At 35.3% G+C, this 72,089-nt stretch overlaps 3 protein-coding genes across 7 annotated transcripts; all 3 read right to left on the reverse strand.

The window, feature by feature from the left end:
- Positions 1–36,837: 36,837 nt before the first annotated feature.
- On the reverse strand, positions 36,838–41,391 carry LOC110618086 (beta-amyrin synthase). Of its 2 annotated transcripts, XM_021761119.2 has the most exons (16): positions 41,194–41,391; positions 40,804–41,069; positions 39,764–40,237; positions 39,589–39,673; positions 39,335–39,501; positions 39,067–39,258; positions 38,869–38,982; positions 38,656–38,775; positions 38,447–38,569; positions 38,221–38,319; positions 38,075–38,131; positions 37,799–37,989; positions 37,536–37,713; positions 37,376–37,456; positions 37,210–37,293; positions 36,838–37,129 (listed from the first exon to the last, which is right to left on the reverse strand). In XM_021761119.2, the coding sequence occupies exons 2-16, from the start codon at positions 41,002–41,004 to the stop codon at positions 37,007–37,009; spliced, it is 2,289 nt and encodes a 762-aa protein (XP_021616811.1). In that variant the 5' UTR covers positions 41,005–41,069; positions 41,194–41,391; the 3' UTR covers positions 36,838–37,006. The 2 variants fall into 2 exon arrangements, with proteins under 2 accessions (XP_021616811.1, XP_043813808.1); XM_043957873.1 differs by lacking the exon at positions 41,194–41,391 and having other exon boundaries at positions 40,804–41,083.
- A 2,013-nt stretch (positions 41,392–43,404) lies between these two features.
- On the reverse strand, positions 43,405–57,649 carry LOC110618092 (protein STRUBBELIG-RECEPTOR FAMILY 5). Of its 4 annotated transcripts, none has more exons than XM_021761133.2 (16): positions 57,484–57,649; positions 56,049–56,181; positions 55,878–55,949; positions 55,711–55,776; positions 54,909–54,980; positions 54,758–54,829; positions 53,306–53,377; positions 53,163–53,228; positions 52,830–52,895; positions 52,435–52,751; positions 51,698–51,963; positions 51,303–51,571; positions 45,051–45,171; positions 44,385–44,521; positions 44,162–44,318; positions 43,405–43,995 (listed from the first exon to the last, which is right to left on the reverse strand). In XM_021761133.2, exons 1-16 carry the CDS (start codon positions 57,548–57,550, stop codon positions 43,867–43,869), a joined length of 2,082 nt encoding a protein of 693 aa, XP_021616825.1. In that variant the 5' UTR covers positions 57,551–57,649; the 3' UTR covers positions 43,405–43,866. The 4 variants fall into 4 exon arrangements, with proteins under 4 accessions (XP_021616825.1, XP_021616828.1, XP_021616830.1 ...); XM_021761136.2 differs by lacking the exon at positions 57,484–57,649 and adding an exon at positions 56,772–57,454 and having other exon boundaries at positions 52,642–52,751; XM_021761138.2 differs by lacking the exon at positions 57,484–57,649 and adding an exon at positions 56,772–57,454.
- Positions 57,650–62,123: 4,474 nt separating this feature from the next.
- On the reverse strand, positions 62,124–66,458 carry LOC110618327 (organic cation/carnitine transporter 7). Its single transcript, XM_021761493.2, has 6 exons — positions 66,305–66,458; positions 65,023–65,291; positions 64,625–64,862; positions 63,143–63,659; positions 62,839–63,041; positions 62,124–62,585 (listed from the first exon to the last, which is right to left on the reverse strand). The coding sequence occupies exons 2-6, from the start codon at positions 65,289–65,291 to the stop codon at positions 62,319–62,321; spliced, it is 1,494 nt and encodes a 497-aa protein (XP_021617185.1). The 5' UTR covers positions 66,305–66,458; the 3' UTR covers positions 62,124–62,318.
- Between the last annotated feature and the right edge of the window lie 5,631 nt (positions 66,459–72,089).

The following is a 72,089-nucleotide window of genomic DNA, read 5'->3' on the forward strand; positions in this document are numbered from 1 at the left end:
GAAATAATATTTTAGATATTATTAAAAAGAAATTAAAATTTTTTTTTGTATTATGATTGAAATATAATTTTAAAGTAATGTCTATTAAAATTTATTTTTTTGGACAGTAACTATAATAAAAATAGTAATCAGACCCTTGAAAGATGATATACATATATACAAGGAAAGGAGTGGTGATACTAGCAGTCCCCACATGAGATAGTGGTGGTGCTGGACAATGTCAAAAATGATGAAGCAACTTGAGAAAGATATATTCCCCAACGTTAAAAAATTAAATCATAAGCAACTTGTAGTACACTGCATTTGAACATACATTACCTGACCGCGCAGAGAAGACAAAAGCTAGAAGAAATTGGGAATCCAGGCGCAACTCAAAATAACTCACAGAGCAGGTCACTTTCCCCTGCCTTTCTGGTAAATGGTGGTATCAAGTGGATGTGGGGCGTTCGCTCCCTGTAACCACTTCCAGAATATTTGTCTTTGCCCACTTAATTCTTTCTCTGGACCCAAATGTTACACTCTACATGGGACCCGCATTTTTGTTTTCCTCTTCTTCATGGAGGTGGGACCCTCACTTGTTTAATGATTCGGCCTGCAAACTTATTAGGAACCACAACCCCAATTTCCACCCAACCAAAAATAAAAAATAAAAAATAAACACGTGGGAGCATTATTTATGTAAATAATATTTTGTCCGACCTCCTCATATAAATTCATAATTATTTTTCTTATATTTTGTATATCGTTTTAGAAAATGTCCATACTAATCAATTAATCAAACTTAAAAATATTGTAATTTTTTTATATCAAAAAACAAAACTAAAAAGATTAAAGAGTATCAAAATTATGAACACAATAGACGTGATCTTAGTAATAACAACTTTATATATATAGAAACCCTATCAAAAGTTAACAACTTACGATTTTTAAACATAATTTTGAATATAATCATTTTCTTTAGTTCGATTGTTTGTTATTTTAGGAGCTTATTAGTTATTTTTTTTATATATATTAGTTTAGTGATGTTGAAATGATCCTATTTTCTTTTATCCCTATTTTTATACAAATTTATATGTAACTCAATTAATTTAATATTTGCAGAAATACAGAAGATTTGCAAATCATTATTATATATTATTAAATAAATATATTTATACCTGCCTTGCAAATTAAAATATTAGATTATTTTAATTATTATTATTTTTTTTTATAATTTTGGGATATTCATACCTTAGTGTCCTTACCCACATATTTAGATAACATAACTATACAATTTTTTTCACCTTTCTTTATTTATTTTCCCTGCAACCACACCTATTGAATTTATAATTTATTGCTATACTTAGCTCTATGATACAATAATATATTTATTAATTCATATAAGTCCAATCATCCATCACCATTAATTAAAATTAATATAATTAATTCATTAACTAAAAATTATATATGCTAATTTTTGTTTTTCTTATATCTTGAAATTTGAGAAATATACATTTGCTCAACGCATACAATATAAATCAAAGAAAATAAATTTAATTTCAGAAGTATGTAAAATTGAAAATACAAAATGACTAAAGTACTTATGTGAATGAAAATTTATATATTTATAAAAATATTAATGAATTATTTTGATAAAAAAAATGTAGTTAAGAATTCCTTTCTCTCCACTGAGTATAAAAAATTATTTATCTTAATATCTATAATTAAAAATTATTTTTAGAACATATTAGTTTCTATAAATGAATTGATTTGTGAAAAATTTTCAACAAATATCCATTAGGAATTAATTTGTGTATGGAAGTAGGTATACAAAAGGGAAAACAATATATATTATAAAAGAAAATGGAAAGAATCTAAAAACAAAGTATTACCGTCGTTGTTTACGACAAACAATTAATAAAAATTGTTAGATAAAAACACAATGACAACTGGAGAAAGGTGATTCTATTTGAATCTTTAATTACAAAAATCATGCAAATATATATATTCACGCACATTTTCATAATGAGAACTATCTTTTTTTATTAACTTAAAAAATAATTATATTTCTTACTAAAATAAAATTTAAATTTAAATATATATAAAGCACCTGGGAATGGCATGTATATTATTACCTTGACAAAATTATAAAAAACAAATCAAAACTAATAGAACTGGGTAAGAATATGACGCTAAATGCATAAAGCAAATAAGCAAAGAAAATTGTTTGCTTTTATCAAATTAATTAAAAAATTTATAGGGTACTTTAATTCATCTTATTTTCAGTTAGATAAAAAAAATTTTTCATATTTATTGTAATGCAATTTAAATTTATACGATAAATCAATTAAATTGAAATTTTAAAATAATAATAAATATATATATTTTTTACCCAATTAAATTACAGCACAATTTGTTATTTGCCACAGGTGGTTTTGACAATTCTTTTATTTTCTTTCTCTTTTTTTCTCTCTCTATTCATATATATATATAAGAAAACCATTTTTGCTATAAATTAATATTTAATTCAATTATTTTATTTCTAAATTTAATATATTATAAAATTTTAATTCTCAGAAAAATACTAAAAATGTTACCCTTTTATAATTAGTATTAGGAGTTTTTATTTTCAATATTTTGTTTGTATAATCTATTAATTAAGAAGGAAAAAATATTTTATATTTTCTTGTTTGTTTTTTACGAAGCCCAATAAAGAGATTAGAGTTTTTGAAATGGTTAGAGCCATGATTTTTTAAAAAGAAAAAATGGATTTCAATAAAAATGTAATTAAGAATAATGTAAGTAGAAATAGAATTAAAACTTTTAAATTTTATTCATTTTACCAACCACTTACATTTAATTTTTCATTGTAATAATATTAAAATACTATGAGCATTTTTGTAATCTCATCACTCTTTTTCTCCCAACTTACGTATATATTATAAATAATTTGTACATAAATTTTATTTTCATTTAAAATAATTTTAATTATTTATTTGATATTATTCTTTTTAATAGTTTTTAGATATTATCAATTAATCAAAATAAATATTAATTTTAATTACTAGATTTAATGATGTCATTTTTTTATAATCCTATTAAATTTTTCTACTTCTATGCGTACGATAAAATATATATAAAGTTTCACTTCAAAAGTTAAATCAATTTTAAAAATGTTTTTCCCAATGCAACGGGCCGGAAGAGTATAGCTATTTAGAACTTAATAGATTAGGACGCCATAAGAGGCAAGGGCCTCAAAGTGTTGGGTTAATTATTAAAATATTATTTTTTAAACAATTATTTACAAATATAGTGTAAAATAAAATCAATTTACAAAACTAATATTTAGTTTAGAAAACGCTAATTTTATTGGCGTTATTGAAAAATATTAAAAACACTAATCTAATTGAACTAAAATAATTTTTTTTTAAATCGTAAAATAAATTTATTAAATAGTCTATTTATTTAAATTTTAATTGCAATTTTTTATATCCTGTAATTAGTAAATTTTTTATAGTTTCAGTTTAGTACGATTATATAAAAATAATGATAAAAAATTTATATGATTTCAGTTTAAATTATAATAAAAAATTAAATTTTTGATAGGTTACAATTTATTAATTTTAAGACGATTATATAATTATAAGGATAAAAATTAATTTTTAATATAATTTTAATTTAATATGATTATATAATTATAATGATGAAAAATTATATGGTTCCAATTTAAACTATGATAAAAAAAAATTAAATTTTTAATAGGTTATAATTTATTAATTTTAATATGATTGTATAATTATAATAATAAAAAATTATTTTTAGTACAATTTCAATTTAGTACTATTATATAATTATAAGGATAAAAATTTAATTTTATATATAATTATATGAAATTAATTTTTTATCGTTATAAAAATTTTTAGATATATTAATACTAATAATGGATTATGGCCCTCATTCTTTGGAAAAATAAAAATTAATTTGAATCAAATTTTATATTCGAATAAATCTTATAATTGTAAAAAATTAAGTTTTAATATAAAATTTTTTTTACCACTTATCATATTTTGAAATATGACAAAAAAGTTTATTGATTTATCAAATTATATATCAAAAAATATTCGATAAAAAATAAAAATAAATCTATTATTTATTTTATGTTAATTATATAATCGTATTAAACTGAAATTATATTAGATAATTATTAAATATATAATTATATATAAAATTAATTTATTATTATTATAATTATATAATCATAATAAATTAAAACTGTACTAAAAGTTAATTTTTGTGGTTATAATTATGTAATCATACCAAAATTAATAAATCGTAACATATTAAAAATTAATTTTTTTATTGTGATTTTTGTATAATTTTTTATCATTATAATTATATAATAATACTAAAAATTAATTTTATTTATTATAATTATATAATTATATCAAAATTAATAAATTATAATCTATTAAAAAATTAATTTTTTATTATAATTTAAATTGAAACCATATAATTTTTTATTATTATAATTATGTAATCATACTAAACTGAAATTGTGGTTGAGAATCGTACCAAAAATTATTATATATATAATAATACATAGAGTATGAAAAATTGTAATTGCGATTTAAATAAATAAGCACTATTTAATAAATTTTAGTAAGATCTAATAATAATTTTCATAAAAAATCCTTAAGAATCGCTGCAATGAGAATAATGGGATAAGTTGTCCATTGAAAACGCCAACTTAATGAGTATTATTTTTTTTTTTTTTTTTTAAAATAATAAATGATGGGACATTGTTATTAAAAACACCAGTTACATTGTTATTTTTAATGTTTCTTAAAAATGACAATAAAATTGATATTTTCTAAATTAAACATTAATTTTACAATTCTGTTTTGCTTTTAAAAAAAAACATTAATTTTATAAATTATTTTGATTTTATATTTTAAAAAATTATTATTTTAATAATTAACTCTAAAGTCTTGCATTTTTTTTTTTTACATACTGTCATTTTTATTTAGTGTCTAACATAAGAAATTTATTTTACTTTTTCAACCATTGATCTATACTATATATATATATAAAAGTGGAAGAGAGAATAATACAAGTACCAGTTTTATTTTTATATTATTTAATTATTTACTATATGTTTTAAATTTTTAAAATTGATAATTATTTTATTATTTAAATAATTTTAAATTAAAAAATTATTCATATATCACTTAAAATAATTTTAAATATTTATCATTTAAAATTAATATATGTTTAAAATTTTTATTTATGTGTTTAATTAATTTTATTTGATAATTATATAGAATAATTATTAAAAATTAATAATTTTCTAAAAAAAATAATGAGAATAATATTAATAAAATTATAATAAAATACTATTTACACTCATATCGGTCAATATATTATTTTTTTAAGTATTTTTATACACTTTTAAATAATTTAATAAATCAAACTCTCAGAATCATAATTTGATGCTCTATTTTTTTTTCCACTTGCAAGTTATCAATTAAAATATCTGTTGCTCCATGTTGTATGTTTTTTCAACTATTTTATTTTTTCCTATCATGATATTATTATCTACAAAAATTGAATAATTATATATAAAATTTAAAAAATACTATGTATGTGGAAATAATAAATATGATGAGTTCATCACCCTACACATATAAAATATCATATTTATTATATGTTTACATAATTGACAATAAAAATAAAAATGAAGAGTTCACAAATCGAATAAAAAATTACTTTAGAGTAATTTTTGCTGCTGAAATTGTAATACTAATTAATTAGTAAAAACAGTATAACTCTCTAATTTATTATATATATATATATTTTTTTTATTCAACTTAATCACGTTGAATTTAGAATGAATTAGAATTAAATATTAAAAATAGAAAATTTTTTATATTTATTTTACAAAATAAATATTATAAAATTTACAAATACAAAACCTTTTTAATATTTGCTTTAGATAATAAATATTATTTAATATTTACTTTAAATAATAAATATCTCAAAAATTTACATATAATACCTGGTTCAATATTGTTTAGAAAATTTTCACAGTTTAAATTTATAAGAAAATTTAATTTAAAAAATATTTTATAATAATTACACAGGAAATTATATATTATCTAATATTAGTAAATGTAAATTAAAAATTATTTTTATTTTTGTAGAAACTATTTGTAATTTTAGCTAAAATAAAATTGAACATAAAAATAATTTAAAAAATAATTGAACATAAAAAATAATTTTTGTAGAAACTATTTGTAATTTTAGCTAAAATAAAATTGAACACAAAAACAATTTAAAAAAATAATTGAACATAAAAAATTTTAAAAAATAATCTTATTATTTCTTTTTTTTTTTTAAACTATATTCTTGATCATACACACTAAAATATATTGAGTTAATTTCGTATATTTCAAAAATTTTAATTAATGTATTAAATAATTTTAAATAATTTTTTTTATAAAAAAGATATTTGATAGTTTAAATTTAAAAATATTTAAATAAAAATATTAAATTTTATTATGATAATGAGTAGTTACTGATAATTAAATTATGATTTAAGTGTTTTAGAACTTATCTTTTACTCTTTATAAAAATCTACAAAACACAGTATTACAATAAAAATTTTAATAAAACTCTTCAATAGCTTTTAAAGTTGTAAATTTAGAGTATTATTTACAAGTAAACAGCACGAACATACTCTTTATTTTCATCTCTATGTTTATTTTATTTTCTTATAATTTTATTTTTTATTATTAAAAAAATTATATTATCGAATATTTATCAATATAAATATAATATTTTTATGTATGAAATTTCATAATTTTGTTCAAATTTATATTAAAATTTAATTTTTTTGAATATTTTAAAAAAAATTTGTCTGAAAAGTAATAGTGACCGATCAGAGAAATAATATTTTTAATTTTTATTTAAATTTTTTTGTTATATATTATGTTGGTTAAAAAATATTTTTTATAAATAAATTTAAAAAATATAAATATTAATGTACCTATAATTAATAATTACAGTAAATTTTGTATATTTTATTTTATAATATATAATAATTATAAACTTAATTTATTTAATATTTATAGTAATTTTTATTATAATTTTTATTTAAAGTAAAAAATATTTATAATATTATACCAGTGAATTTAATTTTTAATGTTTTAATTTTAAATTTAGTAGAATTAAATTACTTATTATACTTTATTAAATTTAATAAATGTTAATATTTAAAAATTTGATATATTATGTAATCTATATTTATGTAATTAGTTATAAATATATAATTAAAATTTAAGTGGATAATGATTTTATCATTTAAATTAATTAAAAATTAATAAAATTTAAAATTTATATATATTTAAATTTATAAATTGATCGTAATTTTATAATTAAAACTAACTTTTAAAATAAATAATAATTTTATTATTTAAATTAATTTATCATTAACAAAAAATTTAAATTTTAAATTGTATATAAATAATAAAAATTAAATTTATGACAGTGAATTATTAAAATAATAAATTTAAATATTAAAAAATTAGAAGTGACTATAAAATTATTAGATAATTATATATAATGAGTATTAAATAACAGTAGTGATATAAAAATACTAAATTTAAATCTTTTAAATCACACAATATATTTTATTAGCTGCCTATTAAGTCAGTTTTAATGTCTTATAATAAGGTAGATTATTTCCTATAAAATAACAAATTATAAAAAAAAATTACAAACACTAATACAAAATAATAAATTAGATAATGACGAAATAAAATATTATCATCTAAGATTATAAATTTTATAGAAAATTTTAACGTATTATAGAAAGCTTAATTATTTAATATAATTTATTATCTCCTATAATTAGATTTTATAAAAGTCTACTATTTTATGTAAAATAATAAATTATAAACAATTTATAAATTTAATTAAAAAATAACGTATACTCGCGTAAATAAGAGAACACATAATTTTATTACAAAAACTAAAAAAAAATAAATTAAGTAATGCCAAAATAAAACACCATCTAATGTTTTATGTTTAAATCTTATAATTTTAACTAAAATTTATAAATTTTAGAAGAAAATTTAGGGGATTATTGTGAACTTAAATGTAATTTATTAAATCTTATAATTAAAATTTTGTAAGGTAACATATTGTAAAAAAATTTACAAATTTAACAGAAAAATAATATTTTTTCGCATAAATAAAAAATATATAATTTTATCATAATTACAAATAAAAAGCATTAAATTATTAATATGTAAGATAAATAAAAATCATATAAATTTTATATATATAAAAAAAAATCTTAAGAAATTATGAAAAACTTAATGATTTATTACATAATTGTTATTCATATTTTATTTTTTATAAATTGTTTTATTTTCATAAAATGTATATGTGTATGATAATTTAGCACTACTTAAATTATTTTAATACTTTCTCCAATTAAAAAATGACCTATACATTTTATATTTTCTATAATCGTTAATTATAATAAATTATAAATAATAGTTGATAAAAAAATTAAAATTTAAAAGCATATTAATTAATACTAAATATATAATAAAAAAAAATTAATTTCTCCAACTATTCTTATGGTTTTAACATTATCGGTTTATTGTATCAATATAATTATATAATAATATGCGGCTAAGTTTCAACCACCCAATTGATAATTTAAAATATAAATTCCAAATTTCTTGAAAGAAAAATTTTGAAATATATTAATAGCTAAATAATTAAAAAAAATGTTTTTAATAATTAATAAAATAAAAAGGCTTTGAAAAAAAAAACAAACATAAAAGTTAAAAAATGCTTTGAATTTTAGTGACATATATTTTTTTAAAAAATATAAAAGTTATACATGAAAGGGATTTTTTTTTTTTATTCTGCAGTTTTTCTTAAATTAATCGATAAATGTGTTTTAAAAACACGAAAATAACCTTTTTAATGATTTTTTTGCTTTTATTTATTTTCTTAGAAATTTTTATATTAAAGTAATAAAAAAATTAATATTTAGGATTAAAAACTTTAAATTTATACAAGTGTTGCAATATTCATGATTTATTTTTTTATATTTTTATTCTTTAATTAAAGAATTAAATAAACTTTAAACTATAAAAGGATGATTTGTAAAAAATATAACCTAACTTCATTTATAGATTTTAAAATTTGAGCTTTTTGATAATTTTATAACTAATTTAAATAATAAAAATTACCATTCACTTTAAAATTTAAATATAATTTTGAATATACTAAAGGGTTAAATTATTAATTCTTCTAACAAATAAGGCAATGTTTATATACTTCAGATCACATGTTATTTCAAATTTGCTATATAAATAATCCTTTGACATGAATAAATTAAATTTCAACTTATTATATTAATATCTACTTTAACATTATGAATTTGCTATTTTCACATTTATTATTTTTATATTATTTAATATTTTAGTAATTCTTATATTAAATATTTAATCTTATTATATCAAATTTTGAGATATTTTTTGTTAACTATAAAATTAATTTAAATAATAAAATCTATACAAAATCCTTTTAAAAAATAAAAATGATCATATTTCACAAACATCAACATTAACGTTTACATCATAAAAAAGTCATTGGTTATAATTAAATAATTGATTATTTCTATAAGACATTGGGTATATTAAAAAATAAAAAAAAAGAGAGTATTTTATTAAATACTTTTTAAGTGAATTAGGTTTAATAACTTATATTTATATAGAAAATAAAAAATAAAAAGTGAAGTTTTTTTTTATAATTCTATACTATTAATTAATTAGTTAACTAAATCATACTATGATATTATTCTCTTATTTACTATAATCTTTTCACGAGATGAAGAATTTATTAAATAATATTTTTTTTATATTAGTTTATGCTCTATATATAACACTATTATCATTATGTTTTAATTGTAGTAAAAATTTATTATTATACTAAATTATATAAATAATAGATTCATGAATGTATATTATAAGATTATAAATACATTATAGATTATAATTATTTTTTATATTTCAAATGTGATATATTGTAATTTCTTAAAAAAATACAGTTAAAATTTTATTAGTTTGATTTTATTTTTAATCACGTTTTATAAAAAATAAATTTAAAAGGAAATTAAAAAAACTTTTTTGTTTATTTGTTTTTAAATATGTAATGATGCATCACATATTAAAAATATTATTTTAATTTTTTTGTTTTATAAGGTGAAAGGTAATTTTATAATTTTTTTATTAATTTTAATGCAAATCAGTTTAAAAGGAAAAAATAATTTTTTTAAATTTATTAAGAAAAATACATTTAACATTACATCACATATTAAAAATCATTATTTTGATTTTTATAAGGTGAAAGCATTTTTTTTATTTTAATTAATTTACAATAAAATAACAACTTATATAAATCCCTTTCATTTTTTTTTATTTTTAGATCAATTTTAATGCAGATAAATTTAAAAGGAAAAAAAGATTTTTTTAGTTTATTTTGGAAAATACATTTAATGTTACATCACATATTAAAAATAATTATTTTAAGTTTTATAAGGTGAAAGTATTTTTTTATTTCAATTAATTTATAATAAAATAAAAACTTATTAAAAGAATTTAAATAAAAAATTAAGCATTTTAAATGTATATAAAAATATAATGAGTATTTTTTTTAAAGCAAAACTACTTATTGTATTAATAAAATTCTATCAAACAAAGAGAAATATCATTCCAAACAGAGAGACAATTATACCTAATAGATTCTCTAACCAAAGTATAAGAAGTTAGAGTAGCATTACGACGAACCCATCTAATATAAATTGTAATACCCGGCTAGACTCCGGTATCGGAATTCCTACCGTCCGGTGGAATCTCGGATGTCGGAAGCCTCTAGTAGGGTAAAACCATGTTTTTATAAAATGTTTTAATGTGTTTTATGTTTTAAGCATGAAAGAAAATGAGTTTTTGCATGAAAATAGCATTGGAGGAAAACTCAGGTTCGGCCGCCGAACATGCATGCGTTGCGGGTGTGCTTTAGGCCCCCCGAAAGCATAAGTGAGGGAAGTCCAGGTTCGGCCGCCGAACCTCAAGTTCGGCCGCCGAACATGGCATGCATGCGGAGGCACATTCGGCCCCCGAACGTGGTCTGGCCAGCCACTATAAAAGGGTCCCTTAGCCGAAAACGGGCGAGCTTTTTCCCCATTTTCGGCCAAGGTGAGCTCTCCGCCGTCCCTCACCAATCTTTGATGTTCTTCCTCTAAATCTTTCAAGATTTTCAGTTGTTTTAACTTTGTTTTGAAGATTTGAGCTTTTGAGCAAAGTTTTGGAGTTTGGAGGTTCAAGAACCCAATCTCTCCCAACTTCGAGTTTAGGTCGTCTCTCTCTCGATCTTCAAGAGGTAAGAGCCGATCTTAAGCTCATTGCATGTTTTAAGTAAGTTTTAAGTAGATCTATGGGGGTAGAATGCATGTTTAGGTTATGGTTATGTTTATGGGTATAAATGTATGTTCTTGAGCAATGTGAATGCTTGATGTGTTGTAGTTGGGATTTATATTGTTTTGAGGCCCCTAGGAACATGTATGCTTGTGTTTGTGTGTTGTAGAATAGGTTTGATGCATGTTTGTAAGGTTTGGAGGCGAAATGTGCAAAGGGAGCCAAGTTTCTGCCCTTTGGCAGAAACCAGGTTCGGCAGCCGAAGGACTTTCGGCCGCCGAACATGGCTGGGGAGGCAGCCTTTCGGCTGCCAAAGCTTGCCCCCGAAAGGAGACTTTCATCTCTGTCTGGCAGTTTCGGCCGCCGAAAGTGCCGCCGAACATGCATGAGTTTCGTCTCTGTCTGGGAGTTTCGGCCGCCGAACTTGCCTGACTTTCGGCTCTGGAGGGACTTTCGGCCGCCGAACCTGCCGCCGAAAGTGCCCTGTCCAGGCCTCCTTTGCATGTTTTTCTATGGTTGTTCCATGATGTTTTAGGGGGTTTTTGGGGAGTAGTTTATAGTTATGTTCAGGTATGTTTGGTCCCTCATTTGAGTCCACCTGTGTAGGTTCAGACCCGAGGAACCGAGGACCCCAGCAGTGAGTCCAGCTGCTTCAGTGTTGTCAAAGTCAGCCAGAGGTGAGTGGAACTAAACTAAATCTTTTAAATTAAGAAATTAAATGTTTTATCATGTTTCATGCATCATGATTATGCAATAGGATGATTGCATTAGTTTTCACGAATATGCCGCATTGCATCGATTGTTGTTGATGTGGGTGAATGTTGGATGACCCAATTAGTCCATGACAGGAAGACCAGGACCCCATTCTACAGCCTGGCACAGAGTAAGGAAAGACCAGGACCCCATTCTACGGCCTGGCACGGTAATGGGACTCGAAGACCGGGAGCCCAGAGGAGGCCCTGGGATAATGGTAAGTAATGTATGTATGACAGGAAGACCAGGACCCCATGCTACGGCCTGGCACAGAGTTAGCTTGGACTAATTGGTGACAAGTTCACCCAACCCTTATGTGAATTGTCTGTTTTATGATGCATCTCATTGGAGCATAGTGTTATTATGTTTTATAGTTCAACTCACTGGGCTTTTAGCTCACCCCTCGCCCTTTTACCCCCAGGCTTGCAGGTACAGGATAGAAGAGGAGGTCGGTTAGAGTAAAGCTTGTTTATGTAATAGATAGAATGTGGACATGACAAATCGTAGTACGGTGTAATGTAAAAGTACAGTATAGTTATGTAATGATGTTTATGGATATTAGAGGTGTGCTTGACCATAGAATGTTGTTATCCCTTTTAATACATGATCTTGGATATTTTATGTCATCTATGCAAACCAACTCAACATATGTTATGTCACCCATTTGGGGGCACTGATGAGATCCCACAGAGGGATCAATGTTTATGATTTATGTTATATACAGTGCATGCACAGGTTGAGTTGGGTTGATGTATATGGAAAGAAAAGTTTTAATTTTTATGCATGTTGTTGATCATGTATGGGATTATACAGGTTTACAGGTTTCATGTCAGGCTTGCTACGGGTCCCGGCGGCCTTAAGCCGATCTGGATCCTAGCGCCGGTAGCGGTCCGATTTTCGGGTCGTTACATAAATATTCGTTCTAGAGCCTAATAAAGATTTACGATCATTTAAAATCAAACCCCTGCATAATATAATTTGGCAAATATACTCCTCCTTCTTTCTCATCTTTTGAGCATAAATCATTAAAATCTCCCGAACAAAACCACGGAAGAGAGTTTCTACGAGATAAAGTTCGAATAAGATTCCAAGACTGACATCGTCGTTGCGATTCTGGAAACTCATAATAATTAGTAAACCTCCATTGAATATTACATTTCGAAACAACCGAATCAATAAAATTTAAATAAAAGTTAACCACAGAAATAGACACATGACTCTTCCACATTAACGAAAGGCCTCCTCCTAATCATTGTCTATTGACTGAGAAGCAACCATCAAAATGTAAAAAACTAAGAAAAAATTCCATACAAGAACTAAGAGCTTTTGTTTTCATCAAAAATAAAATGTCCGGCTTATAACTAGTAACCAAATCCTTTAATGCATTAACTGTCTGAGGATTGCCGAGTCCTCGACAGTTCTAACACATGACCATCATTGTTTTCGGCTATCCCGACATTTGACGGGATGAGCCGCTTAACTATTGTCTGTCAAATTAACATTCGCAAGGGTGTTGTTAGAGGCATACTGTTGAGAGGAAGAAAAACTTGTAACAACATTATGTTTAGTGTTTCTTGACCTTTTTTTAGTATCATCATTTGTTTGGGCTGCAATCTCCTCATCAAGCTTATCAGAACTGCCTTGGCCTACAAAATTTTTGTCCATGTCCATATTATGGTTCTCAGTCTCCTTATTTACAATGGGTTGACTTTTACCAAATAAGGAGAATTGCCAATTATGTGCTGCCAAATTAGTGTTTTCAAAATTGCTAGTTGATGCCAATCCTACCACAAATCCCAGCGGAGCAGAATTGTCAGAATCACGCAGCCACAGGCTTGTCGGTCTCTGGTTCCGACGAACAGGTGCTCTGAGAAAATCACCTAAACCAAACTTGATATCTTCTTTCTTCAACCTCAGCCGCAAGTCACAGAAAGCGTCCACATGACTCAGTTTTCCACATAGATAGCAAAAAATAGTCAATTTTTCGTATTGAAACTTCACATTAAATATGGTACCATCATCTCCAACAAACTTCTTCCGTTGTTTCAAAGGTTGCCAAATGTCCAAACAAAATTTAACTCTCATAGGGCCTGACGACATAGCTGAAGCATTTTTTATATCATACTCTTTATAGTGGCCAACAAAATCCCCGACCAATTTAGTCAACGTCTTATTATCATATCCAGAAGGGAGGTCTTTAATCAGAATTCAAAAATCAGAATGAGTTAGAGGGATATGGAGAGGATTTTCATTACCTTATATCTCCTTCCAAACAAGTAGAAATCGATTGTACAACCAAGGGTCCCCATTCCCTATATTTTCAAAATTAACATTATTAGAAAACCGAAACAGATATCTTTTTGCCTCTAATTCCATAATAGATACCCCTCTAAAGGATGCCATAAATTTGCCAAAGACGTATGTATATTTTGAAAATTAATTTGATTGTACGTGAGAAACATTTCCGGCATATAAAAATCATAAGTGGCGATTGGAATATCTCTGAAGCTCTTAATAGGGACAACAACATCTTCTTTTTCATCAATAGTCAATTGACGCAAATCGTCTTCCATGGAGAAAGGGAAAGAAAAAGTTAGGTTTAAGGAAGAGAAAAGAGCAAGAATATCGAGTTACAAAAAGACCTGAGTACTTTAAATAACTCTTTATTGCCCTCTCATATACAAATCATAGACTATAAAAAATAAATCAAAATAAGGACTAAAAATATATTAAATTTGATAATTAATGTTTTTGTAAAGTTATGAACTGTTGTTTTTAATATGAATTTTAATTATTAGTTTAATTTCAAAATGAAGTGGTGAATTTTTGTGTAAAAGGCAGATTTTTAATAAATTTCATATTCTCTTAAGTTTACTTAAATAAGTTAAAAATTCATTAATTAGTAATGGATAAACTATGAAACTAAATAGATTTAACATGATAAAACGTAGTGTGATGAATCAATAATAAAAAATAATTTTTTATTCACCTGACTTTAATTGGAACATTTCATATATTTTTTAAAAATTAACATTTAAAATTTGTCATGATTAATATATTTCAAAACTATTAAAAGTTTTAATACATTAATCTATATCTATAATTTTATACTATATAATTTATAATATAGATAAAAAACGGAAAACAGATGGAACAAAGGATTGCCTCAGTAATTTAATAATATATATTTTATTAAATTTAATTAATTATTACAGTTATCCTATAACGATAATATTATAATTATGTTCACATGATTTACTAATATAGTTATATAATTGATGTTCTAAAATCTAGAAAATAGAGTTTATAATAATTATGTAAACTTGGCTAGAGAGGAGGGTGTTCCTCTCCTTTTATTCCTTCCCTTTTGTCTAGTAGTGACGCCTAACGGCCTCTCTGCTACAGTGCCACCTGCCTCTGTCATACAAGTCCGTACGTACGGGAGCGTCTGACGTTTTCTCCACGCCAGACGACCATTTAATTTCCTCCGCTGCGCATGCGGGCAGGACTGCGAGGTAACTGGGCCTGCTGTCTTTCCTCATGTCATATCACCGGACTAAACTTCTTCCAGATGGACTTGAGCTCGTGAGGGACTCGGTCCGCTCTGCGGGTCTGGATCAAGGCTGAAGATATTGGACCGGTCTGTCAGGGAAGCTTCATGGGCTTTGGGCCAATACTGCCTTCATGGCCCGGCCTCCTCCTGGGACGTGTGAAGCCCGATGGCCATCAATTGCCTCTTTACCTCTTCAGCAGTTATTACATGAGTGATGAGGGGATAAATATCTAGGCCCTCATAATGACCGCGCGGCTCGAGAATGACTCTTCACAAAACATCTTTTCCTCGCCTTTACTATCTTCAATTTCAAATTCTCAAATCTCTGTCAAACCCTCCTTCTCCTTCTGTTCTCCATTCGCTTCGTCTCTTCCATCTTCCTATCAAAACTGTCTTCAATGTACGTTTCTCAAACTGCAATGGACAGTCCTATGTAAGAAGCAGCTGCTTGCTTGTATCGCGTCCCACATCGGAAAATTACGGTAATTTTGAATTATATATAATAGCTAGTACGAAACTATTAAATAACTTGAGTTAATCATTTTGGGCCAAGTGAAAAGTGGGTCCAAAAGTTATTTGGGTCAGTTTGAGCCGAACTGTTTCAATTGGTATCAGAGCCACCCTGGGTTAGACAAATTGTGCGGAGCTAGTGGACTTGTAAGGAAAGGGCTACCCGTGAGAGATGAGGTGGAGCCGCCTGAGGTACTAGCGAATCACAATATCCAAGGGTCCGGTCCTGATTAGCAATTGTATTCGATTCAATTGCGAACGAGGACGTTGCAAATTTAGCAGGGGAGAGTGTAAGAATCAACTGCCTGTTTGAGCTGCCAGCTTGTACCGCGTCCCACGTTGGGAAATTATGATAATTCTGAATTGTATATAATAGCTAGCACGAAACTACTAAATAACTTGGATTAACCATTTTGGATCAAGTGAAAAGTGGGTCCAAAAGTTATTTGGGCCAGTTTGGGCTAAGCTGTTTCACCCAGGCTTTCTGATGTCCTGAACCAGGAGTCTAATGTCACCTCTTCTTCTCTGTCATCTTTCTTTTCTCGCAAATATTTGAACACCCATCTTTATCGCATTAGGGCTCCCCACCGTAATGAGAGAATCGTTCTTTCGGATCCTCCTCCCTCTGGTCTCGTCGATCCCTAAAGGGATCTCAGTCTGGTCTTCTTTGTCAAGCAACGCGAGTTTGGCTTGACTTTCCCATTCTCTTCATTTTTCGTCGAGGTCTTCCGCTACTTCGAGATTACCCCTCGCATGCTTGCCCCCAACTCTATCCTTTTTATGTGTTCCTTCGAGTTGGTGAGTCTCAGTTGGGGTTTCAACCCTACGACTGCCCTGTTTTCTACCTTCTTCCGTCTAGTCCGGGCTAGCCAGGGTTTTTATTACTTTGCCCCTCGAGGGAGGCTGTCCATCTTTTCTGGACACAAAGATTCCATCAAGGGTTGGGTCGAGGGGTTCGCTGTTGCGGAGCTGAAAGGAGGCCCCAGGGTATCATAGCAAGTCGACCTCCCTTGGAGGGATGTACCTCCGGGCTGCAACGACCTTCCTCAACTAACCCTCTCTGAGCAGATTAGCCTTCTCAGACTGACTTCTGTTAAGCAGAAGTATGACGTCGAGAAGTGCATGTTTGTGTCCAGTCTTCAGGACTGCCAGGAAGTTGGTACTTGTTAGCTGAGGTCCTATCTTTTTTTGTTTTCTTTTTGCATTTCATCGGATAAGCCACTAACTCACTTGATTATTTTTATTTTCTGCAGCTTCTGATCTCCCCATGGACAAAATTAAGCCACCAAAGAACTTTGTTCTATCTCGGGAGAGCATGAGAGCTGCCCTGGACACTTTTTGGGAGGTCGCCCACATCCCCTAGGGCAGTTGGTAGGATTGTCCCTCCTGTCCCAGCTTCTTCTCGTGCTCTGGTGCCAATCTCCAGGGACTCTTGTTCTGGCGCTTCTAAGGCCTCTAAACTGTTAAACCAGGTCCTTGCTGGTCCTAGGAGCATTGTAGGAAATACCTTGCACATCAAGGCATCCGACAGGGTCTGCAGCTCCATGAACGTCTTATAGTTCAAGATGTGCTCCCTTGAGTTTCCCGTCCCATCATACGTCGCCATGGGAGGCATCGAAATTCCTTGTGAATTGTAATACTCAGCTAGACCCCGGCATCGAAATTCCTGCTTTCCGGCGGAATCTCGGATGTCGGAACCCTCTAGAAGGGTAAAATATATTTTGTAAAATGTTTTTACATGTTTTCATGGTTTTAAAAAGAAAATGTTTTGGAGGAGAAACCCAGGTTTGGCCGTCGAACCTCATGTTCGGCCGCCGAACATGGTGGAGTTGTGGAGGCACTTTTGGCTTCCGAAGGTGGTCTGGCCAGCCACCTATAAAAGGCTTCCTGTTCGAAAATGGGCGAGTTTTCTCTCTCTATTTCGGGCAAGGTGAGTCTCCGCCACCCCTTTTGTCGATCTTGTGTTTTCTCCTCAAATCCTTCAAGTTTTGACAAGTTTTAACTTGGTTTTGAAGATTTTTAAACTAAAGATCGAAGTTTGGAAGCTTGGAAACCCCGGAGCTCGTTTCCTCCACATCTCCGAGTTTGGATCGCCTCTCCTCTCGATCTTCAAGAGGTAAGTGGAGATCCTACCCTTCTTTTATTTTTTATGAAAGTTTTGAGGGGTTTTGGAGAGTTTTGATGCATGATTAGAGTAGTTGTAAAATGTTAGGGTTTATGTGAGCTAAGTGATGAAATGTATGTTTAGTGTATGCTTAATGTGTTTGTTGTTGGGGTATAGGTTAGTTTTAAGCCCCTAAATGCTTGAGGATGTGTTTATGCATGTTTTTTCATGATATGGTTTGAGTATTGGAGAGTTTGGGAGGCAATGTGCATGAGAGGCTTGAGTTCTGCCATTCTGGAAGAACTCAGGTTCGGCAGCCGAAGCCATGTTCGGCTGCTGAACCTGCCTGTGGAGGCAGTTCTGACTGCCGAACCTTGCCCCCGAAAGTTTGGACTTTCGGATCTGGAGGGGAGTTTCGGCCGCCGAACCTGCCCCTGAAGGTTAGCGAGTTTCGGCTCTAGAACCACTTTCGGTCGCCGAACCTGCCGCCGAAAGTGGCTGAGTTTCGGCTCTAGAGGGACTTTCGGCCGCCGAACCTGCCGCCGAAAGTGCCCTGTTCAGCCTTCCTTTGCATGTTTTCTATGATTGTTTTATGATGTTTTAGGAGGGTTTTTGGGAGATGTTTAGAGTCATGTTGATGTATGTTTGGTCCCTCATTTGAGTCTACCTGTGTAGGTTCGGACCCGAGGAATCGAGGACCCCAGCAGTGAGATAGCTGCTTCAGAGTCTTTCCAGAGTCAGCCTGAGGTGAGTAGAATGGATCTTTATGTTTCAAAGCAAATAAATTTTGAACATGCTCATGCATCACAAATGCCATGATATATACTAGGTTGTTTGCATTGTTGCATTGCATACTATGATGTTGATGTGGATGGATGTTGGATGATCCATTAGTCCTCGATATGATATGATATGATATGGTATGGTATGGAAGTCCAGGTCGAGGCCCATTCTACGCCCCTGGCACATTGGAATGTTATGTTATGTTAAGAGAAAGTCTAGGTCGAGGTCCATTCTACGCCCTTGGAACTATTGGAATGTGTAGAGGACTATTGGTGACAAGTTCATCCTTGCTGTGAATTGTTTGTGATGTGATGCATTCCATGAAAGCATATGTCTTAATATACTGTTTTACAATTCTGCTCACTGGGCTCTAGTAGCTCACCCCTTTCCCTTAACCCCCAGGTTTGTAGGTTCGGGATAGACCAGGAAGTCAGTAAGAGTAAAAGTGTTGTGTATGTAATAGTTTAGTTGTGGACATGAAAGATAATGAAATGTTATGTAATGTAAAGATATTGTACAGGTCAAGCTTGGTGAATGAAAAAGTTTAAAGTTTTTATGTAAATGTTGATCATGTATGGGATTTATCAGGTATGACAGGTTGTATGTTAGGCTTGCTACGGGTCCCGGCGACCTTAAGTCGATCTGGATCCTAGCGCCGGTAGCGGTCCGATTTTGAGTCGTTACAGATTGGTATCAGAGCCCTAGGTTCATATGGTCGGACCTAGAGAGTGTCGGGCTCATAGATGTTCTAGAAGGGCAAGCACAATAGGAAAATCATGTCCACTAGGATAGGATGTAGAGTCCTGTCTTGAATGATGATGACAAATGCCATGATTTTATACATGTGCATTAATGATATGTTATGTATGTGATGCGGGTTCATGTGTTTCCACATGAACCATATGATGCTGATGTTTGTGTATGTGTTGTTTTTCAGTAAGCAGGATGCGAGGCACTCGTCGATCTGCATGATTGACTAGAGTGTAATACCCGGCTAGCGTCTGGCATCGGCATTCTACTTTTCGGTGGAATCCCGGATGTCGGAATCCGCTAAAAGGGTAAGAGTTATATTTTTGTAAAGGATTTTAGTATGTTTTAATGTTTTAAGTACAAAAGAAAATGAGTTTTTGAAAGAAAAGAGCCAAGGAAGAAATGCAAGGTTCGGCCGCCGAAAGTGAGGTTCGGCCGCCGAACATGCATGAGTTTTGGTTTCACGTTGGGCCGCCGAAGGTGGTCTGGCCAGCCACCTATAAAAGGCCCTAGGTCGGTGAATGGATAAGATTTTCTTTCCATTCACAGCCAGAGGTGAGACCATGAGCTTTCTTGGGTGATTTTCATGTTTTCTTCAAATCTTTCAAAGTTTTGATGAGTTTTATGTTGTTTTGAAGCTTTTGAGCAAATCAACCAAAAGTTTTGAAGTTGGAGACTTTGAGGGAGAGTTTCTCCATATCTCCATGTTGGGATCATTTATCTTCTTGTTTGTAAGAGGTAAGTGAAGATCCTGAACTTCTTTTCATGTTTTATGAAGGTTTTATGGAGGTTTATGGGTAGAGATGCATGTTTAGGTTAAGTTGAGTTTTTGGTAGATTTGTGGTCAAAGCATGCTTATGGGTTTAGTTGTGTTGTTTGTTGGGGTTTTAAGTTAGTTTTGGACCCCTTTGTGCCTATACTTGAGTATATGCAAGTTGTGGAGTTGTGGTTTGCATGTTTGAGTGAAGATTGGGTACGTTTGCATGAAGCAGAACACGTTTCTGCCTTACTGGAGAATCCAGTTTCGGCCGCCGAAGGAAGGTTCGGCCGCCGAACATGCTAAGGAGGTGGTTTCGGCTGCCTAAGCTTGCCTAAGCTTGCCCCCGAAAGTTTGGACTTTCGGCTCTGGAGGAGGGTTTCGACCGCCGAACCTGCCGCCGAAAGTGCCCTGTCCAGCCTTCTTTTGCATGTTTTATTTGATTGTTTTAGGATGTTTTAAGGGGTTTTTGGGGAGTATTCTAGAGTTGTTCTTGAGTTAGTTTGGTCCCTCATGTGAGTCCACCTGTGTAGGAACGGACCAGAGGAACCGAAGAGAGCAGCAGTGAGCACTGCTTCAGAGTATTCAGAGTCAGTTCAAAGTCAGCCAGAGGTGAGTGGAACTACACTTAATGTTTTAAACTGAGAAATGAAATGCTTTTAGCATGTTTCCATGCATCATGATATGTACTAGGTTGAGTGCACTAGAATACACTAATGTGACGCATTGCATTATTCTATGCTTGTACGGATCGGACATAGTTTTGGATTCACTAGTCCTCCGAGTAAAGTCCTGAGGAGCCCTGAAAGGGCCGGGCACAGAGCACCATAGGGTGCATAATAAAGTCCTGAGGAGCTCCTTCGCGGGCCGGGCACAGAACAGAGGGAGTTTTGAATCTGTCCGTCTGAGATGGGTGATTTACTTGTGATGTGATGCATTCCATATGAGCATGTTTAGTAACATGTTTTTATTGTTCTACTCACTGGGCTAGTATAGCTCATCCCTCTCCTTTAACCCAGTCTTGCAGGATCAGAGTTAAGGGAAAGTTCAGCAGGGTACAGGAAGAGTAAAGAGATGTGTAATAGATAGTGTGGACATGTAATATTGTAAAGAAATGTATTAGTCTTTTATAGTGTAGAGTATGTGCTTGACCCATGTTGTAAATCCTTTTTATATACATGGTCTATTTACTTTATGTGAATGTTTTTATCAGTATATGAAAAACCAGGCTTAATAGAGTATGAGTTGAACCCGTCTAGAGCAAGCTCTAGTAAGGGGTTTTATAGTACAGAGATAGTGCATGCACAAGTTAAGCCTTGGTACAGAGAAATGTTTTATGTTTTTACAGAAAATGTTTGACCATGTATGGAATTTTACAGGTACACAGAGAGTATAGTAGGCTTGCTACGGGTTCCGGCGACCTTAAGTCGACCTGGATCCTAGCGCCGGTAGCGGTGCAATTTTTGGGTCGTTACAAATTGGTATCAGAGCCACAGGTTCACATGATCGGACCGACGGGGTGTAGTGAGCCCTAGGTTCATATAGTCGGACCTAGCTAGAAAGTGTCGGGCTCATAGAGGTTCTAGTAGGTCAAGCACAATAGGGAAGCATGTCCACTAGGATAGGATGTTGAGTCCTGTCTATTTGCTGAGGAGTAATGCCATGAGTTCTGCATGTGCATTTTTGTTATGTGATGTTTATATGCTGATGTGTGCTGTGATGTCTTATTTCCAGAAGAAAGGTAAGATGAGAGGAACTCGTCAATCTGCACGATTGACTGGAGTCCCACCAGTGAATGAGGGTTCAGGTGCTCGTCCTCCTGCGTTGCCAAGGGCAAGGTCTCAGAGATCAAGCAGGGAGGGTACGTCAAGGGACCCGAGAAGGTCTTTTGACGAGAGCAGAAGAGGAGCAGATAGAGGAGGGAGCTAAGAGGAAGTGAGGGAGGCTATGGATATGGAGCAGCAAAGAGAGGAAAGTATGGGTATAGGCAGGTCGGAAGAGGGTATGGGAGAGTCTCAGGGAGGCGCTCAGGCCTCGGGGTTTGGTTATCCACCCCATTATCCACCTTTTCCACAGGGCCCGGGGTATCCGATGGGAGGTACATCGGAGTACTCGAGTTTTACCCCATATCCTACCTACATGCCTTATATGCCTTATCCTCCTTTTTACCCACCATATCCCATGTATCCACCCACACCTTTCCATCCCAGTACAGCCTACCTAGAGCCAAGTTCAGCACCTTCTCCACCACCAGAACCAGAACCAGTAGCACCAGTTGTCCAAGTACCTCAACCTAGCTCAGCTGAGGGAAGCAAAGTGAAAATGACAGAGTATCTGAAGTTGGATGCTCCTAAATTCAATACGAGAGACAATCCATTTGAGTACCTCAGAACGGTTAAGATGATAACCGATGAGTTAGGAGCTGATGATAGCAGAGCCATTGAGATGGCAGGGTTCACGTTGAAATGCAAGAAAGCTCGAGAGTGGTTCAAGAATTATGTGGACCCCAGGTTGGACAGCATGTCATGGGGAGAGTTCGCCAATGAGTTTGCAGGGTGGGCTTTTCCTGACAGTTCCAGGGAGTTAAAAGTGATAGAATTTGAGCAGTTAAGGCAGACCGAGGAGATGAGTGTAGATGAATACACAGATAAGTTCCTGGATCTGCTTCAGTATGTGGGTCAGGCTTATGACACTGACCAGAAGAAGGCAAGGAGATATACCATGAGACGGCATCCCAGGTATTCCTCCTTGATTCTTCCAGTAGAGAAAGAAAGTTTCCACTCTATAGTGGATGCCGCAAGGAAGATGGAGGCGAGTGCCATTATTCAAGGAACAGTAAAACAGCAAGTGGCACAGTCTTCGGGTTCTAAGACCCCCAGTGCAGCAGCGTCTGGCAGCAAGAAAGGAGAAAAGTTTATAGCGAAGAAAGGCAAGTTTTGGAATAAGATCAAATCGAGTCTGCGAATGGGTAGTGGCTCAAGCTCTGGCATAGGGAGTACAGTATGCAGGAGATGTGGGAGACAGCACAGAGGAGTTTGTCGGTTGGGATCTTCAGCCTGTTATAAGTGTGGGCAGGAGGGACATTTTTCACGGGAATGTCCTCAGGCGACCTTTATGGCACCATCCCAGCAGATGAGCTCAGGCAGTGTAGCACAGCCAGCAGCTCCAGGTATACCCCAGAGCAGTGGCAGAGGCAGAGGGAGAGGGAGAGGGTCAGCCTCTTCTTCAGCAGCAGGTTCCCGAGGTGAAGGTCTGGTAGCCCCAGCACGGATCTTCACAGTGATACAAGAGGAGGCAAACACGTCGAACACAGTGGTGTCAGGTAATCTCATCATTGGGTGTTCTGATGTGTATGCTTTGATGGACCCCGGTGCTTCTCACTCTTTTATTGCTTCGAGAGCCGTGGAGAGATTGGGTCTGATCATGTCTGAGTTAGAGTGTCCTCTCTGGGTCAGTGGACCCAAATGTGACCCATCAGTGGCAGTGTCAGTCTATCGCTTCAGTTCAGTGTTCATAGAGGGTAGATGCCTTCTAGCTGACCTAGTGGTTCTAGATTTGACAGATTTTGATGTCATTCTAGGGATGGATTGGCTATCTACGCATGGAGCTACCTTGGACTGCAGAGACAAGGTAGCCAATCTTAGAGACCAGGATGGGTTAGAGTGTGTCTTCAGAGGAGACAGGAGGGGTAATCCTAGAGGTTTGATCTCAGCCCTTCAGGCTCGTCGTTTGCTTAGGAGGGGTTGTCAGGGGTTTCTGGCTCATGTGAGAGAGCTAGATAGACAGGTTAGGGAACCAGCCTCAGTACCAGTAGTCCGAGACTTTCTCGACGTCTTCCCAGAGGAACTTCCAGGACTACCACCTGATAGAGAGATAGAGTTTGCAATCGAATTGCTACCTGGTATACCAGACCTATCTCTATTCCTCCCTACAGGATGGCGCCAGCAGAATTAAAAGAGCTGAAAGAGCAGTTGCAGGACTTGGTAGAGAAAGGTTTCATCCGCCCTAGTACCTCACCTTGGGGTGCGCCAGTGTTGTTTGTCAGAAAGAAGGATGGATCCTTCAGACTTTGTATCGACTATAGGCAGTTGAACAAGGTCACTACCAAGAATAAGTATCCCTTACCTAGGATCGACGATCTATTTGACCAGCTAGCTGGAGCAGGTTGTTTCTCTAAAATAGATCTGAGGTCCGGGTATTATCAGTTGAGAGTTAGAGAAGCAGATGTACCAAAAACAGCTTTTAGGACCAGATATGGGCATTATGAGTTCTTAGTAATGTCGTTCGGGTTAACTAACGCCCCTGCAGCATTCATGGATCTCATGAACAGAGTTTTCAGTGAGTATCTGGATCACTTTGTTATTGTCTTTATTGATGATATCTTAGTGTACTCCAGAGATGCAGAGGAGCATGCCCAGCATCTGAGGACAGTTCTGCAGACTCTGAGAGAGCATGGGTTGTATGTCAAGTTCTCGAAGAGTGAGTTTTGGTTGAGGAGCATTTCATTCTTGGGGCATGTTGTATCAGCAGAAGGCATTGAAGTAGACCCCAAGAAGATAGAAGCTGTAGCTAACTGGCCTAAACCCACCACAGTAACTGAAATTAAAAGCTTTTTGGGTTTGGCAAGTTACTATAGGAGGTTCGTTCAGAACTTCTCAAAGATAGCTGCTCCTATGACCAAATTGACACAAAAAAATCAGAGGTTCGCGTGGTCAGACCAATGTGAAAAGAGCTTTGAGGAGTTAAAGAGAAGATTAACATCAGCACCGGTGTTAGCTCTGCCTGTCAGTAATGAGGACTTCACAGTGTTCTGTGATGCGTCCAGAGTGGGATTGGGTTGTGTTCTGATACAAAATGACAGGGTGATTGCCTATGCTTCTAGACAGCTCAAGAAGTATGAGTTGAATTACCCCACCCATGACCTGAAAATGGCAGCAGTTATCTTTGCACTGAAGATGTGGAGGCATTACCTTTATGGGGTTAAATGCGAGATCTTCATAGATCATAAGAGTTTACAGTACATCTTGAGTCAGAAAGAGCTGAATTTGAGGCAGAGAAGATGGGTGGAACTGCTCAGTGACTATGATTGTAGAATCCAGTACCATCCGGGTAAGGCGAATGTTGTGGCAGACGCCCTAAGCCGGAAATCACTTGGCAGTTTGTCCCATATAGCAGCAGAGAGAAGACCAGTGGTGATGGAGTTTTCCAAGCTCATCGATGAAGGGCTACAGCTTGAGTTGTCTCGTACAGGTGCGTTGATAGCACAGATGAGAGTGACTCATGTGTTTCTGGAGCAGGTGGCTCAGAAACAGCATGAGGACCCTGAGTTAGTGAAAATTGCCAAGACTGTTTAGTCAGGCAACAGTGCAGAGTTCAGATTTGACAGCCAAGGGATCCTCCGCTTTGGGAATCGACTATGTGTACCAGATGACATCAGTCTGAAAAGAGACATTATGAGGGAAGCTCATAATGCAAGGTACAGTGTTCACCCTGGAGCCACCAAGATGTATCAGGATCTGAAAAGAGTGTATTGGTGGCCAACTATGAAGAAAGAAGTGGCACAGTTTGTGTCCGCCTGTGAAGTTTGCCAGAAGGTGAAACTGGAACATCAGAAGCCGACTGGAATGCTTAACCCGCTATCGATTCCAGAGTGGAAATGGGAAAATATAGCTATGGATTTTGTAGTGGGCTTACCGGCAGCGTCCAACAGGGTAGACTCCATATGGGTGATTATTGACAGACTGACGAAATATGCTCATTTCATCCCTATTAAGAGTACTTACTCTGTGGATAAGTTAGCACAGGTTTATTTGGAGGAGATAGTAAGGTTGCATGGAGTCCCAGTGTCTATAGTGTCAGATAGAGGACCTCAGTTCACCTCCAGATTTTGGTAAAGTCTGCAGAGTGCTATGGGTACAAGGTTGGATTTCAGCACTGCTTTCCATCCACAGACTGATGGACAGTCAGAGAGGACCATCCAGACCATAGAGGATATGCTCAGAATGTGTGTGTTAGACTTTGGCGGTTCTTGGAGGCAGCATCTACCTTTGGTGGAGTTTGCCTACAACAACAGTCATCATGCTAGCATAGGGATGGCCCCTGTAACAGCCCGGACGTGATCCCCGGCACTGTTACCGTTCACGGCCCAGGGCTATCCCTCGCCTGGCCTCTTGCCACCTCGGGCTTTCCACTGGCGTCGTGAACAGCTCTTAACATCCATTCACCCTCACGGGTTCCTGGCAGGATTTGTCCCCTTGGGTTCTTGCATCGAATGCATCCTTCCCCAAGTGGATTTGGCCCAAATTTTCCTTTGGAAATTAGGTCGCCTCCCCCACTACTCGAACCCTTGACCTCCCACTTTAAGGGAATAGTCTGGTGAGAGTGAGTACCAATTGTTCCAAGGTTCGGCGGCCGAACATGCATGCACTTCGGGAGTGCTTTAGGCCCCCGAAGGCATAAGTGAGGGAAGTCCAGGTTCGGCCGCCGAACCTCAAGTTCGGCCGCCGAACATGGCATGCATGCGGAGGCACATTCAGCCCCCGAACGTGGTCTGGCCAGCCACTATAAAAGGGTCCCTTAGCCGAAAACGGGCGAGCTTTTTCCCCATTTTCGGCCAAGGTGAGCTCTCCGCCGTTCCTCGCCAATCTTGGATGTTCTTCCTCTAAATCTTTCAAGATTTTCATTTGTTTTCACTTTGTTTTGAAGATTTGAGCTTTTGAGCAAAGTTTTGGAGCTTGGAGGTTCAAGAACCCAATCTCTCCTAACTCCGAGTTTAAGTCGTCTCTCTCTCGATCTTCAAGAGGTAAGAGCCGATCTTAAGCTCATTGCATGTTTTAAGTAAGTTTTAAGTAGATCTATGGGTTAGAATGCATGTTTAGGTTATGGTTATACTTATGGGTATAAATGTATGTTCATGATCAATGTGGTTACTTGATGTGTTGTAGATGGGGTTTATGATGGTTTGAGGCCCCTAGGAACATGTATGCTTGTGTTTGTATGTTGTAGAATAGGTTTGATGCATGTTTGGAAGGTTTGGAGGCGAAATGTGCAAAAGGAGCCAAGTTTCTGCCCTTTTGCAGAAACCAGGTTCGGCAGCCGAAGGACTTTCGGCCGCCGAACATGGCTGGGGAGGCAGCCTTTCGGCTGCCGAAGCTTGCCCCCGAAAGGAGACTTTCGTCTCTGTCTGGCAGTTTCGGCCACCGAAAGTGCCGCCGAACATGCATGAGTTTCGTCTCTGTCTGGCAGTTTTGGCCGCCGAAAGTGCCGCCGAACATGCATGAGTTTCGTCTCTGTCTGGGAGTTTCGGCCGCCGAAGGTGCCGCCGAACCTGCCTGACTTTCTGCTCTGGAGGGACTTTCGGCCGCCGAACCTGCCGCCGAAAGTGCCCTGTCCAGGCCTCCTTTGCATGTTTTTCTATGGTTGATTCATGATGTTTTAGGGGGTTTTTGGGGAGTAGTTTATAGTTATGTTCTAGTATGTTTGGTCCCTCATTTGAGTCCACCTGTGTAGGTTCGGACCCGAGGAACCGAGGACCCCAGCAGTGAGTTCAGCTGCTTCGGTATTGTCAGAGTCAGCCAGAGGTGAGTGGAACCAAACTAAATCTTTTAAATTGAGAAATTAAATATTTTATCATGTTTCATGCATCATGATTATGCAATAGGATGATTGCATTAGTTTGCACGAATATGCCGCATTGCATCGATTGTTGTTGATGTGGGTGAATGTTGGATGACCCAATTAGTCCATGACAGGAAGACCAGGACCCCATTCTACGGCCTGGCACAGAGTAAGGAAAGACCAGGACCCCATTCTACGGCCTGGCACGGTTATGGGACTCGAAGACTAGGAGCCCAGAGGAGGCCCTGGGGCAATGGTAAATAATGTATGTTATGACAGGAAGACCAGGACCCCATGCTACGGCCTTGCACAGAGTTAGCTTGGACTAATTGGTGACAAGTTCACCCAACCCTTATGTGAACTGTCTGTGTTATGATGCATTTCAGAGAGCATAGTGTTAATATGTTTTATAGTTCTGCTCACTGGGCTTTTAGCTCACCCCTCTCCCTTTACCCCCAGGCTTGCAGGTACAGTATAGAGCAGGAGTCCGGATAGAGTAAAGAAGTTATGTTTATGTAATAGCTAGCAATGGACATGATCAAATTGTATTGTAATGTCTTAATCAGTATAGTTGTGTAATGAGATGATGTTTATGGATGTTAGAGGTGTGCTTGACCATAGATTTTTGTTATCCCTTTTATTACATGATCTTAGAGATTTTTACGATGTTTATGTAAACCAACTCAGCATATGCTATGCCACCCATTGGGGGCACTGTTGAGATCCCACAGAGGGATCAATGCTATGTTAATGTTTATGTACAGGTTGAGTTTGGTTGGTGTATTTGGAAAGAAAAGTTTTAATTTTTATGTATGTTGTTGATCATGTATGGGATTATACAGGTTATATGTCAGGCTTGCTACGGGTCCCGGCGGCCTTAAGCCGATCTGGATCCTAGCGCCAGTAGCGGTCCGATTTTTGGGTCGTTACAGCCCCTTATGAAGCTTTGTATGGGAGGAAGTGCAGATCACCTGTTTGCTGGGAAGAAGTAGGAGAGGCGGCTCTTGCAGGGCCGGAGTTGGTTGAGATCACCAGCAGAGTGGTGCTCATGATCAGAGAGAGGATCGAGACTGCTCAGAGCAGACATAAAAGCTATGCAGATATCCGCAGGAAGTAGATAGAGTTTCAGGAAGGTGATATGGTATTGCTGAAGGTGTCTCCAATGAAAGGAGTGGTTCGGTTTGAGAAAAAGGGTAAGCTAGCCCCACGATACATTGGACCCTTTGAGATCTTGCAGAAGATCAGGAATGTGTCGTATAAGCTGGATTTACCTGCTTCTATGGAGAGAATTCACCCGGTTCTCCATATTTCTATGCTCCGGAAGTTCGTGTCAGATCCAAGTAAGGTTCTTAGTGAGCCTGAAGTGGAGATCCTTGGAGATCTCACCTATGTAGAGCAACCTGTGAGGATCCTAGACACACAGATTAGAAAGCTAAGGAACAAGGAAATTCCAATGGTGAAAGTCCTGTGGAACCACCACAATCTAGAAGAGTGCACCTGGGAGACACGGGAGTCTATGCTCCAGCAATATCCATATCTGTTTTAAGGTTAGTTTCCTCCTTTTTATGTATTTCATTGTTTGTGGAACATTCGGGGACGAATGTTCACCCGGTTAGCGTCCGGCATCGGCATTCTACTTTTCGGTGGAATCCCGGATGTCGAAATCCGCTAAAAGGGTAAGAGTTATGTTTTTGTAAAGGATTTTAGTATGTTTTAATGTTTTAAGTACAAAAGGAAATGATTTTTTGAAAGAAAAGAGCCAATGAAGAAATGCAAGGTTCGGCCGCCGAAAGTGAGGTTCGGCCGCCGAACATGCATGAGTTTTGGTTTCACGTTAGGCCGCCGAAGGTGGTCTGGCCGGCCGCCGAAGGTGGTCTGTCCAGCCACCTATAAAAGGCCCTAGGTCGGTGAATGGATAAGATCTTCTTTCCATTCACAGCCAGAGGTGAGACCATGAGCTTTCTTCGGTGATTTTCATGTTTTCTTCAAATCTTTCAAAGTTTTGATGAGTTTTATGTTGTTTTGAAGCTTTTGAGCAAATCAACTAAAAGTTTTGAAGTTGGAGACCTTGAGGGAGAGTTTCTCCATATCTCCACGTTGGAATCGTTTATCTTCTTGTTTGTAAGAGGTAAGTGAAGATCCTGAACTTCTTTTCATGTTTTATGAAGGTTTTATGGAGGTTTATGGGTAGAGATGCATGTTTAGGTTAAGTTGAGTTTTTGGTGGATTTGTGGTCAAAGCATGCTTATGGGTTTAGTTGTGTTGTTTGTTGGGGTTTTAAGTTAGTTTTGGACCCCTTTGTGCCTATACTTGAGTATATGCAGGTTGTGGAGTTGTGGTTTGCATGTTTGAGTGAAGATTGGGTACGTTTGCATGAAGCAGAACATGTTTCTGCCTTACTGGAGAATCCAGTTTCGGCCGCCGAAGGAAGGTTTGGCCGCCGAACATGCTAAGGAGGTGGTTTCGGCTGCCTAAGCTTGCCCAAGCTTGCCCCCGAAAGTTTGGACTTTCGGCTCTGGAGGAGGGTTTCAGCCGCCGAACCTACCGCCGAAAGTACCCTGTCCAGCCTTCTTTTGCATGTTTTATTTGATTGTTTTAGGATGTTTTAAGGGGTTTTTGGGGAGTATTCTAGAGTTGTTCTTGAGTTAGTTTGGTCCCTCATGTGAGTCCACCTGTGTAGGAACGGACCAGAGGAACCGAAGAGAGCAGCAGTGAGCACTGCTTCAGAGTATTCAGAGTCAGTTCAAAGTCAGCCAGAGGTGAGTGGAACTACACTTAATGTTTTAAACTGAGAAATGAAATGCTTTTAGCATGTTTCCATGCATCATGATATGTACTAGGTTGAGTGCACTAGAATACACTAATGTGACGCATTGTATTATTTTATGCTTGTACGGATCGAACATAGTTTTGGATTCACTAGTCCTCCGAGTAAAGTTCTGAGGAGCCCTGAAAGGGCCGGACACAGAGCACCACAGGGTGCATAATAAAGTCCTGAGGAGCTCCTTCGCGGGCCGGGCACAGAACAGAGGGAGTTTTGAATCTGTCCGTCTGAGATGGGTGATTTACTTGTGATGTGATGCATTCCATATGAGCATGTTTAGTAACATGTTTTTATTGTTCTACTCACTGGGCTAGTATAGCTCATCCCTCTCCTTTAACCCAGTCTTGCAGGATCAGAGTTAAGGGGAAGTTCAGCAGGGTACAGGAAGAGTAAAGAGATGTGTAATAGCTAGTGTGGACATGTAATATTGTAAAGAAATGTATTAGTCTTTTATAGTGTAGAGTATGTGCTTGACCCATGTTGTAAATCCTTTTTATATACATGGTCTGTTTACTTTATGTGAATGTTTTTATCAGTATATGAAAAACCAGGCTTAACAGAGTATGAGTTGAACCCGTCTAGAGCAAGCTCTAGTAAGGGATTTTATAGTACAGAGATAGTGCATGCACAGGTTAAGCCTTGGTACAGAGAAATGTTTTATGTTTTTACAGAAAATGTTTGACCATGTATGGGATTTTACAGGTACACAGAGAGTATAGCAGGCTTGCTACGGGTCCCGGCGACCTTAAGTCGACCTGGATCCTAGCGCCGGTAGCGGTCCGATTTTCGGGTCATTACAGGAGTCCTACCAGAAAATGAGGGCATGGATGCCCGTCCCCCTGCATTGCCAAGGGCAATGTCCTGTAGATCTAGCAGGGAGAGAGTGTCAAGGGACCCTAGAAGGTCTTTTGATGTAAGCAGAAGGGGAGCAGTTCAGGGAGGAGTGTCAGCTGAGGGGGATGAAATGGATATTGACCAGAGAAGGGATGGAAGTTTGGGTGTAAGCATGTCTGAAGAGGGCATGGGAGAATCTCAAGAAGGCACTCAGGCCTCGTGGTTTGCTCAACCACCCCAATATTCACCATTTTCACAGGGTCCAGGGTATCCGATGGGGGGTACATCGGATTACTCCAGCTTTAACCCATATCCTTCCTACATGCCTTACCCACCTTTCTATCTACCATACCCTCAATACCCAATGTATCCACCCTCACCTTTCTATCCAAATGTAACAAACCCTAATCTAGGGGATGTTGCACCTCCTCCACCACCCCCTGAACCTGTAGCTCCTGAAGTCCAAGTACCTAAGCCTAGCTCATCTGGAGGGAGCAGAGTTAAGATGACAGATTACTTGAAGTTGGATGCTCCTAAGTTCAAGACGGGAGATGATCCATTTGAGTACCTGAAGACAGTAAAGATGATTACGGATGAGTTACGGGCAGATGACAATAGAGCCATTCAGATGGCTGGGTTCAAGTTTAAATGCAAAAAGGCCCGGGAGTGGTTTAAAAATTATGTGGACCCAAGATTAGACAGTTTAACCTGTGAGGAGTTTGCTAATGAATTTGCAGGATGGGCTTTCCCTGATAGCTCAAGGAAATTGAAGATAATTGAGTTTGAACAGTTGAGGCAGACTGAAGAGATGAGTGTGGATGAGTTCACGGATAAGTTCTTGGAGCTGTTGCCGTTTGTGGAGCAAACCTATGATACAGATCAGAAGAAGGCCAAGAGGTATACCATGAGGCTCCACCCTAGGTATTCCCCCTTGATTCTTGCAGCGGAGAGGGAAAACTTCCACACTATTGTAGATGCAGCACGGAAAATGGAGGCTAGTGCCATCATTCAGGGGACAGTTAAGCAGTCTGTGGAACAGTTTTCGGGTTCCAAGACCCCAAGTGGGGGAAAGTTGAATCTGTAACAGCCCGAAAATCGAACTGCTACCGGTACTAGGATCCAGATCGACTTAAGGTCGCCGGGACCCGTAGTAAGCCTGATATCCTGACAGGGTCCATAAAACCTTCAAAAATCATCAAAGAAGTTCAGGATCCACCCTTACCTCCTTAAGAACTTGAGGATGAGTGATCCTAACGTGGAGATATGGAGAAAATCTCTTCCAAAGCTCCAAACTTCAAAACTTGCTATTTGTGCTCAAAACCTTCAAAACACACCAAAACTCTTAAAACCCTTGAAAGATTTGATGAAAAACATGAAAAACATGAAAGTCAACTTGGGAGAGGCTTGCACTCACCTCTGGCTGCAAGTGGAGGAGAAATATCCTCCTTCCACCGACCCTTGGCCCTTTTATAGGTGGCTGGCCAGACCACCTTCGGCAGACGAAGGAGAACCCGAAACCATGCAATGTTCTGCGGCCGAAAGTGACCTTCGGCGGCCGAACCTTTGCATTTCTCCCTTGTTGCTTTTCTTTCAAAAACACTCCTTTTCCTTTATCCTTAAAACCGTAAAACAAGTTAAAAAACATTCGAAAACATATGTATTACCCTTCTCGAGAGTTCCGACACTCGAGATTCCACCGGACTACAGGAATTCCGATGCCGGACTCGAGCCGGGTATTACAGAATCCCTCTTCTCTGAGTGCAGCAGCTTCAGGCAGTAAGAAGTGAGGAAAAGCCAAAGCCAAGAAGAATAAGTTCTGGAATCGCTTGAAGTCAGGTCTGGGACTAGGTGGTGGCTCGAGCTCGGGTTCAGATAGTGCAGAATGTTTGAGGTGTGGCAAGCTACACAAGGGAGTGTGTCGGTTTGGGACTACAGCCTGCTTCAGATGTGGGCAGGAGGGGCACATGGCACGGGAGTGTCCTAGGGCACCTTTTATGGTACCATCCCAGCAGACAGCTTCTGGTAGTGTGGCTTAGCCAGTAGCTCTAGCCGTGACACAGGGCAGTGGCAGAGACAGAGGGAGATGGACAGCCTCTTCTTCAGTAGGTTCCCAAGGTGAAGGTCCGTCAGCCTTAGTTTGGATCTTCACTATGACACAGTAGGAGGCGAACACATCCAACACCGTGGTGTCAGGTAATCTCATCATTGGTTGCTCAGATGTGAATGCTTTAATGGACCCTGGTGCATCTTATTCCTTTGTTGTTTCGAGAGCCGTAGAGAGATTGAGTCTGATAGTCTCTGGATTAAAGTATCCCTCTAAATCAGTGGAAGTAAACACGCAACAACGACAATGCATAGCCATTAGACAACGCTGTTTTGAACGGGGACAATACAATCACGCATACAAAAAGCGTGGAGAAAATGAATTTAAGAAGACGACAAAAATTTACCATGATAGCATTTAAAGCACCTTGAAAGGGCAAGGAAATTGAAGGTATAATACTGTTTTCAATTGGTTACTGTTCGATCTCGGGACGGGTTTTATTCTATACTAGTTAATTACTCCCGCCTCAGACAAAAAAGAAAAACTCGCGCGATGCAGGGGAGTAATTTTATTTAATTAAGTTAAATTAATTTAATAATTTATATTATATTATATTTAATTTGATTAAATATTATCTTTATTAATTAAATAAAAATAAATAATTTACATGCAAGATAAATTTGTTACGCTTTGAAATGTAACTTTCACAGTAACTTAAACAATTGAGTATGAGCATTATATTACATTTCGAAATACACATAGCTTGTAAAGCATCTCAAAGTATGCACATTATATTAAATATTTTAGGATCATTGTATTAATTGATTTTGTCATTTTGTGAAATTTGCAATCTTTTGTTTTGAATTTTTATTTTTTAATTAAGTAAAACTTTGAATTAAAGATTTAGCCTAGAAAAATATTGCATAATACTAAAGTCTAAATAGCAATAAATTTATTTTAAAAAATATAACATAACTAATTTTACTGATTAAAATATTCTCAACACCATTTTTTTATAAGAAACTTGATTCATTAATTAATAAATTACATTAGATTTATATTAATCAGTTATTTTAATTGGATAAAGACTCAAATTCGTCCATCTTCAACAGCCAATATTTTAAGCATATGCATTCTCCATCGGAAAATAAAGCTTTTTTTAGTGGATAATAATATATAAAAATTATAATATTATTTTAATTAAAAATACATCTACTAAATAATATATCAAATAATATTTTATTTAAAAAAAATATATATCAAATAATATTCTCCCACTCATAAATAGTAGAAAAAGAGATTTTTAGGTCCTCTCTTTTCTTCTTCAACCTCTTTTTCCTTTATTTTATTTTTTATTTATTTTTCTCCGTATTTTCTATTGTTAAAATCTTATTTTATAAAAGAGCTTTTGAGACAGTGTATTGCGAAACTCATATGATAAAAGTAAAAAATATATATATATTTCTTCATCAGTCGATAAAGAATATTTTTGCATTTCCTTGCCTCACCTCTCATTCTTATAAAATCTCATCAATTGCGTTCAATATTTTTTATATATCGACTTCTGTTTGTTGGCAGAATGGAACAAAACTGTTGTGCCTAACTGGCTAACAGAAATTAGTTACGCCATTTGATAATGGCATAATTGTAATACAAAATGCTATGGATAAATGACAACAGATGAAAGCAACTTTTGCGAGCCTAAGGCAAAGCAAATCGAAGACAATTCATCCAGGGAGGAGACTAAAGTGATAACGACGTCGTTTTTTCAAGTAATCATGGACAAAAGATTAATAAACCCTTGAAGAGAAATTTGTTGCTCATTGGCCCACAACATGTAAAAGTACAAAAAAACCCAAGTATTGTAAAGCCAAATAAATAAACAGCTAAGGACAAATCAGTATTTTGTGACAATTAAGGACCACGCGTGCAGCACAAAAGAAATAGAAACATGGGGCAAAGCTTAGTGCAGCACAAATGGAGAAGAGTGGGGCCAAGCAAAAGATTGAGCAAAGCTAAATGCTCAATCAAACAATAAAGGGACACAGATGGATTAGAGACACAATAGTAAATAGGTGATTTCCGGCTCACGTTTGTTCTATAATATTAATAGATATATACTTGCTGGAGAATCGGTTGATGCAAAGAGAGACATGGCAAAGTTGGAGAGTGATGGCTATGGCGGAGAAGGAAAGAAAATCAAATAGAGATGAAATCTCCACAGAAGCATGGAGGCCGAGAGTCTCTCAGATTTCCTGATCTTCCTTCCTCTCTACCAAATTTGATAGCATCTAACCCAAAATCTAACTAATTCTAATCCTATGCATACGCATCTTCATATGAGAGAGGAAAGCGTAATCCTATCTTCATCAGATGTCTCAGAACGCTAAGGCAACGAGCCAACATGCCTGGAAAACACGTTGAAGCATACGGCGTCGTTTTCTATGAGATCTCAGTGAGTGTGGTGGATAACAACCTCGTGAGGTAAATGAGAGGGAAAGCGGGACCCACTCCACTGATTCTTGCAACAGAGAAGAACAGCTGCGTTGAGGATCAAGAAAAGGCCATAATGGACAAAATTGCGATTCAGTGGTCAAAATAGATTCTGTTCATTTCGCTGTTGAATTTGAAACTCAGCTTTATCGTATAGCAAGTGTATAGATATTTGGATTTCCTCCTTGTTCTCCTTCTTCTAGGTAATTGTTTGATCCTCACCATATATTTGGCATGAAAGATTAGGATTCAGCCAACAAATTATTCATTACAATTCCTTTCAGTCATGAAGCAATTAAAGTGGTTTTAGACATGGTTAGTTGAGCTGAACAACAAAAAAGTAAAGAGAAAGCAACATTTCATATACTTGTATTTTTGAGAGATACAATTACAAAGTATGCACTTTTCTGTTTGCTTGCACAGTAAGAGGTATCAAGGGTAGGGTAGGGTAGGTGAGACCCACTTATATAGAAAGCGTATTGAGTGAAATATATAGGCTGACAATGGACTTTAAATAGCTTTGCGAGGTAGTATAACACGGTTGCGGTATTCTGCCAAAGCCCACAAAGGGTAGATGTTTCTATATGCTGCATAGTGTAGCATGCAGTTCTTCATGAAGACGCCCGTGATTTCCTACCATATATATCAACACACGTTCATAAAATAAAAAATAGCTAACATAATTAATCTCATTTACATGATTTTCTATCTACCTGTTGAGGAAAATCACCGTCTTCCATTTGAGAATTGATTACCAACTTTGCAGCACGGTGAAGAGGGGTAGGATCTCTATCCATCTGTTATCCATGAAAAGAATCAGCATTACAAAGTCTCTATATATATACTACTCCTACCTACAAAACTTCAATGATGACTGACCTGCCTAGCACTAATTAGACCCATCATTGCCCAAGAAGTATGTACCAAGTTGGATCGGTCTCCTTCCAGAGGTACATATTTCTGCATCGCCGACAACATTCAGAATTAATTATATGTGGTACCATTTACATCAACAACTGGATCATGCTATCAAATTTACCTTCTGCGGGCATGAAAGATAGCTTTCTCCCCAGCCTCCATTCTCTTTTTGTATTCTCAGAAGAAAATCAACCCCTTTGCGCATTGCTGCGCAATTGTTGTAAGTCTTTCCTGCAGCTGCCAGGCCTCCCAGTGCAAACCAAGAACCATAAGTGAAGCAAACTCCCCAGTTTCCATACCTATCATTGTAAATTTGCTTTTTCATGATATTCTTTCCATCAAATAAATTCTTAAAAATTCAGTAGCTTTTCATATGAGGCATACCATCCACCCTCTGAAGTCTGCACATTTTCTAGGTATCGGACAGCGTTAGCGATGAAACTCTCTATCTCCTTCTTTCTATGCCCTGGGTATAATTTCTTGAATAAAACTAATGCGTGGATCGCAGATGCAGTACACTCCACATACTCGTGCTCAATTACAATGTCAGCAAAAAATTCCGTAGGATTTAAAATCTGAATCAGGATAACAGTACATTAATTAACTGGTCATGCTATGCTGATCAAAAGTCATTACCACTAACGTCATAAAGTAACTCACTTCCAACCACTCTTGAGCCTTAACTGGCTCCCATGCTGCTAAGCCTCCATTTTTACTCTGCAATGTATACAATGGTAAAGATTATATATTTAACTTGTTCAAGGGAAGACATTTACAGCTGCACTCTAGCTGAGGTTGATCCACACCTGCAGAGAAATTAGGACATTGACAGCATCGTACAACTGTTGGGGCTCCATTTTCTCACCAACAATTTCTGGTGGCATCATTGAGAGGAGTAGGCAACACTGTATAGTGTAAGACAAACTGGTGAGACAATAAGATATATGATACTGCAAAAAAAATTTTTTTTAAAAAAAAAGAGCTAATATATACTCATTGTTTAAATGCATGCTCGAAGAAAGTCTTTGTTACCTTTAATCCTTCTGCAGTGCAATCGGAAACTTGCCATCCATGATCTTGGTCGGAGAAAGTCCATGATCCCTTAGATATATGTCTGTGCATACTCTTGAAGTCACCGGAAGGATTGCCCTTGACCTTTGCAATTGTTTTATTCCACAGAACAATGAGTATGAGCGAAAACTAAAGAAAAAAGGAAAATACTTAATTATATTTATATAAACCTGAGATTTCTTTATGAAGTCATGGCCTCTCTTAAGCACGTCTCCAATTTCGTCGGTAAGATTACTAGAAATCAAGGCCTGTATGGCAAAACCTGTATCCCACTCCTGACTTCCGAAACTCTGCATACAAATTGCATATGTGTATCAGGCGCACAGTGTAGCTACAATACAAATGGCTTAAAAGAATAGCAGCGTAAAATGTAAATTAAGCACCTGCATTTTCATTCCATCTTCAGCAACCCATAAATAATCAGGGATCCTAGCAAGGTGCTTCTTGAAATAATCGCCCTCTGGATCTTCAACCCAGCAAGCAAGCATGCACAAGACCTACAGAGTAAAATTATGTGGGAAAGAAGCATTAGAGACGAGCATATTCAGCAAGAAGTGTCCGCCTAATAATGAGATAAATACCTTTTCCACACATCCGATGGTAATGTAACGACTGTTTTCATCTTCGTAGTGAATATGCTTCATGGTCACTTGAAGAGCCTTCTTTCTGATGACACTGTTAAAGGGCCAACGGGTAAGAAGAGGCTCAGTGAATATGTATAGAGTGTCCCACATTAAATCTTGGATAAGAGGATGGGGATAGTAGAGATCCTCCTGCAGAGAAGCAATTAGTAAGAAATTTGCAAGTGTTAATTAATCAAGCAGCGTAGGGTGTGTAACAGCAACTCACTGGGGCACATTGATGACGCGTTTTCTTCCAATTGATTTGATGGTAAGGTTCAGTATGGAGTTCTTGTCGCAATTGAAGAATGAGAGGAGTAATGGGGCCAACAAACCGCTTTCCATACAAGTAAGACATTGGCATGTAAACCATCCGACAGTAGCACCACATTTTGGCTGAATTTCCAAGATCAAATATTTTAGTGGGGTAATATGTTAAACCAAAACAGTAGAGTATGAAATGAGAGCATTTTAATTATTCACCTGGATGCATAGGTAGAAATGAAGGAAGTATCCAGAATTCAGGGGGCATTGGATTACATCCAGACCAGTCATACACACCCAGGATCTATAATGGAAAATGATGAGTGAATTAACTGGATGAGTCTAAAAACTAAAACAGGGGGTGTATTTGTTGGTTGATGGAAGAATAAAGTACCGAAAGCCAGGTCTTTCCCCAGGAGGGAATGTATGTGGCACCGCCATGCTGATGAATCCAGTTTTGAGCTCTGGCACAAGCATTGTCTTGACCAGCATCAGGTCCAACCCCGAGAAGGCGCATGGAAATGTAGCTGAGAACGGTGCAGAACATGGTGCTGTGGCCCTCGATGTGAAGGCCCCAACCGCCATCTTCATTCTGATGGTAGTAGATGTAGCGAAGGATTTCCTTGCGATGCTCGGCTGGGAAAACAGAGTCCAAATGACCAGTTATGTAAACACACATGACTAGGGGGGGAAGGAAGAACAAGGGCCCTGCGTTCTCTGCTGGCCAATGCCCATCGCTAGCTTGCAGTGCGGAAAAGAATTGGACTGCCCTTCTCAATGCTGCTGTTGCCTTTTCGTATGTTATCTCCTCTCCCTCTTCGATCTTCACCGCTGGTATTTGGGGTTTGAAGTTTTTCTCCCTCAGGAACTGTAATAATAATTGATGATAGATAGATAGATATTAAGAGAATTTTTGAGGTGGAATGCTGCGTTTTGTATATGTATATATAATTGAAGATTAAAAAATAATTAAATAAAAATTAATTGATTGGCTAAAATGAAATCTTCTCCAAAATCATGATTCCGTTTTAAGAAGTAGAAAGAAATGTTATTTTGTACCATTGATTAATATGGAATTACTTGTGCACCTAACTTCCAACTACTACGGCTGCCACTTTTGTACTCTTACCTTCCTTTCCGCGTGATATGAATGCCCCCTCTTCTTTGTTTTTTTTTTTCTTGTTAATTTTTTCAATATATCATAAACAAGCAAGTTTTTAACAATTTCAACTGAATAATCTTATTTGGGTCAAATTAATATAACTTGATAATTATCATCTTTGTAAACCAAGAAGAAAAGGTTGAAATCAATAGTAACTCATTAATTATATATAGATTTTTAGTTTTGATGGAGGAGAAAACAAAAATTTGTGAGTAATACATATGTATAATAATGAAAAGTTGGATCATAATTAAGAAATTAATAATATAGACCTGCATACGCCAGAGAAGGTCACCGCTGGGCTTGACCTGATAGCGATTCTTGTAGAAATTCTGACGAAGCTCTTCAACCAGGGCAAGCTCCTCCACAGTGCCTGCATTTGGGTCGAATTCCCATGTTTGTCTCCCTACATAGTTGTTGGTGGTGTACAAGTATGGGTGATTCCCACCCTCTGCAATCTTGAGCCTCCACATTCTTCTTCTAACTTAATTCACCACTTTGTATATGCAAAGATATATATATATATGGTGTGGATTTGCTGCACAACAAAACCACTATATATAATCAGCATACTTAAATATAAGAGAGTGAAGCAGTGCAAAAGTGACAGGTCTCTTGTATATCTTTGAAAAACGAAAAGTAAGTAAAAATTGAGAGCTTACGTTAAGGAAGATTGAGAAGAGATGATTGTATTGAAGAGGATGAGAAATTGTGTGTGATGTATGGATAACGAGAGGCAAGAAGAAAGAGGAGGAGGGTGTGGAGTTCTGACAATATTATCAGGATCGATTCACTCCTTTATATATAGTAAAGCAGTAACACAGTTGCACATATTTAATTAATGCAAAAACCAAGTCTTTATCCTAATAATATCTATGCGTAGAATCAATGCATGTCTCTACAATTTCTAAAATATTTATGAAATTCTAAACACACATATGTGATAGTAATAATCAAATTAGTGTCAAATAAAATAATCAAATGATAACTAATTAAAATTTATATAAATAAAAAAAAAAGGCATGCAAATGCGGTGGAGGCCAAGAAAGATGGCGCCAAAACGGAGCATTGAAGTGAGAAGTGCCTTGCGGTCTCCTCCATACTTTTAGACCGTGGAAGCGTTTACCCATCAAACTAGACCATTGTCCTATTTTTTAATAAAAACAAAAAATAGCATATACATAACAATTCCAAAAGAAAGAATTTCTTTTTTTTTAAAAAAAAAAAATTATCTGCAGTAATTAAATAATTAATTAACTGGTTGCAGCTTGTAAAGAATGATTTTATAGTTTTTGGTGACTGACCCACCCGTACAAGAGAAATGGGGGCGGTTTGTATTTAAGAAATGAAAAAGACAAGACCATCCCCCCAAAAATAAAAATCTAGACAACACCTATATCATGACATTCTAAGCGTATACGCATAGGCAACAGTTAACAAAGAAAAAGCATAGAAAAATTGGAAAAAGATAAATATCTTCAAAATTAATTCAACAACAACTCCCTCCATTACTGCAACCTTTTTCTTTTTTCTTTCTTGTTGAACCCATTAATGCAACTTCAATGCTCTCCTCACCTATCCATTCGCACTTCTCTTTTTTTTTATTTATTTATTATATATGTTTGGAGCTAATTAAATTAAATTAAAAAAAAAAAAGTTTTTACAGAAATATTAAGTATGATGAATTTTGTTTTCATTAATCATGATTCCGATGGAATTACTGAAATCATTTCTAAAATAAAATGATTATTTCTTAGTGGAAGGCTATCTGATTGGATTTGTGTGGAGTTTGGCCTAACACCAACCACCTTTATTATCTTTCAAAGCTGTTTTATATCCCAACTCCTAAGTCCTTACTAACTAACAACTTACCCTTCCAAAATCAAATTTCCCATATTATTCGGTCACATAAATAATTATTAAAATAAAAGTCAATTCAATTTTAAATCAAAATATTTTTTTTATAATAATTATGTATTTTTTACTTTATAACAAATAACATATAATTTTTTTTTTATTAATGTTAGTTACAAGTAGAAATAGATATATGTATATTTTAAATAAAAATAAAAAGCATCCATTTACACGATTTCTTTTAAATTAAAGGTTTTATAGGTAAAGTAAAGGCAATATGGTCATGTTTTAACAACCATGCTGATTATTATTAATACTATTTTACTACAAACAAACCTCAGCCTCAACAAATTCTTTAATTTGGTATTTTTCTTTTAAAAAAATTAAATATGTACGTACATAGAGGACAAGATTATATATATAAATTGATTAAATTTTTTTTCTATCATTTAATTTATTTTAATTAAGTAAAAATAAAAACTTGTAAATATTAATACAATATAATATAATATAATATAATTAGACTAAAAAAAAAAAGATTTTCCATAAAAAGTATATATAGAAGACCACTTCTGTTATATCGTCAAGCAAAAGACACAAAGTTCCACCTAACAATAAATAAAGCTTATATACGGAGTTGACTTCTTATTTTATTATTAAAATTGTTTTAATTTGGAAAAAGAAAAATAGGAATAGGTGAAAGAAAAAAGTTGTTTTTTTTTTCCTTCATGATCTTATTATACTGTTAATAAAACACTAACGTTATTTATTACACAAATAATTAAATTTTATAAAATTTTAATTTCTATAGTTTTTTAAAAATCAGTAATTTGCTATTACAGCATTATAATCATAATTAGATTTCATTTTGCATTTTATTAGTTCGTTAAATAAAAAAAATATTGTTAATAATAGTTTAATTAACAAAGAAAGTGAACCGCCCGGGCGTTGGAGTTATCGTGGAAATAAATTTGAATACACAAAAAGAAAAATCATATAATTGGTCTTCAACAGTTAAATTTGATGTCTAAAATGCCTTCCGGCAAGAATAAATTAAATGATTATCATTCATTCCCTGAGTTCTGCATTTACATAGACACTATAACATCTACCGGCCAAAAAAAAAAAAAAAAACCTATGAAAGCCCTGATAGCAATTTTATTTGAGTAAAAAATTTGCCTAAATAAACCTAATCCCATTTCAGTTGCGAGAGACCTCGAGCCAAAAGCTAACGTGCTGCAAAGATTACCGCCTGATGTTTTTGTTATTCAATATGCGCTCCCAACATAACCACAGGCTAAAATCTAATGTGTTATTTCAGGAATTTGCAAAGGTACTCCCTCTCGCGCATTGACCACTTCTAATCAACAAAAAAAATAAAAACCTATAATAATTTCTAAACCAACCAAATCCTACTTGCACTCATCCACTTGTAATTCAAAAAAGAATAATCACTTGGGTTTAGAGCAGTCCAAAAACCACTAGTACTCAGAGTCCTCTGTCCGACGAGATTCTGCAAGATCGTCTCTCACGTTCATACTTGAGCGCTGAACTAAACGCACCAATGCTTCCACCACTTCTGACATAGGTGGCCGAAATTCTGCCTCCGTCTATTTCAACACATGCAAGGAGGACAGTGAGTCTTTTTTTTTTTTAAATATACATATCTCAAAGGTACATCAAGCACAAGTTAATTGACGGAAATATTATAGTTGACGGGGAAGAAACTTTCAACTCCAAACTTTTTCAACTTTGAAAGAGTGGTTGGTTCTTTACCTGTACACAGAGTGCAATTATATCGGCAAATCGAGACAGCGACTTGGGAGGGTATAGTCCACGTAAGGCAGGGTCCACCATTCTTTCCAACGCATCAATGTCATGCAGTTGTGGAGTAGCCCAACGGACTAGGCATTGTTCTGATGTTGGTTTTGTGCTGTAAACAAGCAAGTAATTGATTACGATACGGTGATTACAATGATTAGCATATTGAAGCACTTACAGGTCGAAAGGCATCCGCCCAGTCAATAATTCCAGCATCACCACCCCAAAACTGTAGATATCGCTTTTCATCGTATAGGCCGAAGGCTTTGTGCACTCTGGAGCATTATATCCTGCACCAAGATTTTGGCTTGTGCGCTGACAAGTAGCAAATTTCATTTGTCAGGAAAAGTGTTGCAGATTTGATAGTTGCTCTAGGTAAAGCAAATAATCTTGCTATGTCACTTAGTTCTTAGCAGCCATCTTTGCCTGTTCATATATATCCTGTGGAAATTAATTTCAAGCTACCCAAGACATTAACCCTATTACTTCGGTTCTTTAATTTCACAATTTTCCATTTTATATGGGTTGATTGAAAGCTCATAATTTAAAAGATCCTGGCAAATTCCGTGGGATTTTTTTACTGAAATAAGTGAGGTGCTGATCATGTGAAAACAAACAATGATACAGTAATATACAAGATATACAATGATGCATCCAACAGGAACTACTCCTTTGAATATACAGTCACTCGTGTTACTCACTGACTAAAGAGAACCTGCAACACATAACTCCTACTTTAATCTGAAATGAACAATCAGGTATGTCATGCCAAAATAACATGCATTTGAAATGATAGCAAATATTGTTTGAAAATAACAACTTTTATATCTGAAGAAATACTAACATGATGAAAATTTGCTAACCCATAGTCTGAAAGACGAGGATTGAGCTCAAGGTCAAGCAAAATATTAGGTGACTTAATATTCTTGTGAATGAAGGATGGAGAACAAATTTCATGGAGGTACCTGAATATGGGAATTTTCCCGACAATCAATAAATTAGAAGAGAAAAATGACAGTTGTTAGGCAGTATATGGATATAATTAAAATATGACTAAAAGATAAAAAAAAAAAAGCAAGAGCGCAAATCACGATGTAGATGGTTCAGGCAATTCAGATAAAAGGTTCACAATGAATACAAGGCTCATGTGATAGAAAAACATGCATGTAAAACGAAGAGTGCAAACGCAATGAAAACTAATGGCTAATTGAACTGCTTTTGGACAGACTTAACAGGAGCTAGAGATACTATTTTGCAATGGCTTATAGCCTTCAAGAAATTAAGTAAAATCCAAGAACCAACCCTTCAAAATGTTTACCCATTGCAGAACCTCCCATTTCCATTTTTTTTTAAAACCAAATCCAACAATTAAGTTTCAGCTATGTGTCCAACATTTTCTCAAACTCTTTTGGGGTTTGTTTATTTTCTATGTAGCTTTTTATGTCCTCATGAACCCATGCAGAGTACTGCATATCCAGACGAGAAATTCAGGGAACACATGTGTTACGTATCAAAAGGAAAGGTATAAGAATAGGGCTGGGTAAGCACTGTAATTGGAGGGAAAAGTTGTTAGAAATAGTTATAACTGCTGAAGTAGTTAGAGCAGTTATTTTAGGAGAGAAATCTTGTATAAAAGGGGGTTGAAACTATGTACAGAGGCATTGAGAATTCTTGAAGAGTCATTAATAATTCTCTCCTTCGTTCTCTCTCTCTCTCTCTCTCTCTCTCTCTCTCTCTCGTATCTCCTTATCTCCTCTCTGTTCCTATTCTTTCTCTCTCTCACATCTCCTTATCTCCTCTCTGTTCCTATTCTTTTGTCTCTCTTTCTATTTTCTATTCTCACAATATTTTGAGTTAGGGCTTCTACCTAACATTGGTATCAAAGCAGGTTCAAAGGTGGGTATCGATTGCAAACTGGTGTTTTTGAATGTTTTTGAAGATCGTAAGAATGGCACATCAGTAGTGGTGGGGCCGGACGCCGTCAAATTGGCAGAATTGGAAGATCAAGTCAGAATTCTCCACAGAGATTCTCGCGAAACACGGAAAGATGTAGAAAGAGTAAGAATGGATCTTAAAGAATTGCAGGAAGAAGTTGGTAGAGTAAACAAGAATATTGAAGAATCAAGGCAATCCATCGTGGAAGAATTGACTGCTGTTATGGCAAAAATGTGGGCTACTCAGAGTAAATAAAGTGGTTCTGTTGAGAAAGAATCGATGAGAAGTGGGGAAAATAATAATCTTAGAAGTAAAGATTCCACAGGGATCTTGGGGAAGGGAATATTACCAGTTCTAAAGGAATCGGGGGTTGGTCGGGATGGAGGTGCCAACAGCTCCACTTCTGTGGAAAATTCGAAGCTGCCAAAGATTGAGTTGATTACTTTTAAAGGGGGTGACCCAAGGGTTTGGCTTAAGAAATGCAGCAAATACTTTGAAGTTTATGAGGTGCCAAATAAAAAAAAGATAAGCATAACAAGCCTTTATTTGATGGGTAAAGCCGATTCTTAGTACCATAACTGGGTTATAGGAAGAAGTAATCAGTCTTGGGAAGAATTTGAGGCGAAAAATTAGAGGCTGATCTATGTAGAAGGTTTGGAGAGAAAGGATTAGAAGATATTGAAGAATTTCTGAAAATGAGACAAGAAGGATCCGTGGAGGATTACCAAGATAAGTTTGAGGATATAAGGGTGAGGATGGAAAGATTTGCACCTGCTTGGGAGGAAAATTACTTCTTGTCAGGATTCATTGGAGGCCTTAGGGATGAAATCAGACTTATGGTAAGAATGTTGAGACCTACCAATCTTGCTCATGCATTTGAGATTGCAAGGTTGCAAGAGCAGCTGCTGCACAACAATGGGAAACCTGCCCTAGCCTCGAAACCCACATTCACCTTCTATAAAAATACTTCCAATTCCAATACCATTAACCCTCAATCATTGACTTATATAACTGCTCAGCTACACCATAATTTTCCCTATACCACCAAACCCCCAAATGAGAGCACAATCTCCAAAAGTGCCTCAAATGTCCCTACTAAACCTTACTCCATGACTAGTACTAACTCTGTAAACCAAACCTCCACCAAACCAAGCAATACGAATCTTGTAAACACTACCAAGCCCTCAAGACCTTGCTATAGATGTGGGGATAAATTTTTTCTAGCGCACCAATGCAAGGCTAAAGCAGTCATGGCATTGCAAATAGAAGAGCAAGGTAAGGAAAGTAGGAAAGTAGTGATGAGTATATGGAGGAAGGGTTAATAGAAGAAGTACTAGAAATGGGACAGACAGAAGCTGAGATGACATTGTCTGTCCATGCCATTGAAGGTAGACGGGGAGAGGACACCATTAAAGTTCTCGGAAGGTATAAGGATAGACAATTAGTGTTTTTAGTGGATAGTGGAAGCACTAATACTTTCTTGGATAAAAGGGTTGCCCAAGAATTAAAGATTTCTCTAGTACAAATTCCTCCTGTATTGGTTAAAATTGCTGATGGGAGGCAAATAATGAGCTCCACTATGTGTCCTGAATTTCAATGGCAGGCACAACAACACTTATTTCCTTTTCCTATGAAAATATTGGATTTGGGGGGTTTTGACATGATATTGGGGTAGATTGCACGAAAAGTGTCAATCCAGTATTATTTGATTTTGAAGGGCTATAAATATCTTTTCAAAAAGGAGGGAGAATAGTCACCTTAAAAAGGGTTAAGGAGGATTCTAATGCTGGTAAAGTTCGGGAATGCAGCAGTCTTGACAAGCTTTTTCACAAGCAAGGGCTGGATTTTCAATCTCCAATTTTTTGGGTGAAGTCACAGCAATCAGACCATGACAATTTCCCTACGGTATGCTCTATCTCCCAAGGTAACCTTCATCCACTTACAACAGTTGCTGCACAAATATAGTATTGTGTTTGAAGAACCTCAGTCCCTACTGTCCTGGAGATCACACAATCACTCAATACCATTGCTGCCCAATACAAAGCCTATCAATGTTAGGCCTTATAGATACCCCATTACCAGAAAAATAAAATATAAAAACTAGTGAATGAAATGCTAGCCTCTAAAGTAATCCAACCAAGTTCCAGCCCTTACTCTTCCCCAGTGCTGTTAGTCAAAAAGACGGATGACACTTGGAGATTTTGCATTGATTATAGAAGGCTAAATGACAGCATTGTTAAAAATAAATTTCCAAACCCTATGATTGACGACTTATTAGATGAGATACATGGCGCTAGGGTGTTTTCTAAAATTGCTTTAAGGGCTGGATATCATCAAATAAGAATGAGGAAGGAGGACATCCCTAAAACTGCTTTCAAAACTCACCATGGTCACTATGAATTCATAGTAATGCCCTTTGGGCTTACAAATGCACCTGTGACCTTTCAAGGCCTGATGAATCACATATTTCAAAGATTTTTGAGGAAGTTTATGTTGTATTTTTTTACGATATATTGATTTACAGCCCTGATATGGAATCCCATGTGCAAAATTTGGAGGCTGTGTTCCAAGTTCTACAGAAGCAGCAATTATTTGCAAAGATGTCTAAATGCTCTTTTGGGCAGAATAAGGTGGAATAATTGGGGTACATTATTTCAGGGGAAGGAGTAGCTACTGATCTGGCAAAGATTGAAGCCATGATCTCTTGGTCTCCACCAAAGTATGTGAAAGAACATAGAAGCTTCTTGGGGCTTACGGGGTACTATAGAAAATTTATAAAGGGTTATGGTGTTATATGCAAACCCTTGACTGATTTACTAAGGAAGGACGTGTTCAAATGGTCCACCTTAGCTTAGGAAGCATTTGAAAACCTGAGAACAGCTATGGCTTCAGCCCCAGTGCTGTCACTTCCAGATTTCGCATAGTCCTTTGTTATAGAGACAGATGCAAGCAACAATCGCATGGGAGCTGTCCTCCAACAAAATGGCCTCCCACTTGCATACACTTCCAAGGCTTTTGGCCCTAGAATGCAAGCTCTCTCTGTGTATGAAAAATACTATTGGCCATTACATATGCTACCTCTAAATGGAGGCACTACTTGGAGCAAGGAAACTTTTTTATCAAAATCGATCATGAAAGTATTAAGCATCTCCTTGAGTAAAGACACCACACTAGTTTACAGCAAAAAGACATCTCTAAGTTGTTGGGGTTAGATTATAAGATACTCTACAGAAAGAGAGTTGAGAACAAGGTTACAGATGCCCTATCAAGAAGAGGACATAACCCTGAGGATGGAATATATGCCATGCATTCGGTGATAGTGCCAACATGGAAATCACAATTGCTCCTTAGTTATGACAAAGATGCTAAGGCTATTGAGTTGATAACACAGCTTTCCCTAGACCCTAAAGCCCATGATAAGTACCAATTGAAGTAAGGATTGTTGTACCATGCAGGGAAGATGTATGTGGGAAGTACAGGGAAACTGAGGCAGATGCTGGTGGATCAATACCATAATAGTATTTTTGGGGGGCATTTAGGCATCAATAACATTTATGTGAGGCTTCAGAGGCACTTCTTTTGGCCTGGCATGCACTCAACAGTATTAAAATTGGTGCAGTAATGTGCAACTTGTGCTTAATGTAAAGGAGAAACAATAGCCAGCCCTGGACTTTTATAGCTCTTGCCCATTCCCAATCAAAGTTGGCAGCATCTCACAATGGACTTCATAGAAAAACTCCCTAAATCTAGTGGCAAGGATACGTTAATAGTAGTAGTCTGTAGATATACCAAGTATGCCCACTTCCTTACTCTGTCACACCCATTCACGGCTGCCACAGTGGCCCGGGTTTTTTTGAACAACATTTACAAGTTGCATGGAGCCCCATTGTCCATAGTTTCTGATAGAGATAAAGTTTTTACAAGTCTCTTTTAGAAGGAATTTTTCAAGGGCTTAGGCACTTTATTAACTTATAGCAGTGCCTACCACCCTCAAACAGATGACCAAACAGAGAGACTAAACCAGTGCATAGAAGCATATTTGAGATGCATGTGTCATCAACAACCTAAGCATTGGATTAAGTGGTTCCCTATGGCAGAATGGTGGTATAATTCTTCCTATCGTAGTGCCATCAAAATGATACCATTTGAAGCTTTATATGGATATTATCCTCTTGCTCTGCCGGCTGTCCTACCAGCAGAATCTCCAGTGCAAGCAGTAGCTGAGTTCTTCACTCCAAGGCAGAACATACATGATCTGCTTAAGTCCAACTTGGAGCAGGCTAGGAATAGGATGAAACAACAAGCTGACAAGAGAAGAAGTGAGAGGGAATTCCAAGAAGAAGATTGGGTATACCTCAAATTGCAGCATATAGACAAACCTCATTGGCATTAAGAAAGAATTTAAAGTTGGCTGCCAAGTGCTATGGGCCTTACTAGGTGTTGAAAAGAGTGGGAAAAGTAGCATACCAGCTTCAATTGCCGAAAAACACTTCCATACACCCTGTATTCCATGTATCGTTACTCAAGAGGAAATTGGGAGATACCGTAGTACCTCAAACTCAATTACCTACAATGGTGGAGGAAGAAGTGCTGGTAGCTCCTGCTGTTATGCTCAAGACAAGGACTATTGAAAGAGATGGTCAATCTGTTAACCAGGACCTAATTCAATGGACCAATCTCACTGCCGAGGAAGCCACGTGGGAAGACAGGGTCTTCATTCAAGCTCAATTCCCTGAGTTTCAGCATCCTTGGGGACAAGAATGCCTTAATGGAGGGGGTATTGTTACGTATCAGAGGAAAAAGGTATAAGAATAGGGCTGGGTAAGCACTGCAATTGGAGGGAAAAGTTGTTAGAAATAGTTATAACTGCTGAAGTAGTTAGAGCAGTTATTTTAGGAGAGAAATCTTGTATAAAAGGGGGCTGAAACTATGTATAGAGGCATTGAGAATTCTTGAAGAGTCATTAATAATTCTCTCCTTCCTCTCTCTCTCTCATCTCCTTATCTCCTCTTTGTTCCTATTCTTCTATCTCTCTTTCTATTTTCTATTCTCACAACATTCTTGAGTTAGGGCTTCTACCTAACAACATGATAGGACATTAAAAATTTATAGTCCACATATTATTATATTAGAGACCAACTATGAATAGCTGTTGACTTACTCAACAGCCCGGGCCGTGCCCAAAGCAATTCTGACTCTAGTGTTCCAAGTTAGTGGTTTGCTGAAGTCATCTGACATGTGCAGGAACTCATGAAGTGAGCCATTCCTGAGATACTCGTATACTAACATGTTGTGCCCTTGTTCTGAACAGTAACCAACGAGTTCAGCAATGTTTGGATGGTGAACTTTTGAGATTCTTGAAATAATTTCTGAAAATTCTGGTTGCCCTTCTTGAAAAAGTGACGAATCAATCTTTTTGACAGCTAAAACCTGATCAAGATGAGCAGGTCAAATTGTTAGATTCTAACTTCATGTTGCAAATTCTCTCTTAATTCAAACGTTAAATATTGAAAGAGAAATATCTGGGTAGTAATGTTATGACTAGGTAAAGTTTACCTTCCCATCAGGATATTTGGCTTTGTAAACACGACCAATGGATCCCTCACCAATAAGACGACCCGTTGCAAAATTACTAGTAGCTGTCTGCAAGTCCGCCAAAGAATAAGGGACAGCATGAATGGAGGTGCTTCTCTTGGAATTCAGACGGCTCGCAAACTCATTGTCATTTAAAGATTGTGTGAAATCAGAAGGCGGAGGCTTGTAACCAATGGATGGAGATTTTTGCAGGGTCTTTATATTGATTGAATCAAATGACTCACTTTCTGTCATCAATAAAGTGATTGTGTCAGGTCCACACTAACAATGGGAATTGGAATTCACAACATTGACATAAGACAAAAATAAGCAGTGACCAAGAATCATAAAGTTATGTCAAATGGCTAGCCAATACATCTATGTAAAATGTAAATTGCCAGTATTCCACCTCACACATTAACAATTGTATAAATTCATTCCAATAATTATCAGACGTTTTTTAGTTAAAAAAAAATTCATTTTTCAATTAATTATAGAAAATCTCGCAGATCACAAGTTAGCTCAAAGAGATTTCACAGCAGTGAAGATTCCTTACATGCATTACAAATAATGGAAGCATACAGCATGTGCACACCTAACTAGCATATCAGTTGACCTTGGTGGCTTCCTGAGAGATTATGATCTACTATCTTATAATAATAACTCAAGTGGAATTCTATCTGAAAAATAAAATACTGCATTAGTAAATAAATGACCACCTCTGAATTCCTTATGCTTGGCATTATGTAAATCATGGGATAATTCCTGGGATGCAAGGGGAGTGAATGCTCTCTGGCTACCCCTCTCTTCGTCAAGGAAATGTGAAGATGGAGAGGATTTTCTTGTTGTTGATAATAGAGTAATCAGAAGTGCTAATACCACTAATGAAGCAAGAACTATCAGAGCTATAGCTAGCCCACTCATACCATTCTTCCCATTTCCATCTTTCCCATGGTCCTTATGTTTTGCTGAAAGAGGTTTTGCACCAGGTGGAGGAGGAGGAGCTGGCCCTGATGACCAAGAATTTCCTCCAGTCCTTCAAAAAATAGTCACAAAGTCAGAGAGCAACTTCCTAAGGACATCTTCAAGAAAATATCAAATTGGAGGCACTCACTCAATGCTATCAATGTCTTCCAGCTCAGCAGGAACCCAGCCAGTGAACTTGTTATTTTCAACATTCCTGCCAACATAACATCAGATTCATTTTTTTTTTCATTTGACCAATTCATCATTTTTAAGTTTACAAGATTTTCCATCCCATGAACCCAAGAAAACACATTGTGACATTTTAAGCAAGCATGGCACTAAGAAAACACAATGCACTACTATCTGATTTTAAGAATACTTTTCAAAAACAAGGTTAAACATACGCAGATGGAAAAAAACTGAAAAATGAAAAGTAGTTATCAAGCAGAATTAACTGAATTTATGCTGCTGGTCTACTTACAGTTTATTAAGAGGAAGGCCCGCAAGAACATTTATTGAACTGGTAAATCGATTGTTTTGCAAATACCTGTAAAGAATGCATAGCACGGTCATGAACAAGAAACTCAACAAAAATCTCAATGAATATTTCTAATAGCTACTCACAAAGTGTTGAGGCCGGAAAGCTTTGCAAGACTATTTGGCAGACTGCCTGAAAGAGAGTTGTGGGACAAATCCCTGTAAGCCATATAAAAAGTCCGTCAACAATTCAACCTTCATCTCTAAAGGAAAGTGAAGTCACAGCACATATTCCCAATAATTTCTAGGAAACAAAATTCAAAATCAGTTTGTAATGGTTTCCTAAAATCTTACAGGAAAAAGGACCTATCAGATACCATCTATAAAACAAAAAATGACTTCGACAAGCATACATTTTATCCATTATTTGATATCTTGATGCAGCAAGTACTTCTTTAAGTTGAGATAATGGAGAAGACAACTAAAAGTACAACCTTTAATATCTTGATGCAGTAAGTACTTTAAGTTGAGATAATGAAGAAGGCAACTAAAAGTATAGCCACAACTCTGCAATGTCATTTTCTGGCCGTATAGGATCCTTGATTCCATTAGTCCAGCTACTTTAATCACAGAACAGACAATATAGCATTTATAGTTTGCTAATACAGCATTTTCTGGCCGTGTAACAGACACAAAGATGTTACGGCCTGCTGCTATGCACATTTTTTTTAGGTAAAAGTTGCAAAATGCTTTAATTGAATAGATATTCAAGTACTTGAATAAGTATTATGAAATGCAACTAATGAGCACAAATACATCACAGAACATTGAGTCTATAATTTACGTTCACTATTATCATCCAATTCAGCACCTATATGGAGACTTAAGACCTAACTTATCACCATCAAAAGAAGTCATAATGTAGCACAAACCAGATGCAATTTTTTTTACATATTTGCCTTATTAAAATGTGAAGTAATTCTAAATTGACATGCATAAAGAGTTATTAGGGATCAAGGTCAAAAAATGCTTTTAAAAAAAAGACATGAGAAAATGATGTCTAGAGATGAAGATTCTAGGTTGATGACAGTGTTAATGCATTGGTAATGACCATACAATAACATAACAGCTATTGTAATCACCATTTATGCAAATCTTTTTCCTGTGCATTATATATAGAAAATCAAAGTAACAACGCATTCAAAATTGGCTAAAGTAATGACTGTTTTTAACCATGATAGCAAGATTGATTCATGGTGTGCTAAAAAAAGATTCCCTTAAAAAGGTGGAAATGATCCCTGTGTTAATATGCAAAGTGTACTGATTTTAGCATGTGAAAATTATTTCCTTCTTGAACTTCCCTTGGTATACATAGGTTTTATACTTTTATTACATTTTTTCAGCACAATGCCCAGAGCACAAGTTTTCTTTTTTTGTCAGAAACCACACACAAGTTCAATAGAAATTTCTGTAAGCATTTGAGGAGAGAATTAAGTAGCTAAAGGGCAACTAAAAACATAATGTTTTGTGTACAAGCTATCCTAACTTAACCAGAATTTTGATTTAAGATTTTCACAACTTTATGCTTCTAGTACTTACAATGTCTTAAGTTTTGGAAGTTTTTGAAACATGTCAGTCAACTGTCCCTTGATCTGATTATGGCCAAGATTTCTGCATGCAGTAAAAAAATAATGATAATTTGGAGCAACTGCCAAGAAGTTTAGGCAACTAAGTGATCAAATTTACTTACAGGTATTTGAGGTCGGTCATCTGTGAAATTGAATAAGGCACAGTACCACTGAAGCCATTATTAGACAAATCTCTGCATGTAAAGACATACTTGTAGCCAATCAATTCAGATATTGAGGTACTATAAAAAGATTCAACATCTTCTTCATCATTGACACATTCAAGCCTTTTGACACCCACCCCACGAGGAGCCAAGTCTTACCATTGAGAAGGGGTGAAATCACTGACAACAGAGAGCTAAGTTCTAAATAAGCACTGCCTTCAACCTAAAGTTCCGTGGTAAATGCATCATTCTAAATAAGCACTGCCTTAAGCCTAAAGTTCTGTGGTAAATGCACCGTTCTGTATAAATATATCTATAATCCATGAACTTCCGTTTATCGAGATGTATATGATGTGAAAAAGTTACACATCACATTGACCATATTGCTCCATTCTGGCATTGTCTAAAGCTGATAATACATGCATATTATGGTCTTGGCAACATTAATTACACTCTAACTTAGTTTAACTCAACAAAGCAGTAACATATTATCCTAGTTAAGGTCATCTGCATGAAATATTTTCCTTTGTTTTGACTAATCTAGTAAGTTAAATTGAAGTCAATTAAACAGCTGATAGTATTAACCCAATCTCGTGATAACTGACTTAACAACTCCATCAAATTGACTAAAAAGTAAAAAAGAACAGAACAAAATGCATTGAGTCAAATAATTGGGAGACTGATTTTTCAGCATCTAGTATTAGGAGGATATTTATAGCGTGTCAAACATATTGTTCAAAGACAAGGTCTGAAGACTTACAAGTAAGCTAGATTAGGAGGAAGCTGATATGGTATATCATTGTTGAGATTGTTCTTGCTCATATCACTGTACTATGACAAAGGAATACGAAGGCTTGAGGTTATGTTATTTCAGCATTAAAAAAAAAAAAAAGATAGTGTGCACATAGTTTTGAAGTTGGGCCTCACAAGTAGGTCACAGATTTCAAGTTTGACAACAGGTAGCCCAATGATCCAGTAAGTTCAAGATCAGACAGCCTTCTGCAAATGTTTAAGAGTAATAACAAGAAAGCATAATTCAGATCTGCTAAATGTATGAAATCTTAGTCTATTCACAAGAGACTAATTAAATATAACAACATTTCAGTCACAGCTGAGCCTGAGCATGTAATTCCTTCCCAAGAATCACCGCAAGGGTCACCACCACTTGATTTCCAGCCGCTCAGTTGTGACGGAGAATTTAAGCTGGTAAACATCACATTAAGAGCAGAAACTGCAACAAGAATAGAAAATATCAGAATCTTGAATTACTTTCAAATGTAACAATTATGATTAGCTCAATTAGTACATGCGGAGGTGGGAGTCTAGGATTGTGTACCCAGAGCCCCAAGCCCTTCTCCAAGAGCTGGAGAAGAGATCAAGATAAAAACGGAACTGTATATTTTATCTTTTCTTAAAAAGGAAGTTATTAAGTGTACTAGGAAATAAAACTTTGGCATGCAACTTCTAAAGAAAGGATTTTAAGTTACGAGATTGATGATTACTTTCCTACAAACAATAAAATTTACATCTTCAACGGTATTGGCAAATCGGTGGTAATCTGACAGCTTGATGATATAGATCACGTTATTTTCCTTGTTAAGAGGAAACATGCATTTGATTTTCCAGTATTTGTGATTAACCTTAATGGAAAATTCTTAGAAGGCATAGAAGATTCAAAATTCTATTGATCAAATGCTAGAGATTTCCTAACTTTAATAGTTAAAAGGGAATAGAAATGCACAAATGTTATTCATCAACCCCAAAAAAAAAAAAAAAATTGCAAAATCTAAGACGTAGAAAAAGGAATACGAGTGCATGTACCATCCTGGGAATTAGTTTTGGAATGGACGAACGTGGTGAGGATCCCAAGGGAGATGATAAAGAACCCTATAAGACCGTGGTGCATTTTCCGACAGCAACAAATAACCCAACAAGGAAGAAGAAGGGTGAAGTGTGGGTTAGTTTTGTAAAGGCAAGAAAATGCAGATGCAGCAGAGCAGCAGCAGCAACAGCAAAAGCAAAAGGAAATCAGAGGAAGAATAAGTTTCAGAATTGAGGCAGGGAAAAAACAGCCCCTCCCAGACGGAAGAAGGAATTGAACATTTCTTTGGTTTCAGATTTTATTTTCCTTTTTTAGGGGGGTGGTTTCTTGAAGAAGGAAGCTATATTTGGAGTGGCTGAACAGGACAGCTAAAAATGGAGAGGAAGTGAGAGTGGCCATTTGAAGAGGCGCAGTCACACAGAGAGGAAACAAAAGAGAAGGCGCGAATGATTAGGAGAAATGAGAGTCTGTCAATGATTTACGGAGAAATACAGCGTCCATTATGAATGTCCTCCATCCACTCACACTCATACAATTCTGGACGTAATCAAGTGGATCAACTTCTACCTAATTTTCTATATGATCAGACCTAGTTACATAATAAACAGGACGATCACCTCTCAGATTTCATCACCAATCTCTCTCTCTCTCTCTCTCTCTAATCCCAATAATAATAAGAAAAATTTAACTCAAAGGTGAAGTAACATCGACCTCCTCGGGCGTCAATCTCTTTCATCATCTTCTCATTCTTGGCAGGGCCGCTGCTCCTGCCACACATTTGGCATAATTTCTGCTGCTGGATTTCCTTTGGCGGCCCTGCTGAGCCGACTGCCCCAGGTTTCCTTTTTTTTTTTTTTTTTTTTTTTTTAAAGGTTGTTTTTAGAAGTAACGGCTTTTTAGCCCCTGTGTGCATAACATTTCAGTGAGAAATAAAGGGTGGAAATTAATCTTTTAAATAGTAAAATATCTATATTCTTTTTATTTATAAATAATACGAATATAATTTTATTTATTTCCTTTAATTTGAAGAAAAAATGATAGTAAGATGTATATTTTATTTTACATCTTTATTTCCATTTTTTATTTTAAAATAAAAAAGATATTTTTTTTTCTCTTTTATTTCCCTTCCTTAAGGTTGAAAATTTTAAATAGTGAAAACTTTTTATTTTTTAATTATTCCTAAAAAAATCTGTCAAGCGCTACTCTAATTTAAGTGAATAGAATGAAATTCTTATTTTCTTAAAATAAATTGAAAAAGGAATGAAAACAAATGAAAAAGAAAGGGAAGAAAAATAGAAAGAAAGAACAGAAACGCTTAATTTAAGTGTATATAAGATTTCTTCATCTATTGATGCAAACCCAACAAAGCGGCATCATTTTCATAGCGTGGTGCATGTTGAAATTTTTTATAAACCCACTCCAATATACATCTTACTAATAAATAAATTTAAATTATAATAAATTTCATATTTAATTATATCATATTATTCTAAAATTAAAATAATTATTTCCTAGTTTTATAATTCACTTTATTTTTTATATATATTAAAAATATATTTTTTTATTAATTTTTTAATTATGTTATTTTAAATATATTAAATTTTATTAAATATTAAAAGATATTTTAAGAAATTAAATAAAATTAAAATAGTTAATTTTAATTATAATTAAAAATAATAATAATAATTTTAAAATAAATAAAAATTATGTGACGAGTAATTGATTTGTGATTTGTGATTTTAAACATTTTTTTTTATCTTTTTGATAATTACGTAAAGTCTAATCTATGGAAATTTTAATTTACAACTTATACATGCGTTGCAAGTATAGTGCAATTTGACAGTAAAATTCCAATTAAGAAGCATTTAGCACAGTGGAAGATGAAAGATACAATAAATCTGCTGCCTTTTCCCAATAACCCACCCTTCTCTCTTTCATTGCAAGTATAAAGGGACCCTGCTTTCGTCTCACACTCTTTTTGGAGGGGATAAAATAAGAGAGATTTTTAAATTTTTAAATTTTTTAAGATATTTAAAAAATTTTCTTAGAGAAAACCTTTTCAACTCATTAATTTGATGAGTTGAAATTAAAGATTTATACAAATTTTAAAAACCTTCAAAAATCTTATCTTCTCTCATAGAGTATAAGCCACAAGCAAGGAAGCTATCTGCATGTTACCTCTCATTCCAGAAAGCTCATCTCCAATTGCAAATCAAGCTCAATATTAAGAATGAAATTAAAGGTAAAGATAGCAATTTATTAAGTATTTTCATTTATTTGATCCGATAAAATTTCATTGATTAAGATTTATTTATTTAATCAGATTTAAAATAAGTTTAAATTTAAAAATTAATATTCATGAGGTTTTAAATTAAATTTGAGTATTATATACTTATTATCCAAATTTATTTATAATTTATATATTTTATAATAATATTTTTAAATTTCTTTTTATATATTTTCATTTAAAAAAATTATTTTTTTTTATAAATATTAATTTTAAAATGAAATTTATTAATGAGATATATATTTTTTATATAAATTTTTAATTAAAATATATTAAATACGGTGTGGTTGTTATTTGGATTGTAATAATCGATTTTAGATAAATTTGAATAAATTTTAGTTAAATTTGATATGAATTTAGGTATTAATAATATTAATTAAATTCGAGTTTAAATTTAGGTAATGTGATTTTTATGGATATCCTCCTTGTTTAGGTTATTAAGTATGAAAAATGTTTGAATAGGGTTTTTTTTTTTTTTTTTGCCTAATTAAAAAACTTTTGTTGAATAGAGGTGAATTTCAACAAGTGGGCATGTTGATCGACAATTAATTATAATGCCTCTTTGTAGTTAGGGTTTAATTAATTATCATATTTGATTCGATTATTAATTAATGAATTATAAAAGAATTCAGTTGGTTCATTTATTTGCATATCTAACTAATTTAATTAATTATTATATTTGATTAGATTATTAATTAATGAATGCTTATACACCTAACTATTTCATAAATGTTATGTTATAGTGATCACTCTACAAATTTATTATAAAGCCCACTTACCATTATGTGTATTAATTATATAAACATACCAAATTTTAAAATCATGAATACAGATTCAAGAAATAAAAAATTTATACAAAATTAAGCAAGTCGACACCATTCTTTTTTTTTTTTAAAAAAAAGGTTGATTGATAAATAAAAAAATATTTTTATAATGAAAAATAAATAAATTATTTTTTTAAAAAAAAACTTTTTTTTATAAAAACCTATTTTTGAATTTTAAAAATTTTATTAATACTAAATTTATTAATATAATTTATTTCCCTAATTTTATGATTAAAAAAATAATTTCCATATGAACAATGAAATACAATATTTTTCATGGGAAACTAGTTTTTTATTAAAAAAAAAAAAAAATTTAACGAGCGAAATGATTAACGTGATGAAATTGACCCTGACTTAGAGAAATTTTGTTTGAATAATGCCCATTTTAGGAAGTAACTAGTTGCAGCGTGATAAATTTTCTTTTATTTAATTTTTTTTTATAAGTTAATAATACTTTTGTTTTTTGATTAATTAGGTAACTTTATCATATATAATAAAAATAATTAAGTAGATTTTTTAGTACAACTAACTTTATAGAGTAGCTTAATTAATTAATAAACACTGTATTACACAATAAATAAATAAATGAACTGCTTTCATTATTTCATGTAATACCATAAAAAATAATTAAAGTAAATTAATCATTATAAATTAAACGTTTCTCACTGAATAAAAAGCAAGAGATGAAAAATTAATTAAATAAAAAAATATAAATAAAGAGAGAGCATTTAAATATAAAGGAATAAAGGGGACAAACTTATCAACATATTCGGTTCAAATTGAAAAAATTAATCGAATCGAATCGATTTAAAAATTTAGTTCGGTTTTTTATATATTTCTATTCGGTTCGATTTTTAATTTCAAAAATTTTAGTTATTTCGGTTCGGTTCGGTTTTAATAAAAAAAAATCAAAAAAACCAAACCGAACCGATTAGTGATAATAATATATTTTTCAATAATATAAAGAAATTAAATCATATTAAAATTAAAATATTTTAATTAAATTTTAAAATATTAAAAATAAGGTGTAAAAAATAAACAAATTATTAAAAATCGAAATCGATCAAATCGAACCGAATCGAATCGAATCAGATCGGTTCAGTTCGGTTTCTGACCAAAATCGGTTCGGTTCGGTTTTCATAAATACTAAAATTTCGATTTTCGGTTTATTCGGTTTGGTTCGGTTTTAAACCGAACCGACCGAATGCTCACCCCTATTCAACATGGCCTGGATTTAGGTTTTGATAGCATTTCAGGATTCTGTACAAGTGAAATTTCCCAAACTCTTCAGGATATTAACCTAGTGTACCCCTTGGTATATCAGCACGACACGAATCAACTCTCTGCTGATCTGATTGCCTTCCGGTTCCCTCCTCATTCAGAACAATGTAAGATATTTGCGCATCAAAACTAACTGAACCATCAATCATGATCCTATCTTTAATGAATATTTGAATTAGAACAAATTATTCTTTAATCATAACCCCAAGCAGCGACAATCGGCTCCAGATGCTTACCAGAAGAAACAATGAATCGGTAATTTCCCTTTGGCTCAAAGATTGCTGCAGGCGAATTGGTTTTCGATTTGGAGCTTTGAATATTGCTATTATGGGGTTTGCAGATCTTAGATATGAGTTTTGAAATTAGCTTCTTGGAATTAAGGCTTAATTGAGTTATTCTCAACCCCAACAGCTATAAAGTTGTAGACAGACACTGCTTATGTTTTTTAAATGCTTGTTCCTCTAATTTTTGTTTATGAAAGTATTATTTTTGGGTATTTATTGATTTCATTTCTGGTAACCGTTGAATTTCTTGCATGTTGATTTCTGCCCTCAAGTGTTGAAACACAGAGAACGCCGCAGTGATTTGCTTGTTAATCGGTAATAGTTTCGAGAGGAATGAGAGAGAGAAAGGGAGGGATAAATTAAAAAATATTGCTAATCGGTGATAGTTTAAGAGAATAATATTATTCTTAGTCAATTAATTTAGAAATATGTTATTGCATGTTAAATGAAGTGTATGTTATTTTACTATTACACGCCTCTCTAAATAGGTATGTTGCCTGTGTGAATTACTCCCGATTTGCCAAGGTTACCCAAAACATAGCTGATGCATGTCAACCATCTTCAGTTTTTCTTCAACTCTTTTCTCAGATAGTGCTTCATTTCCCTTTTCCTCCTGCTGGGTTTGGGAGATGGACACTCAACAAATGAGCAGCCCCAAGAAAAAAGGCCAAATAATTGCCATTAACTGTATTCCATATTAAAAAAAATGACATGGAATATTCCAGATTTCAAAAGTTTTCGCAACATACACATAAATAGGCAAATTTATTTGTGCCTGCTTGTATACATTAGGGGGGCCATCTGTTTAACGTGGTCATTCAACCTGCCACATCAGTGTATGCACTGGATGTATAAAAATACATATATACTTTATGGCTCTTCTTGTGTCGTAGTCGTCAGCTTTTCATGCTTTTTACTAGAGATACTATCGGTTAATTCACGGCCCTTGGTTTCAAATGGAAAGAAGCAGGCGCAGATCCCTGATACAAAAACTACACCCACAAAAAGAAGAAGTGCCGCAGTTTGATGGCAACTTTGCACCAAACTTACTGCTACAAAAGGGCAGACCATCCCACCAATCCTTCCCATTGAGCTGGCGACTCCAACACCTGTTGATCTCACTGAAGTTGGGTATATCTACATGGTGGATAAAAGAGAATGGTTATTTCAAAAAGGAAGTTTTTAACTGCTATCGTAGCTTCAATGGTTCATTTGGAAGAGACAGAAACAGAGGCATTGAGAAGGAAAGGAGAAAAAGTTTTAACAAATAACCCTAAAGCGTTTATCAAGAAATTGAGATTCAGCTTTGTCAGTGACCTTAATGAAATACCAGAAGGGACCATACAATAAATAAAAGGCATGGGTGAAAATTCAACTCCCTTTGATTTACCTCTGGCGCATAAATAAAAACAACTGCGAAGGTTCCTGTTATGCATATTCGAGCTCCAAAGAGAAGGACCACTGTTACAGCTCGGGACTGGTGGACCACCAGTGGCAGCAGGAATATGCAACAGACGAAGAACATAACCGCCATTGAAAGTTTACGGCCAAATTTGTCAATTACGAAAGCTGAAAAGATGAGCCCCGGAAGCTCTACAGGTAAAATAAAGTTGGACGACATGTTGATCAGCTGCTCCTGAGGGAGCTCAAGAATCACCATTATCATACAAATAAGCAATATTTTGTTTACTTACCTGCAAAACTGGTGATGAAAACATCTTTATAGTTAACACTCCCAGAATTGTGTGATTGCGTTCCATTTGAATTACATTTGTTATTCCCACTGTTCAACTCGGTGGTCAGCAACACGAGGCCATAGTATGAAAATGCATTCCCAAAAAATACAACCCACAGGAGCAAGGTCGACCTAATTAATTTTGGTGACAGAAGCATTAACAATGATCTGAAGACCCCCAAGTCAGAGTCCTTCCACCTGGGCGGACTAGAGCTACTATCTTCATGTCCATCCTCTGGTGAAACTCTCCTCTCTTGTAACTCAACTTCATGGTCAGTAACAAGATTACCAGGGGGCAGTACCTTTCCATTTAGTTTGCCTATTTTCTCTAAAATCCTAAGGGCATCATCTTTTCTACATTTCAAGCATAAATACCTAGGTGACTCGGGCGTTATAATATAGAATATAAGGAGAAGCAACGAAGGCAAAGCAGACAAACCAAGTAACCACCTCCAACCTAATCTTGGAATAATAGCCTGCAAACATATAACATTTGGATGAGGATGAGGATATTTCAAAAATGCGTATCTTATTATATATGATAATCATACAGTACAAAAAACAATCAGCTTGGCGTAAGCCCCAAAGTTAATGATTTGGCCAAGCTTTGAAGAACAATGTGTTCTTGGACAACTAAAAAATGCACACTCATTGCTATTTAATGTTGTGAAACAGTGTAGACCAAGTAGAAAATTTATATATACCAATTTAAAAACAAGAGATGGCGGACAAATTTCAAACTTTTTTATCCGAACCTGACAGATTTCATATCTTTTTTCCCACATATGAATCAACAATGTGTTGAGTCAGGTATCACTCCCATCGCTTAGCAAAATAGAAGTAATGCAAAAAGTTCCATAGAGAACATAAACAACCCACAATAATAGAGAAGACAATATTAATGCTAGAAGAAGAACGATTCACACAACAATAACTAGTCAGGTGCACAACAATTTTACTGACTTCTGAAACTTCCTAAATTTTAGGCCCCGGTAGCTCATGCAATCTATATATTTAAATAAGCATGAGAAACAATTAAATAGAAATAGAACAAAAAAAGTGACGTTTTTGCGATGAAGAATCCCACTTGTGGACTAGGGAAGAAGTGTACGCAGTCTCTTACCTCTGCTTCCCAGAAAGGTTATTTCCATGGTTCAAATTTGGGAGCTCCGAGGTCACAGATAGAGTAATATTACTGAATAAAACTCCAAGGAAAAAGTCTTTTGCCTATGGCTCTGAAAGACTAATCTTAGCGAAGAGCTATCATATGATGTTGAAGACAGGTACCATAATTTCACCTTTTTTATGAACTTTAACCAGTCTAATAATAAGATTTTGTCTAGTTAGTTCAATTGGCTATAGGATATATAGTTCAAGATTCAATATATACTGAGAAGATGAATCAACAATGTCCAAAAGTTTGATGAAATCATAAGTATACCCAAGCGAGAGCAGCCTCCAGAATTGTTCCAATGGTCCAGAATCCTTGGAAAATAATCATCCAAGTTCCTCTATTTGGTGTAGGTATAAACTCTAAAAACCAGGACAAGATTACAGGAACGCCTCCCAAACCAACGCCAACCAAACAACGAGAAAGAATCAATGCAACATAGTTTGGGGCAAAGGAACTCAGAAATCCAGCTGCTGAAGTAACTATTGCTGTAACTAGAAATCCCTTCCTGAAAACAACAGAGTCAATGATTAGGGCGTCATTTACAAGATAAGTGCTCTTGTTGTATATGTGATGTTTTAAGAAGGATTAAGCACAAGAAAGAGAAGTGAAATGAGAAAAGAAATTAATTGAGAAGGCTAATTAAAATGACAGAAGGGTCACCTCACCTCCTTCCATATTTATCTGAAACTAAGCCCCATATGTAGGCTCCAAACAGCATGCCAACAAAAACCACACTGGTTAGTAGGCTTTCTTGCTTAGAAGTAAGTCCCCATTCATGCTGAACTGCTGGTCCAACAAATGAGAGAATCATCATCTCCATTGCCTCTGAAATCCAACCCATGCCAGCATAAAGAAGAACAAGGTATTGGAATTTCCCAAAACCCGTTGCCAAAAGTGCTTCATCAACAGTGTAGCTTGTTCCTTCATTGGCCATCTGGTTTTTGGTGGAGAGGAAAACAAGAGGTGTTATTGAGACTGAACAGTATTATGATTTTAGTGATATTGATGCACTAAAAATCTAATTAAAATTGTATACAATCTTAAAATTTATATAGGGAAAAACATAACCTTAACAACTATATTTAAAAACTAAAATCGTAACTAATTAATCTACTTAACTTATCTTCAAAGTTCCCCTTTTTTAGTGAAGCTATAAAACAGTTCCATCAAACTAGGGACTTATTTTCAATATCACAATGAAGCTTAAATAGAAATAAATTTTATTGTATATTACAATCTCATAAATATTTTAAAACATAACATGTTAGGTAACTCTAACTATTCATGAATCATCAAACTTAATAATTTATTCTAATTAATAAGATTTCAATAATTATTTATTCTAATTCATTCTCATTAATTCAAATACATGTAATTCTAACAAAAACATTATAATTCCCATTCCCACGTGTCTTACATAGTATGAATGCGTAAGTATGAACATTTTAGTTGAAACTAAACTTTATTTCCTTTAAAAAGTCACTTTTCATGTAAATTAATTTATTCAAAAATAACAATAATAATAATAACGCTAATTCACCAATTAAAAAGAAGTTCCAGTAGATATATTCATAGAAACTAGTGTGTAAGTAAACATTAAGCACTATGAGAATCTCTATAATCTAGGAAATATATATATATTAAGATTCTTGAAATCTATCTTCTTCTCTCTCTCTAAGAGCTTATCATTTCTGCTTTTGAAAACTCATCTCCTCCTTAAAACTGGTTGATCCTCCATGAAACCTTTATCATCAAAAGGTCGGAATTTCAGTACTGACAATATTCTGGTTAAAATTATCTTGCTATGCACTCAGGGTTGTGATAGTGTTAAAATCGAGCAAGATAAGCGGAATAGATTGAAACAGAATCAACAAAATCATCAACCCAACGATACAGCAAGAGAAAAGGCGAGCAACAGTTAGGGCAACTGAAAATTGAACAACACACCTTAGCTGGGATCTCTTTTTGCCCTTTGCTTGTGGGGGTGTATTGTATGATTTTATGAGGCTAAAATTGAGTAATTATACGAAGCATAAGTCAAATAATACAGGAATCAAGAAGCTAACGTTTCTTCCTTCTCTCTGCTTTTTCTTTTTTTTTTTTTTAATTATTATTTTTTATCTATATATGTTGTTTGTCTTCTTTCGGCGGGCCCGTTTCAAATATCAAGGCTAGTGATCTTTTTCCAGGATTCATGGATCTGGGCATTGACTCCTCCTTCGTTTCCTTCAGCTAAATTAGTGGATAAATATTTTATTGATAATTCTTTTACTAATTTTTTTATTATTTAAAATTCTATATTTACTTACTTTTAAAACCAACTAATCATACTTTACTTTTGAAGTCCACTGAGAATTAGACATGTGTACAATTTTATTAATATTTATAATATATATAGAAGTGTAAAGGCTAGAAGTAATAGTGGAATTGTAAATAGTAATATTAATAGTATATCATTAAAAAATGTAATTTTATAAAAAATAAATTTGAAAATTATAAATTAATTTTTAAAATTTGTTATTTTCTTTTCTAAAAAAAATTAAACTGAAATTTATATTAATCAGAAGCATAATTTCATTAAGTAAAAAAATAAATTTTTAATATATCCATATCATTATGCTTTAAAAACATAAAGATCTATTAATTTAATAATATAAAATAGATGATATATAATAAAAAATAAATTTATTATCTTAATTATTTATGACCGACGGGCTTCACGCGTTTTAGGAGAAGGTCGGGCCCATGAAGGCAGTACTGGCCCAAAACCCATGAAGCTTCCCTGACAGACCGGTCCAACATCTTCAGCCCTGATCCAGATCTGCAGAGCGGACCGGGTCCCTTACGAGCCCAAGTCCATCTGGAAGAAGCTCAGTTTGGTGACATGACACGAGGAAGGACAGCAGGTTCAGTCACCTCGCAGCTCTGCCCGCATACACGGCGGAGGGAATTAAATGGTCGTCTGGCGTGGAGAGGGCGTCTGACGCTCCCATACACACGGACCTGTAATACCCGGCTAGACTCCGGCATCAGAATTCCTACCGTCAGGCGGAATCTCGAATGTCGGAACTCTCTAGAAGGGTAAGAATATGTTTTTCTAAAATGTTTTTACATGTTTTCAAGGTTTTAAGTATGAAAGAAATTGAGTTTTGAAAGAAATTGAGTTTTGAAAGAAAAACACCATGGAGGAAAATCCAGGTTCGGCCGCTGAACCTCATGTTTGGCCGCCGAACTTGATGGAGTTTTGGAGTCACCTTTGGCTTCCGAAGGTGGTCTGGCCAACCACCTATAAAAGGCCCAACGTCCGAAAATGGGCGAGTTTTCTCCTCCATTTTCGGGCAAAGGTGAATTCATACCCTTCCATGGTTGGTTTTGAGGTTTTCCTTTAATCCTTTCAAGTTTTTAACAAGTTTTATCTTGGTTTTGAAGATTTTAAGTTCAAAATTGAAGTTGAAAAGCTTGGAGACCCCAGAGCTCAAATCCTCTCAATCTCCAAGTTTGGGTCACGCCTTCTCTCTATCTTCAAGAGGTAAGCGTCGATCCTCATCATCTTTAATGTTTTAAACAAGTTTTATGAAGGTTTATGGGGTAGAAATGCATGTTTAAGCTAGTTGAAAAAAATGTTAGGGTTTATGTAGATTTGAGGATAAATGTATATAATGTGATGTTATGTTGTTGTTTGTTGGGGTTTAGGCTAGTTTTATGCCCTTATATGCTTGAAAATGAGTTTATGCATGTTGTAGAATAGCTAAATGTATGTTTGGAAGGTTTAGGGAGGCATATGTGCATGTGAGGGCTGAGTTCTGCCATTTCTGGAAGAACTCAGGTTCGGCAGCCGAAGGCATGTTCGGCCGCTGAACCTGCCTGTGGTGGCATGTTTGGCCGCCTAAGCTTTCTCTTAACATAACATAACATAATATTCCAATGTGCCAGGGGCGTAGAATGGGCCTCACTGGTCTTTCTCTTACTCTGTGCCAGGGGCGTAGAATGGGCCTCACTGGACTTCTGTACCGTATCATCGTCATCATATCCTATCGAAGACTAATGGGTCATCCAACATCCATCCACATCAACATCATAATATGCAATGCAACATATTCGTGATTTCTAATGCGAACAACCTAGTGTATATCATGTCATTCGTGATGTATGAACATGTTCAGAATTTATTTATTTTGAAACATAAAGATCCATTCTACTCACCTCAGGCTGACTCTGAACAGACTATCTTATTGCTGGGGTCCTCGGTTCCTCAGGTCGATACTTACACAGGTGGACTCAAAATGAGGGACTAAATATACACTAATATAACTCTAAACATCTCCCCAAAAACCCCCTAAAACACCACAAAACATTCATAGAAAACATGCAAAGGTAGGCTGAACAGGGCACTTTCGGCAGCACCTTCGGCGGCCGAACCCCCTTCCAGATCCGAAAGCCATGCACCTTCAGCGGCCGAAAGTACCTTTCAGATCCGAAACTCATGCACCTTCGGCGGCAGAAACTCCCCTCCAGAGCCGAAAGTCCAACTTTCGGGGGCGAGTTTAGGCGGCCAAAACATGCCACCACAGGCAGGTTCGGTGGCCGAATATGGCTTCAGCTGCCGAACCTGAGTTCTTCCAGAATGGTAGAACTCAGCCTCTCATGCACAAGTTGCCTCCCAAATCCTCCAAACTCAAACCAAACCATGCAAAAACATGCATAAACACACTCTTAAGCATTTAGGGGCTTAAAACTAACCTATATCCCAACAACATCACATTTTAACAAACAATAACATACATTTCATCATATAGCTCACATAAACCCTAACACTTTAAATCTACTCTAAACATGCATCATATACCCTTGAAACCCCTCAACACTTACATAAAACATAGAAGAGGGTGAGGACCTACTCTTACCTCTTGAAGATCGAGAGGAAGGACGATCCAAGCTTAGAGATGTAGAGAAACTAACCCTTGAGGTCTCCAAGCTTCAAAACTTCGATCTTTGCTCAAAATCTTCAAAACCAAGTTAAAACTCATCAAAATATGAATGATTTGAAGGAAAACATTAAAACCAACCATGGAAGGGCATGGACTCACCTCTGCCCGAAAATGGAGAAGAAAGCTCGCCCATTTTCGGACATGGGGCCTTTTATAAGTGGCTGGCCAGACCACCTTCGGAGGCCAAAGGTGCTTCCAAAACTCTACCACGTTCGGCGGCCGAACTTGACTTTCGGCGGTAGCAAAAGGGAGCCATTTTTTGCTGCCGAACCTGGCAATTCCTTTCAAAACTTTCTTTTCTTTCAAAACTCAATTTTTCTTTCTTGATCAAACCATAAAATACATGAAAATATTTTAGAAAAAACATATTTTACCCTTCTAGAGGTTTCCGACATCCGAGATTCCACCGGAAAATAGGAATTCTGATGCCGGGGTCTAGCCGGATATTACACCTATGCTAGCATGATAGCTGTTATTGTAGGCAAACTCCACCAAAGGTGGATGCTGCATTCAAGAACCGCCAAAATCTAGCACACATATTCTAAGCATATCTTCAATTGTCTGGATGGTCCTCTCTGACTGTCCGTCCGTCTGAGGATGGAAAGCAGTGCTAAAGTCCAGCTTGGTACCCATAGCATTTTGCAGAATCCGCCAAAACCTGGAGGTGAACTGGGTTCCCCTATCAGACACTATTGAAACAGGAGCCCCATGCAGCCTGACCAATTCATCAACAAACACTTGCGCCAATTTATCCACAGAGTAGCCACTCCTGACAGGGATGAAGTGAGTATATTTGATCAGTCTGTCTACAATCACCCATATGGAGTCTAGTCTGTTGGATGTTGCCGGTAACCCCACCACGAAGTCCATAGCTATATTTTCCCATTTTCACTCTGGAATCGGCAGTGGGTTAAGCATTCCAGCCGGCTTCTGATGTTCCAGCTTCACCCTCTGACATACTTCGCAGTCGGACACGAACTGTGCTACTTCTCTCTTCATAGCTGGCCACCAATAAACTCTTTTCAGATCTTGATACATTTTGGTGGCTCCAGGGTGAACACTGTATATGGCATTATGACCACGGGCATTGAGGCGGGCTCTCTAACCTGACTATCAAGCTCTCTCACATGAGCTAGAAACCCCTGACAATCCCTCTTGAGCAACCTACAAGCCTGTAGGGCTGATATCAAACCTCTAGGTGTACCCCTCCTGTCTCCTCTGAAGACAACCTCTGACCCATCCTAATCTCTGAACTTGACTACCTTGTCTCTGCAGTCCAAGGTAGCACCATGAGCGGATAGCCAATCCATCCCTAGAATGACATCAAAATCCGTCAAATCTAGAACCACAAGGTCGGCTGGAAGGCATCTACTCTCAACAAACACTGGACTATACAGGCAGACTGACTCTGCCACTGATGGATCACACATTATTTCTTTTTCATTGGATGTTTCGTGTGGAAGATAATCTGTAGAGATGAAATGAGAGAGCGAAAGAGAAAGACCGAGAGCGAGATAAAGATAGGGGGCTTTCTGTCGAGCTTCGACCATTATTGATGAGCGCTGGTGAACCATTGCAGGTAGGCAACGTCTCCCTATGCTCCATCAGTGACGAACGATAGCGGCGATGCAACTTTGAAGCCCGATTTCAACAATTCAGAGATCTTGATTTGGAGTCTATAAGGTCAATTGATTTTTTCTTCGATGTTCTATATTTTCTTCTCAATTTAGTTGATTAATCTTCAGTTTTAATTTTTTAATTTTCTTTTTCGTTGGGTGTTTTAGTAATGGAATATGATCTGCAGAGATGATGATGAGACAGAGAGGGGGCTTTTTGGCAAGCTCCATCCATTGCAGATGTATGCAGGTGAACCGATGCAGGCAGATAATATCTCCTGACTTCTGGTGGTCCATCAATGACAAACGATGGCGGCGCCGAGACTTTGAAGATCTTTATTTGGAGTCTCATGTTAACTGAATGTGTAGTTTTGAATGAGTTTATATGTGCTAGCATAGGTTGAATGGCTCCACATATGTAGTAAAAAAAAAAATTTCCATTTCAAAATACAGGAACAAAAAGAATTTTAGGATACTTGCGATGCTAACTGAATACATGGCCGAAATTATTATAAAATTGCGGATCTAAAATAATAATAAAAAAATTAATTTACTTAATTTTATATTTTATCTTAATACATTTATTTAAATATGTATCTATTAAATATATACATAAAAAATATTATATTTCAGGTATTAGATGGAAATGTATATCATTCCTTTATTAGGGGTATATGCCACATCCACATATTCTATATTTTCCGTTATTAAGTCCATTTTGAGGTTTTTCTTTTTCTTTTTTTTATTATAATATCAGTACTAAATCTATATTTTTGTGCAAAGCGATTTTTTAATTCTGTTTCAAAATAATATTGAATGCATTAGTTTTAAAAATTATTTAATAATGATTTAAGTAAAGGAAAACAATTTAATAATTGCAATATCAGTACTAAATCCATATTTTTGTGAAAAAGATTTTCTTACTCCAAAATAATGTTGTATTTATTAATTTAAACAATAATTTAATAATGATTTTAAAAAAATAATTTAGTAATTGAATAAGTATATATTAGAAAAAATAATATAACATTTATTTATTTATCTTTTAATAGAGAACACTGATCGAATATAAAATTAAGTTTATATTTTGTAAATGTATTTTGAAAATACAAAAATAAAAATTGTTTA

Source organism: Manihot esculenta, chromosome 6, assembly GCF_001659605.2.
Source record: "Manihot esculenta cultivar AM560-2 chromosome 6, M.esculenta_v8, whole genome shotgun sequence".
Classification (NCBI taxonomy): domain Eukaryota; kingdom Viridiplantae; phylum Streptophyta; class Magnoliopsida; order Malpighiales; family Euphorbiaceae; genus Manihot; species Manihot esculenta.

Bases quoted from the DNA above. Each gene is read 5' to 3' on its own strand.
- LOC110618086 (XM_021761119.2), bottom strand. From the start codon at position 41,004: ATGTGGAGGCTCAAGATTGCAGAGGGTGGGAATCACCCATACTTGTAC. The intron at 37,990-38,074 runs GTGAGTTACTTT...ATCCTGATTCAG, and splicing joins AGGCTCAAGAGTGGTTGGAA to ATTTTAAATCCTACGGAATT. The intron at 37,457-37,535 runs GTAAATTTGATA...TCGGCGATGCAG, and splicing joins ATCTTTCATGCCCGCAGAAG to AAATATGTACCTCTGGAAGG.
- LOC110618092 (XM_021761138.2), bottom strand. From the start codon at position 56,856: ATGCACCACGGTCTTATAGGGTTCTTTATCATCTCCCTTGGGATCCTC. The intron at 55,950-56,048 runs GTTGTTATATTT...AAACATTTGCAG, and splicing joins GGCTCAGCTGTGACTGAAAT to AAGGCTGTCTGATCTTGAAC. The intron at 53,378-54,757 runs GTAAGTACTAGA...TATGGCTTACAG, and splicing joins CTTCCAAAACTTAAGACATT to GGATTTGTCCCACAACTCTC.
- LOC110618327 (XM_021761493.2), bottom strand. From the start codon at position 65,291: ATGGCCAATGAAGGAACAAGCTACACTGTTGATGAAGCACTTTTGGCA. The intron at 63,660-64,624 runs GTATACTTATGA...ATATGTTTGCAG, and splicing joins TGGAGGCTGCTCTCGCTTGG to GCTATTATTCCAAGATTAGG. The intron at 63,042-63,142 runs GTAAGTAAACAA...TTTTACCTGTAG, and splicing joins TTTCATCACCAGTTTTGCAG to AGCTTCCGGGGCTCATCTTT.